The following is a 72,089-nucleotide window of genomic DNA, read 5'->3' on the forward strand; positions in this document are numbered from 1 at the left end:
GGTCCCGTCCTTATTCTTTTGTCTCTGTTTTTTCTTTTTTCTTTTGCCCTACCCGGGTACGTGGGGACTTTCTTGCCTTTTGGGAGGCCTGAGGTCTTATGCCAGTGTTCAGTGGGTGTTCTATAGGAGCAGTTCCACGTGTAGATGTATTTCTGATGTATCTGTGGGGAGGAAGGTGATCTCCGCGTCTTACTCTTCCGCCATCTTGAAGCTCCCCCCATAATTTATTCTTAACTCCTCAGTCTCTAATTTCTTTCCATTCTTTATATTTATTTATACTTTTAATCATTGCATTAGTTTACTGTGGCTGTAATCATTGCTGGTTTACTGCTCTAACAAATTACCCAAAGTTGGTAACTTAAAATAACAGAAATGTATTCTTTCACAGTTCTGGAGGCTGGAAGTCTGAAATCCAGGCATCCACAGGGCTGGTTCATTTCCTGCCGCTCTTCTGGCGTTGAGTGCTCAGTGGCTGTTGACAATCCTTGGTGTTTGTTGGCTTATAGATACATCACCACAATATCTACCTCTCTTTTTACATTGACTTCTCCTGTGTGTCTCCTTACACATTCTCCTTCTCTTATAGGGTCACTTGTCACTGGATTTAAGGCCCGTCCTAATCCAGGATGATCTCATCTCAAGATTCTTAATTACATCTGCAAAGACTTTTTCCAAATAAAGTCACATTTACACATTCCAGGTGGACATATCTTTGGGGGAACACCATTCAACCTACTACAGTCATCTTAGATTTTTTCCATTTTTGTGCTTTCTCCTTCTGAATTTAATGCACAAGACTTTCTGTGCTATCTCTTGATTTAAGTATAATAGATGTCTCTAGCATAGAATAACTCTTCATAATTAATTGACTAGAAGTCTGAGACCTGGACTTTGATTTTGAATTTTTGAACTATTACCTGACATTGTGATCTTGGATAAATTTAATAACTCTGAATCTTATTTTTCATGTTGGTTGCCAATATAGAAATCAGGCCTTGCTTGAGGAAAAGTTCAATGTGAGTTATGGCAACATCCCATAAAGCTCACAGACAAGAATGTAGTCAAGACTTCAGGAAGAAATTAGATCATGGAGTTGAAGTTTTAGCACTCTTCCTCATTTTTTGGTCTCTATTTTTCTCTGAAGTCTAGGTAATTCTTCCCCACCCCCCATGACTGTTTTTCTGATGAAAGCCCTCAAATGTAATGTTACAGTTCCACCTACATGGATGGCTTCTTCTCATCTTTCGCCACCACTTTTTGTCTCTTTCTTTTGTTTCCATTTCTGTTACACATTTCTCTCCCCATCTCCCTTTCTGTCCCACTTCCAGATTACTAATTGAGGGAATAAGAATGATCCAGTTGCGATCTTTCCTAATTCAACCAACTTTGACCAGAGATAGCGTCATATTATACAAAGATGGGTTTTGAAGAGAAGACCATAGAGACTGGGGATTCAGGCAGTTACCCTGAGGAAAGAATTTGGAGTTTGGCAGATTCACAAAAATGTGTACCATATTTCCCTTCAATAAAATGGAGCTAATAGTTCCTAATGTGCTCACTTCACAAGATTTTTTAGGATCAGAGTAGACATCGTGCCCAAGACACACATTGCAAATTGTGTGTTATACACCTGAAGGAATTGTTTCAAAGTTTATGGTGCTATATTTGGATTCTGGACAAGTAGCAGGCTTGATTTTTTTTTTTTTTACTAGAGAAAATAATTCATCCACTTGTGAAGTGGATAAAGATTTTCTATGGATTTTCATCTCCATGATTCCCATGGTTCCCAAAGTTTTCATTGTTCCCACAATGGCAGGAAATCACAATTTCAGAAATAGGGATGAAATCGTTGTGGGAGAGAGGAAGAAGCTGGAGCTGCAGGTTTTAAGTGGGTGATGTTTGTAAGTGAAGGCCACCCTTCGGAGTGATCCAGACAACAATGGCAAGAGTACTAACTGAATTTAAAATCTGATCCACTTAGACATAGAAAATACTGGACTTCATATAATATTGCTTTCTCAGTTGTTTATCATATGGATATTTATTTTCTGACATGTCATGAAAAGCAGGATAAATCCTTGACAACAGGTGTAACTGTCAGCCATAAAAAAATAAAAGAAGTTCTTAAATTTCTTGGGGATCTATGATTCAGCATTGATGTTGGGGAGATAAGAGTGGGTTTATCTCACTGGTTTATTTTACAGCAGATGGATCAAAGAGGTTAGATATGTTTTGTCAAGAAGATTGTGAATTGGGATTATTACTGCTGCTCTCTGTCTTATTTCCAATGAGGCTGGACCAGCAATAACATCTACTTGCCATGGCTTTGGATCATCCCTGTACCAGTAAAGGCCAACAGCACTGGGCACAGAGGAAAGCCTAGAGTGAGCTCCTTGGGTCATTTTTCTCTGGGCCTTAGGAAGACAGGTTCTCACTCTTAAGATCATCTTTCTGTCCCTCATTGGACTATTCCATTAAAAAAAATCATCCAGTCAAATTCCTATTGTAGACCTGGTAGAAAAAGACAAGAGGTAATTCTAAGGCTTTAAGTCTAGACTTTAAGTTAGATTGGCTGAAGGACATTGCAAGCAGCACATGTGAACCAGCCCAGGTCATCAAAATAAGAGATTGTATGCATTTCCCTAGAGTGTCATCTGTGCAAAATATGCCCTATTAGAATCTATAAGAATATGTCCTATTAAGAATTCTTAATATACCCTATTAAGAATCTATAGCAGGAGACAGCTGGTGGGAGATTTGGGGTCCTTGCTATCTTTCTATTATCACTGCTAAAACCAGGCACATAAACAGGTGTTCACTACGTGATGAATTAACGAACACTTTACTGAACATGTCCTTTGCAGTGTGGTGCTGAGATTCATCTGTCTTATTTTATGAAGCATCAGCAGTTTCTGATTCACACTCTGCGAAAATGGCAGTGCTCCCTGGAGGCAGAAATGCATATTTTTTTTCCTTGGCAGTTGAGACCACTACATTGCTTGTCTTTGGTTACAAATGGAGAGATTAGTGTTGGCCATGAGAGCAGACTCTTCGTCCCCAGAGAGAGGGTCACAGGCAAAGAAAGGAAGAATAAAGATACAGAGAGATATTTGAGTTAAGAGAAGTGATTTGAAGGAATCCATGTCAAAATGTCTTGATAGTCTCAGTAATGCAGAATACCAGACCATTAGCTAAGAATGGAGTAAACAGGGCTAAGGTTGATTGGGAAAATTCAGTGTGATGGATGTGGGAGAAGACAAGCAGACTCTTTCTATCTTCAAATATTTATTTGTATGTCTTATATATTTGTGCTTTATTTAGGTCTCTACTCACATTCTATCTTCTCAGGTAAACCTTAAAAGCCCAGCCCATTAATAATAGTACCTCTATTACTCACAGTCCCCTTGTCCTGTATTATTTCATTAGAAATCACATTTTAACATTATATTTTTATATTTATGTATTTATTTATAAGCTTTCTGTCTACCAAAAGAGAAGATAACCCTTTGCTTGGCTGGATCTTCTAGTAAACAGAATCTGAATTGGAGATAGGCGGGCAAAGGATTATTGTAGAGAAACACCTATGAAAGGAAAAGGGAGGAAGCAAGGTTGGGGAGGGTGAGTCATCAGATCATGGTTTATATTTGACAGTTTCTGCCAGCCCAGTGGGGAACACTGGAGAATTTAACAGTTATTAAAGGAATCCCACATTGGTAGAAATGGCTAGGCCACTGTACTACAGTGTTGGTTGGACGGATCCCCATAAGAGTGTCACCCTGACTCACAAGTCCAGGAGGATCTGAAGGAGTTAACATTTTGAGGCTCTCAGCTATCCATACTCCTCAAATTCAGGTGACAAATCCTCTCCCAAAGGGGGAATCTGAGCAGTCTATCTCCGTGTCTGCCACAGTCCATCACTTATATTGCACAGATCCATTTTCAATGTACATTCAGGAGGTAGCTCATCAAAGGTTCCATTCAGTCTCTGTTCTTGAAGGGAAACCTAGAAGATGGAGCCTAGTGGAAAAAAATTACAACCTTCATCGCTGCAGGTGGTCTTGGAGCCACAGCTGATACTAATCATTTCCTTCCTTAATTATCAATTCTAAGTTTCCCTCATCCTCAGCTATCACCTCTAATGGTCTTGGTGGCTTACTTTTGGTGTCAACAAACCTCCACACCTGAGATTTCTGAGTCCCTGGTAATCAAATCCTCCACAGAGAGGGGGTTGCTGACTTGTCCATTTATAATCACAATTGGACAAGGGAGTACCAAGAAGTATCCAAGTGGATCATCAAGTTCCACACATCTTCTACCCTGTCCTCATCATATAAAAGCATTCCTACCTCTTCCTGCTGATCAGGGTCGATTAACCCTACCAGGATGACTCCTTTTCTTGCCTGCTAGTCTCTGGATGCAAAAAGTCCAGGTGGCATCATAAGTTGTAATTCAATGGCACCCTTGCTGTATCCTTTGCAGGATGTGCCCCTTTTGAGGACCAGGGCTTCCAGCCCTCCTCAGCTCAGAATAAAACAGACACTTAAGTACAAATTCTCCCAAGGGGGTCACTGGGAAGGATGGTAAGTAGGGTTACTCTGCTTTCACTCCTTAGTCTTATACTTATGCATTCTTCCTACTGGGGACACTGTACTGTCTCTGATCCAGTGCATATGCTGCATTCTGGCAGAAAGTCCCTTGTCCTTGGAGAATGTTACTTCTGATCTGATACTCCAGCTATATCTGTGGCAGGCCATCTCAATGTTCTGTCAGGCTGTTTCTGAATTGTATGTGATACAATTAGGGGATCCCACAGTCATGGGCCCACTGCTGCACCTCCTTTGCTGTGAGGGAGGTCCAACTGTTGGATGCTGTGTAGAATGGATACAGGATGGATGCAGGATTCCATGCTCATGGATCTAGTACTCTGTAAATCACCTGGTAGCGGTGGAAGCTGAGGCCCTTCAGGCAGGAAAAGCAAACCCTTAGCTGGAATAAGCTTCTATTTTTGTGAGAACAAAGTGCTCGCCCTTCCAGGAAGTAAGACCCCGATATAATTAGCTTATTACTAAATAGCTGGTTTGTCTCTTTGAGAAATAGTGCCATCCTGGGGGTTCATTGTTGGTCTCAGTTCCTGGAAATTGGGTAATCAGAGGCGATCATAGTTACAGAAGACTTGGTAAGTGGCAACGCATGTTTTTGGGCCTATACATAACCTCTACATCAGCCACAGTGGCAGACGTGCCCATCAAGCCAGGACTAGTGTTGCCACTGACAAAGGTTGGCTAATATCAACTGGCTGAGTCATTTTGTCTACTTGGTTGCTTAATGGCTGATGCTTTCTGGTGGGCATAAATGTGTGATGCAAAGATCTTCACACCTGATGCCCATTCCTGTATGTCCATTGACATGCCCCTATCCCAGACTTCCTTGTCTGTAGGTAGTCTTTTTCCTTTCAGGTACCTGGTCAACTAGTTAAACTATTTGCTATGCTCATGAGGCCATTTACAGTCTAATGTTGGAATATTTCTCATTAAGCACAAAGTGAATGACTGGATGAACCATCCCAAGCTTCACTAACTGGGAAAACTTTTCTTTTCCACTGTCTATGAGGGCCACCCCTGAGTGATGCTATACAGTCATCATGTATTTTTTACTTGCACCCACATATTGAGCCAACACATCCATAAATCAAGCTGGGGCTCCCATCACCCCTCTTTTAGCTGGCTATACAGAACCCCCCGCCATAACCATCAGAGTGAGTTAAGGGAGGGTGATGCTGATGCAACCATGGTGGATGACATTGGGATCTAGGTTACATGTTTTGGGAGCTTGCTTGTGCCTTCTGGTCCTGCTTGTGCTGAATCTCATAAGTACCATTGGATCTTACAATGGATTGTTACTGACTTTTTGACTTTGAGAGTCAAACAGGATCCAGCTCCTAAAGGACATTTCTAGATGCATGGTCACTTGGTGTCCTGTTGTCAAACAATTCTGTCTCTACTAGGGTCCAAGTAGAATGCCAGGAGCTGATTTTCCAAAAATTTGTAATTCTCTGCTCTAGATGGTATAACCTTTCTCCAGAACCTCAGAGACCTGTGTTGTGGTCCTTTACCTGGAGTTTGCTATAAACTCGCCGCTGCATTTTTCCTACCTCTGACACCTCCAACACAGTAAGTTGTGCCAAATCGTATAGCCCAAGTGACAGCTGATTGTACCCCAACCTGGATCTGCAACAGAGCCTTTTTCTATTGTAGGCCCTGCTCAAAGTTTGAAGCTTCTCATGTAATGTGAGAGCCAGAACATTACATCCATGTGGGACTGTATTGCCTCCAGAACTCAAAGGGGCATAGCAGGTGTCACTGCTTTCTACTTTGTGGTAAGGGATACGAGATATAGCAATTTGTTGTTTGCTTTGGAGGGGATGTCATGGCATACCTCTGACCAATGGACCTCTCAAACCGAAATGGCAAATTTCTCAATATTCAGGATTTATTTGTCTCTCTCTGTAGTACATGTGTCTTACCAAGCCCTCAAGTGTGCTATCCATCTTGAACTCACCCTGCCTAATCAGCATATCATTGATGTGATGGGTGAGGATGGTAGTCTGTGGAAATGGCTTATGGAGCCACTGGGAGAGAAGAACAGAACCTAGCCATGAGCACTGAGGAATAACTTCTGCATTCACACTGCAGAATTGAGTCATGCAGGAAACTCCTGCTTTTTGTTTTTGTTTTTGTTTTCACAGTTAGGATGCAGAATGTTCTAGGGCATACAGGATTTATGGCTATCTTTGGGAAACCACAACTTTCAAAAGTCCACTTAATTAGAAAGAGGCTGCCACTATTGCCACCTCCTCCAGAGCCATGCTGTATTTGCTCTGGTCTGCCCCAGCAACATGGATGCCCAGGACCCTGCTTCTCAATATCCAGATAGAGACTGGGCAGTGGCATATCTTTTATTCTGCTGCCAAAAAATCGGTTCCTGTGCCTGTAGAAATGGCAAAAATGCACCCCCTCCCCAAATGCAGTCTCTGCCTCACTTCCAGCCTTCAAATCTCACATATGTGTATCTGATTGGCTGAATCTAAATCACATTGAGAACCCTAGTTTCAAGGGAGTCTGGGAAACACAATGTTCAGCGTTCCACTCTCTGCCTTGCAGAAAGGCAAACTAGAAGAAGGGTGAAGTGGCTATTGGGCACAGGTCTACTGTTTCAATCTCGATAATGATCATTTATCAGGTGTTTTTTGAAAGGATTAAATGTGGTAATATGTGGAAGTGCCTATTTCAGTAGCTGCATGTAATAATATGCAATAATCGTTTGGTTCGCTTAAACCGCTTACTCGTAATTCAAGAATAAATTTTCCATGTCCAAATGCTATACAATTAATATTCCAAACATGAATTCACTATCAATTTGTCCATGGGTACAGTTGGAAATGACCTCTACTTGTCTGAGATTATAACTGTGTATAGAATTCACACCTTAAATTAATTGCTGTCCAGAATGGTAGCTACTTGCCACATGTAGCTATTGAGCACTTCGAATGTGGCCAGTCTGAATTAAGCTGTGCTGTAAGTATAAAGTACACAATGGATTTCAAAGACTTTGTGTAAAAAATGTAAAATACCTCATTAATAATTTTGTGCTGATTATTACGTGGTGGGATAGTAATATTTTAGAGATATTGGGTTAAATAAAATGTTAAATTAAATTATTAAAATTCATTTTACTTCTTTATTTTTATATTTTTTTAAGTTGGCTGCTAGAAAAATTAAAATTACATATGCGGCTTGCATGATATTTCTTTTGGACAGCACTGCCATAGATAAAGTAAGTATAAAATTCTCCAAGGGATAAGCTAGAAAGGTCTCTGGCAGAGTGGGGAGAATTCTGTTGGGAAGGCTACAGAGCTATTCCCTGAACTCCACCTTCTAAGTTGGGAGGGTCTTCCTATCACACTTTGAGTTCTCCTCTCTGGTCCTAACTTTCCATATACTAGTACAGATGAGGTAATTTAAAAAAAAAAAAACTTCATTAAAACTATGAGAAACCATAAAGAAATATGATTATGTCTGACTTAGAAATTAGCTCTCCCTCCTCCATCCCCACTGTTCTCTGAGTTATGATTCCCAGGAACATTTTCTTTTCTCACTGTGCTAACTTGAACACAGAACTCAGGCCTTCTTCAGGTCTACAAAATAACTCATAAAATCACAGGTGAGCAATAAAGATGGCACTCTTGAAGATTTCTTAGGGGAAACAGAAGAAGGGGTTTACATTGCACACTCAAAGCAAACAATCTAACACCCCTCTAAACTTTTCTTAATTCCCTTCTCTGCCACTCAGTCAGTAGGGGTTCTCTCTCCCTCCTACTCTTTTCACCCACTCATCTTCGTGCCTCCCTGGCCCCTTTCTCCCTCTCCGGAATTCCCTCTTGTTAAAATTCCTCATCCTTTTATTGCTGTATTGTGTTACTTGAGCATTTCCTTAGGGTCTCATACTCCAAAGAAAGTAATTTCTTTTGAATAAATACAAAGTCTCCCTGAGAGGAATTTTGGAAAGTATGATTTTCTTCATTTCATTACACAGAATAAATTGGATAAGTTTAGAAAGTAATGGTTTTCAATGCTAAGAAATTTGGTAAATGTAATAAGGCGCTTTACCAAGTCCCAAGTCTCCTCAGCATAGGATAGCCACTCTCTAACCACATTTGGACTGAAAAAAAACTACCTACAACTTTCACCTTCCTTTCTAAATCTTAGTTTTAATAAGACATTTCACTTATTTTACATTATCAGGAGCAGTCTATCAGTTCAAAGACAAAGGCCAACTCAACCCCATCTCCCCTCCAATCCTTAATAGTCGCCCTTTGAGAACAGGTGTTTTGAATTAAGGTCAACAATAGGTCATCATTCATTTGTGGAACTGTGCTAATTAGCCTCCTGAATTCTGATACATGAGCTATCTGTGTTGGCTCACATTATCAACTCTTCTCAGCTCTTCCAGTTTTCTGAAATTTATTGCTAGTATGTCTTACCTCCTCTCTAAGGTTATAGTTTCATAAAAATATAACTAATGTAATAATATTCAGTATTGTACTATCACAAATTTATTGAAACTAGAGCATATTAGAAAAATACTAATGAAAATAGCTTCCATTTGTTAGCAAGGTGCAGTTCTAAGTGCTTTATATGCAGTTAGCACATTACAATTCTCATAACCACAGAGGAGGTGGGCATTGTTATTTCCATAGTATACCCAGACACCCAAGCCTGTGAAAGATTAAAGAATTTTCCACAAACCATACAACACTACAACTCCCATCAATGTGACCTCAATGTCCATACTCCATATACTTCTGCACTGCCCTGAAGTCTCTGATGTTCATCTTAGAAGCATAGGTTCTTGTCATTGAAGGGACTTAAAGATCATCTAATCCTAGACACTCACTTTACAGCCTTGTAAAGTGATTGCAGATGTTCATTTAGTTAGTGCCATTCTGACTCCAAACAAGAATTGGTTAGTAGTGCATTACACATTCAGGGACATCCTGGAGGTAAAGTTAGTAACTTGGCTTACCAAAGGATTTGAAACACGTTGTTCCTTAATGACCATTTAAATGAAGGCAGTTGGCTTTCTGGGACAGGGGCTCGCTCAGGGAGGGGCAATCCATGAGCTGACTTGCCATCAGCTCTTTATTTACCTGACTAGTGTATTACTATCAACTTTCAGTAGCAAATGAAGGTCTTTAGGACTGGGCCTTAAGAGGCGTAAACTTTGAAAGGAAAAGAGTGTCAGGAGCATGGGTGGCTGTCTTGCTTGTGGGCTTTGAACTGAGTGTCTTGAATACACCAGTATTAGTCAGCAGGAGGACAGCGATTGCATTATTGGAGGGAGGGGATTGCTGTAAGGAGAAAAACAAAGTTGCTGAGCTCAGAAGACAAACTGCTTACTTTGAAGTGTTTTCTAGGGCACACCCAGAACAAATTCCTCTCCCCATGGAAACCTTCCAGATGCTTTTGTCTGGTTGTTACAGATAGATCTGTGATATGGTGCTGACAATTAAGTTGCATGTACCCTACAAATGTGTACTCTGCATTTCATAGACTTTATGGTTTTCCTGAGGGAGATGTGATGTCTGTCTCTGCTGAATCTGAAATAGATCTGCAGGATTGAGCAAAAATTGCTTAGTTATACATTATTCTTTCCTTTGGCCAGAACATTCTTTTGTTGTTAGAAAACATCATAACATAGTGGAAAATATTGAATTGGAATAATAAAAACCAAGCGTTCCATCATGTATTCACTTATTAAAAATATTTATCAAGAGATTATTATATGTTAATAACTGACAAATGTTGTAAATAAGATTTAGAATGTCATACCTCTCCTGGAACACATATTCTAAAGAGGGGAATTAGATAAGAAACAAGTAAAGGAATAAATGGGTAAAATAAGTGTTATAAGGACGATAATACAAGATGGCATGATTTGTGGCAAGGAGTTACTCTAGAGTGGGTGGTCAGGGAAGACCTCTCTTTGGAAGTGACATTTGAGATGGAAACGTCTTCTGAGTGTCAAGATAGAACCAACCGTAATCTAGGGCAGGAATTGGCAATTTTTTTTTTTCTGAGAAAAGACCAGATAGTAAATATTTTAGGCTTTGCAGCTCCTGTAGTCTCTGTCCTAACTATTCAAATCTGCTATTGACCTGTGAAAGCACCCATGGATAAAACAAATGAAAGGCGGTGACTGTGTACCAATCAAACTTTATTTACAGAAACAGGCAGGAGTCTGGGAGTTGAATTTAACCTGCTGGCCATGAACTGCTGTCCCCGGATGTGGGGGAAAGAGCATTGCAGGCAAGGGGAATAGCAAGTTGAAAGACCCAAAGCTGGATTTAGGCTTGGTATTCTTGGAACAGAAGGAAGGTAGTGTGGTTGTGAGGTTAGAGGTAAAAGTAAAGGTCAAGTCAGGTAGGCCTTTGCAGACCTCGGAAAGGCATTGCATTTTGTTCTAAGTACAAAGGGATGCCGCCAGAATGATTCAAGCAGAGGTCAGTACAATTTGATTTACATTTTATAAAGGCTCTGGTTGTTGAGTAGTGACTATTTTAAGTGGAGCAAGAATGGAAGCAAGGAGATCTCTTAGGAAGCTGTTACAATAATCCAAGCAAAATATGGTCATGAAGACAGGGAAAACTGAAGGGGTAAGAGTTTGAATCTCTCTCTTCATGGCCCCTTAACTAGATATGAACTTTGAGCTTTATTCCCTTCAACAGCTAAGTACAGATAAAATCTCTATTTTATTTGTTAGCATAAAATAAGACTATAAGTCAAATGTCCAACACATGGTTAGTTTTCAACCATGTTGGGTTTTTTAATCCCTTCTTTGTTTATAGCTCAAATAACATTCTCCTTCCTTCCCTTCTTTTGTTACTCCTTTCCTTAGGTATTTCTTTCCTTCCATAGGTATTTAATGGTGAACTGGGTTGTGCAAAACATGATTCTTGGTGCTTAGTCACACTGGGAGAGACAGAGGATCTTATTTTTAAACTTTCATTGACTTGTGTCGTTGGGAGCCCAAAAAAGCAGAAGCTAATATTTTCCTTTTTGTTCTTCCCTTTTTTTAGTAAGACAAATGGCCATTTAAAAGTATTTATGTAAATAAAACAGAGGAAAAGTCACTTTGGGGAAGTTCTTGTTTGTCTTGGGAAAAAATATATTGGAAGTTTTATCCTAGGGTAAGAGAGAATATGTGCGAGCTCTTTCAGTTGGCTCTTCTCTCCCTTTGACAAACCGAAATCATTGAGTTGTCTGTTTTAACACTTTCTTACTTTTAGGCACTACAAGATGCTGCAGGTTCATTGTGTATATTTACTGACCTAGTTCTACAACCAACCATTTATCTAAGGATAATTCCTCTTATTGGAGATTGGTGTTAGAAACCAAGATCTGGGCTTCCATAAGCCATTACCATGTAGATCATTCTAGCCTTCTCCTCTTGCTTGTCTGTAACTTCCCACCCTAACAGTGAAAAATCTGGTTTCCACCATCTGGCATCCATATTTTAATTGTTCAATTCCAGTATAAATTTACAGCACTTTAAGAATTCTTAACCTGAACCCCTGTGGGAAACAGTTTTAAACATTAGAAGAGAGTGCTTATGTGTAGTTCCTTTTGCCTTTAGTCCTACAGACTTCACTCATTTCCAAAATACTTCAGTTAGCACCTTTCCCTTGCCCGCTTCAGTGAGGTTGTTTTGTACATCTGTAATACAGTTAGATTACTTTTCTTCAGCTTGCATTGCATTCTGGGATCTCAATTTCCTAAATGATTTTTCTTTCATTTTCCTACATTAAGGTTCACTCTACTGCAAAGTTTTATGGGTTTGACAAATGTATAGTGTCATGTATCCACCATTATAGTATCATACAGAATAGTGTCACTAAATTCCATATGCTTCTGTTCAACCTTCCTTCCTTCTCAAATGCCTGGCAACCATTTATCTGTTTGTAGTCTCTTCAGTTTTGCCTTTTGAACACTGTCATATAAATGGAACCATACAATGTATAGCTATTTCAGCCTGGGTTCTTTCATTTAGCAATATACAGTTAAGATATACCCATGTCTTACTATAGAGCATAATTAATATGGTCAATAATATTGTAATAACTTTGTATGGAAATAGGTGGTTACAAGTCTTATGGTGGGGTTCATTTTGTAATGTATTTAAATGTCAATTCACCATGTTACATACTTGAAACTAACATAATATTGTATATCAACTATATTTAAACAGAAACAAAGAATAAGCAATATATTGCCACTTGCTGAAAGGACTAGGATAAATGGATTTTAATTTTATAATATGTAGAATATTAGACATATATCAAAAAGTTTAAATTTTTTTTCTGTTGCCTTCATGTCAGCGTACAAAATATATTACATGAAATAATTATAGCAATGATAACAAAATAATAATAATATTCATCACTTATTGAGCGCTTATAGAATTTTAGACACTGTTCTACAGCCTATTGAAGTATTAACTTGTTTATTCCTAACAAAAGTCCTTTATAAAGATGAGAAAATGGTTCTATATCCCACATTTTGTATCTTTTCACTCCAATGCATATATAAGAGATTTGTAAATAAACCTCATACTTACTAGAGGAAAAAAATCTAAACATATTTTCAGTATATTCTCTCCTTAATTTTAGATTATTCGAAAATACTCAATTTCTTACATTGTTAAAAGGTCATCTTTATTGTAAGGAGACCCTAAACTGTGTTTATTTACTCAAAGGTATCTATTAGGTATGATATGACAGAGAACCAACCACCTGCTATCAATAAAAATGTCATCAATTATAAAAAAAAAAAAAAAAAGATATACCCATGTCTTCCAATGGTTTGATTGCTCATTAATTTTTTTTATCTCTGAATAGTATTTCATTGTATGGATGTACAACTGTTTACTCATTCACGTATTGAAAGACATCTTGGTTGCCTCCAGTTTTTGACAATTGTGAAGAAAGCAACTATAAACTTTGTGTGAAGGTTTTTGTGTGGACAGAAGTTTTAATTCACTTGACAAATACCTACCAGTGTGGTTGCTGGATAATATAGTGACAATATATTTGCTTTTGAATGAAACTGTCAGACTCTCTTTCAAAGTGGCTATGCCATTTTACATTCAACCCTCAGTGAATGAGAGTTTCTGCTGCATTGCATCCTCACCAGGAATTGTTGTTATCACTCTTTTGGATTTTAGTCATTCTAATAGGTTTGTAATGATATCTCACTGCTGTTTTAATTTGCATTTCCCTAATGAAAAATGATGCTGAGCATCTTTTCATATGTTTATACCATCTGTAGATATTCTTTTATGAGCTGTCAGCTCTTTTGCCCATTTTTTAAATTGGATTACTTGTTTTCTTAATGCTGAGCTTTAAGAGTTTTTTGTATATTTTGGATAGAAGTATTTTATCAGATAAATGTTTTGGAAATATTTCTCCTAGTCTGTGACTTGTTTTACCATCTTGTAGCAGTGTCTTTCACAAGATGTTTTCAATTTTAATAAAGTCCAACTTACCATGTTTTTTTCATGGATCGTAATTTTACAGGTGTATCTAAAAAGTCATAACCAAACCCAAGGTTAAAGAAATGTTCTCCTATATTTTCTTGTAAAAGTTTTATAGTTTTTGCATTTTACATTTGAAGTCTCTGATCCATGTTGAGTTAATTTTTGTCTAAGGTGTAACATCTGTATCTAGGGGTTTTTGTTGTTTTTGATATATGGGTATTCAACCATTCCAGCACCATTTGTCAAAAAGATTATCATTTTGCCACTGAATTGCCTCTGTAAAAAAGTCAGTTGACTATATTTTATGTAGGTCATTTCTGGAATTTCTGTTCTGTTCCATTAATCTATATTTTCCTTCACCAGTACCACTCAGTCTTGAATATTGTACCTTTATAGTAAGCCTCGAAATTAGGTAGTTTTCAGTTCAAGTTTTTTCTTCTGTATTGTGTTGTCTATATATTTTACCTTTCCATGCAATCTTGAGAATCAGTTTGTTATTTATAAAATAGCTTACTGAGATTTTGATTTGGATTGTGTGAAGCTATAGATCAAGTTGGAAAGAACTGACATCTTAATAAGTCTTTTAATCCAGGAACATAGTCTTTGTCTGTTTAGATCATTTTGATTTCTCTTATCAGTGTTTTATAGTCTTCACATAAAGATCCTATACATTTTTGTTGGATTTATATGTATTTTATTATTTTTGACATTTTTGTAAATATTTCTTTTTAGATTTTGATTTTTCATTGGTGGTATATAAGAAAACAACTGACTTTTGTATATTGACCTTTCATTCTATGATATCGCCATACTCATTAGTTCAGGAAGAATTTTGTAGATCCTTTGGGGTTTTCTAAATAAACAATCATGTCAATTGTGAATAAAGACAGTGTTATTTCTTCCTGCCCATCTGTATACCTTTTATTTCTTTTTCGTGTCTTATTGCACAAGGTAGGACTTCTAATATGACATTGAATATGAGTGACAAGAGGGGTCATCCTTGTCTTGTTCTTGATCTAGGAGGCTAGCATCCAATATCTCATTTTTAAGTATGAAGTTAGCTGTAAATTATTAAAAATGTCCTTTATCAAACTGAGAAATTTCCTCTGTCAATTCCTCTTTTGCTGAGAGTTTTACTTCAGGAATGGATATTGACTTTTGTTAAATGCTTTTTCTGTATCAATTGATATCATATAATTTCTTTCTTAGCCCCCTAATTTGGTGGATTACATTGATTGATTTTCAAATCTTGAACTGGCCTTGAATACCTGGAATAAATCACAGTTGGTCATGATGTATACTTTATTTCATACATTGTTGGATTCAGCTTGCTCGTATTTGTTGAAGATTTTTTCATTAATATGCATGAGAAGTATTAGTCAGCTGTTTATTTTTCCTTTCTTTTTCTTTTTTTGTTTTTGATGTCTGTATCTGGTTTTGGTATTAGGGTAATACTGACCTCGTGGAATTACTTAGGAAGTGTTCTCTCTGCCTCTGCTTCCTAGAAGAGATTGTGGAAAATTGGTATTATTTCTTCCTTAATTATTTGTTAGAATTTATCCGTGAAACCATCTGAGCCTGGCACTTTAATTTTTGGAAAGCAATTAATTATTAATTCATTTCTTTAACATATATAAGGCTATTCACTTTACTTCTTCTCACATGGGTTGTAGTACTTTGTGTCTTTCAAGGAATTGACCTATTTCATCCAAGTTATCAAATTTCTGGACAAAGAGTTTTTCATATTCCATTATAATTCTTTTAATATCAGTGGGTCAGTAGTTATGACCCCACCTTCATTTGATATTGTCAATGTGTGTCTTTTCTCTTTTCTTGGTTGGCTTGGCCATAGGTTTATCAATTTTATTGATCTTTTCAAATAACCAGCTTTGGCTTTGTTGATTTTCTCTATTATTTTTCTGTTTTCAATTTTATTGTTTTCTGCTCTAATATTATTTCTGCTGCCTGTGTTAGGATTAATTTGCTTTTCTTTCTCTAGTTTACTAAGACAAGACTTAGGTTATTGATGCTTATTTTTTCTTCTTTTCTAATGTATGAATTTAATGCTATAATTTCCTTCTAAGCATTGCTTTCTCTGCAACCCACAAATCTTGATAATTTTTATTTTTATTTTAATTAATTTCAAAATATATTTTCAAAATTTATCTTTAGACTTCTTCTTTGACTCATGAGCTATTTAGAAATTTTGAAATCTTTGGGGTACTTGGGAATTTTCCAGCTATTCTTCTGTTGTTGATTTCTGGTTTAATTCCATTTTGATCTGAGAATATACTTAGTGTGATTTCTATTCTTTCAAATTTGTTGTGTTTTATGGCCCAGAATGTGGCCTGTCTTGGTGAATATTACATGTGAGCTTAAGAAGAATTTGTATTTCACTGTTCTTAGATTGAGGATTCTATAAATGTCAATCCTATAAATGTCAACTATTAAGATAAAATTGATTGATAGTTCTGTTTAGTTCCTCTGTACCTTACAAATGTATTGCCTGCTTAGTCTATCAATTATTGACAGAAAGGTAAAGTGTTCAACTATAATAGTATAGATTCATCTCTCTCTTTTCTAAGTTTTTCCTCATGTATTGATATTTTTATGCCCTTTTATTAGGTACATACACATTTAATATTGCTATGTCTTCTTGTAGAATATATCTCTTTATTATTATGTAATACCCTTTATTCTAGATAATCTTCCTAGTTCTGAATTCTACTTTGTCTGAAATTAATACAGTTTCTGCATCTTTCTTTTGATTAGTGTTATTCTGTCATATCTATCTCCTTAAGCTATCTGAATGGCTTTCTTGTAAACAACCTATAGATTTGTCCTATTTTTAAAATCCACTCTGATGATCTATCTTTTATTTGATGTATTTAAACAATTAAAGTGAATTGATATTTTTGGGTTAATATCTACCATGTTTGTAACTATTTTCTATTCATTGCATTTATTCTTTATTTCTTTTTTCCCTCTTTTTGGTGTTCTGTGATTTTAGTTGAGCATTTTATGTGATTCAATTTTGTCTCTTCTCTTAACATACCAATTTTTCTTCTGAAAACATTTTTAATAGTTACCCTGGGATTTATATTATGTATACACTTTTAACTGATCTAACTCCATCTTCAAATAACACTGTATTGCTTCACATGTTATGCAGAGTATTACCAGTTCCTCCCTTCTGTTCCTTGTGACATTCCTTTCATTCATTCCACTAATTGCTACTGTTTTTGCTTTAAACAAGTAGTTATCTTTTAGATCAACTAAGAATAAGAAAATTAAGTATTATATTTTATGTACTTTTATTTTTTCTCTATACTCTTCCTTTGTTTAGGTTGATCCTTTATGCTTATCTATATCATTTTTCTTCCTCAGGAAGAACTTCTTCTAACATTTCTTAAAGGGCAGGTCTGATGGCAATGAATTCTCTCAGTTTTTGTTTGAGAAAGTCTTCATTTCTCTTTCACTTTTGAAGAATAATTTTGCTCTGTATAAATATCTAAGTGGATGGATATTTTTCTTTGAAGAATAATTTTGCTCTATGTAAATATCTAAGTGGATGGCTTTTTCCTTTGAACACTAAATATTTTACTCTACCTTCTTCTTGCTTATATGATTTCTGACAAGAAATTTGTATTAATCCTTACCCTTGTTCTTCTATAGGTAAGGTGTTTGTTTTTCCCTCTGGCTTCTTTCAAGATTTTTAGTTTGTCCTTGGTTTTCTGTAGTTGGAATATAATATCCCTAAGTGTTTTGTTTGTTTTTATTTGGGGGAGGGGTCATATTTATCCTGTTTGATGTTCTCTGAGATTCCTGGACCTGTAGTTTGCTGCCTGTTATCAATTTTGGAAAGTTCTCAGGCAATATTACTTCAAGTGTATCTTCTGTTGTATTCTTCCTTCTCCTCCTGTTATTCCAGTTACAAATATATTATATTTTTTGTATATCCCACAGTTCTTTGATGTTATGTTTTTTTTTTTTCCTTTCTTTTCTGTTTACATTTCAGTTTGGGAGGTTTCTATTGACAAATTTTCAAACTCACTAATCCCTTCCTTGGTGGTGTGCAGTCTAATCATAAGCACATGGAAGGTATTCTTCATTTCTATTACCTTGTTTTTGATTTATAGGATTTATTTTTATCCTTTCGTAGACTTTCTCTCTGCTCACATTAACCATCTGTTTTTGCATACTGTCTACTTTTCCCTTTAGAGCGCTTAACATATATTTTAAATTCCCATAGTTACTTAAATTCTCTGATAATTCCAAATCTCTGATATATCTGAATCTGATTCTGATGCTTGATTCATCTTTTCAGACTGTTTTTCTTTTCTTTCAGCTTGACTTGGTAATTTTTTTGTTATAAGCTAGTCATGTTACACTGAGTAACAGGAAGTGATATAAATAGGAATTTAATGTTTTAAAGGGAGGATTTATGTTAATCTGTCCAGGGGCTTCAAATTCCTCTAGTGTCCTTGTTGTTTTCTCTCTTTGTATAGTCTGTGTCTTGCAGCCCTCTCTGTTGTAATTCACTGTTATTTCACTGAACCCCTGTTGGTATGGTGGTAAGGTGTAGGGAAAAGCTTATTCTATTATCTTCCTGTTCAATTTCAATCTTTAAGTGGGCCAGTGTTTCAGGGTCATGACCTTCACCTGTGTTTCTCCAGTATTTTCTCCAGGTCCTCACTCCCTTCCATCTGTGGAATTCCCTATATATTTCCTTGAATTCCTGACCTCTGTTAACTTTGTTCCCCACCCCACATTGACACAGGAAGGGCTGGAGTTGATTGGATGGAGGAATTTCCTTCCAGAACCTGTGATAAGGCTCTAGCAAGGTTGTTTTCCCTGACATTGTAGGTCTTTGTTATGGAGAAGGATCTGAATATATTTTACAGTAATTACTCTTCCCTTCCCCCTGCTAGAGCCATGAAGGGATCATTTTTGAATCTTCACTATGAGAATCTGGTAGGGTTCCTGAAGGCAAGATGCATGAAAGTGTGGGGGTTCCCCTAAGATTGCAGCTCCCAGGAGCTGTTCACTTTCAAGTTAGTCTATATTCAGCATGCAGCAATTCATTGAAATTACCATTTAAGAATTCTGATTTATGGCTTTAGTGGTTCCTGCATCAGATAAGAATATTTCAACTGTGTCTCTCTGGATGTAGTCATCTGTCTAGATATCCAGTTGGCAGTTTGACCTACAACCTTAGTTCTCTGGTACGTCCAAGAAAAGTTCTTGACTTTCAGTTTGTCCAGCTTTTATTGCTATAAGGATGGAGTGACAACTTCCAAGTTCATTTTCCTCTGATTAAATAAATTTGTATGGAGTAAACACTAGTATCCATTCATTCCTAGTTTGATTAGAAATAAGAACTTTAGTTAGACTTCTCCAGTAAGAAAAATCCTAGAGTCTACATTGTTCTGTATTATAAATATACTAAATCAAGAAGTTACAGGGGTTCTGGATCAAGATGGCAGAGTAGGAAGATCCTGAGTTCACCTCCTCCCATGGGCATACCAAAATTATAACTACTTAAAGAGCAACTATCTCTAAGAGTGATCTGAAGACTAGCAGAAAAGATTTTTCACAACTAAAGATATAAAGAAGGAACTGCAACAAAACAGGAGACACAGAGAAAAGGTCTAGTTAGCACCCACACTCCCAATGTGGTGACCCACAAACAGGAGGAAAATCAAAACCATGGTGGTCCTCCCCAAGGAGCAAGTAGTCCAGTCCTTACATTGGGATCCCCAGCCCAGGTGTCAAGGACCAGGAAGACAAGCCCCAAAATACCTGGCTTTGAAAAACTGCAGGGCTTATGTTCAAGAGAGCTGTAGGAATTTAAGACTCCACTCTTAACAATGCATGCAAAACCTCACTTGCTCTGAGTCTTAGCACAAAGGCAGCAGTTTGAAAGGTAGTGGGGTCAGGCCCACTCACTGATCTTGGAGAGCCTCCCAAAGAAACAAGAAGCAGCTGGGACTACCCCTGATGACTGAGTTGCTGACATCAGCCATTTTTGTGATCTCATTCTACCATCATGACATTGGCACTGACAGGTACCATTTTGGAATTCTCCCTCTAGCCTATTAACACTGGAGGCCTTCCCCACCCACCAGCATGCCTGTGGTAGTCAGGTGATGCTGGGCCTTGCTGCCAACTGCACTGGGGGCCTGCCCTGCCCACCAGAGAACTGCACTAATAGAACACCAACAACAACATGACCAGTCATGCACATGGGCAGCAGTTGCACATGGCCATCCCTCACAGGTAGCCATGTCAGGGGCTAATGCCAGCCACTAGTGAGCCTGCTGCTGTGCCACACAGCCACTCACACCAGGGTCCTTCCCTGTCCACAAGTGCATGTGCTGCAGTAGTATGCTACTGGGCCTCACAACCAGCCATACTGGGAACATGCCTCACCCACCAGCATGCCCACATCAACTACATGAGGCAGTCAGATGAGCTGGGGGCCAGCCCTGCATACTAATGTGTCTGCAACAGTCAGCCCTGCCACACCAGAAAGGCGTATGCTGCCCATGTAGGGAACACCCCTGCTGCATTCAGCTTTGGTAGCAGGGGGTCTGTGCTCCTGGGCTCTGTAGAAGATCTCCTACATAAGTCCACTTCTCTAAGATCAGGAGAGGTAATGGATGTAATGCAAAGAAATAAACATAGAGAATTGGGCAAAATGAGAAGATAGAGGAGTTTGTTCCAAATGAAAGAACAAGACAAAACCTCAGAAAAAGAACTTAACAAAATAGAGATAAGCAATCTACCCAATGAAGAGTTCAAGATAATGATCATAAAGTTGCTCACAAAACTGAGGAGAAAAATAGATGAACACAGTGAGAACTTCAACAAAAAGAAAATACAAAAGAGAACGAATCAGAGCAGAAGAACACAATTGCTGAATTGAAAAATACACTAGAGGGAATCAACAGTATATTAGATGATCTAGAAGAACAGATCAGTGATCTGAAAGACAAAGTAGTGAAAAACACCCAAGGGACACAACTAGAAATAAAATTATGAAAGAAAAAGTCTCACTGGTAAAGGCAAACATATGGTAAATATAATGAACCAACTACTTACAAAGGTAATATGAAGGTTAAAAGGTAAAAGTAGTAAAATAACCTATATGTACAATAAGTAGTTAAGGGATACACAAAACTAAAAGATATAAAATCTGAACTCAAGAACATAAAATGTGATGGTGGAGGGGAGGGAAAAGGTAGGGCTTTTAGAATGTATTTGAACTTAAGAGATCATTAACTTAAAATAGACAGCTATATGTATAGGTTGTTATATATGAACCTCATGATAACCACAAACCAAAAATTTTAATAGATATACTAAAAAAGAAAGGAAATCAAACATAAAGCTAAAGATAGTCATCAAATTACAAGGGAAGAGGTCAAGAGAAGAATAAAGAAACAGAGAAGTACAAAACAACTAGAAAACAATTAACAAAATGTCAATAAGCACATACCTAACAATAATTATTTTAAATGTAAATAGACTAAATGTGTCAATCAAAAGACATGGGATGGCTGTGTGGATAAAAAAAAAAGAGCCAGCTATATGCTGCCTACAAGAGACTCATTTTAGACCTAAAGACACTAACAGACTGAAAGTGAAGGGATATAAAAAGATATTTTATGCAAATGGAAACAGAAAGCTGGAGTAGCAATATTTATATCAGACTAAATAGACTTTAAAACAAAAACTGTAACAAGAGACAAAGAAGAGCATTACATAATTATAAAAGGATCAATCTGGGACTTCCCTTGTGGTGTAGTGATTAAGAATCTGCCTGCCAAATCAGGGGACACAGGTTTGATGCCATATGCAGTGGAGCAACTAAGCTCATGCACCACAACTACAGAGTCTGTGCTCTACAGCCCACATGCCACAACTACTGAAGCCTGCACACCTAGAGCCCATGCTCTGCAACAAGAGAAGCTACTGCAACAAGAAGCCTGCACACTGCAACGAAGAGTAGCCCCTGCTCGCCACAACTAGAGAAAACCTTGCACAGCAGTGAAGATCCAACTTAGCCACAAATAAAAAATAGATAAATAAGAGGATCAATCCAACAAGAGGTTATAACATATAAATATCTATGTGCCCAACATTACAGCGCCTAAATACATAAAGCAAATATTAACAGACATAAAGAGAGAAATAGACATTAACACAATAATAGTAGGGGACTTTAACGCCTCACTTACATCAATGGATAGATTATTCAGACAGAAAATCTATAAGGAAGCATTGGACTTAGATAACACATTATATAAGATGAACTTAATAGATATATACAAAGCATTCCATCCAAAAATAGAAGAATGCACCTTTTTTTCAAATGCACATGAAACATTCTCCAAGATAGATCACACACTAGGCCACAGAACAAGTCTCAGTAAATGTAATGAAGGCTGGAAATCATATCAAGCATCTTTTTGACTACAAGCATGAGACTAGAAATCAACTACAAGAAAAAACTCTGAAAAACAGAACCAAGTAAAAATTACCTGAGACCAAGGAAAATGGAAGCACAACTTTCCAAAATCCATGGGATGTGGCAAACTCAGTTCTAAGATGGAAGTTTATAATGATACAGGTCTCCATTATGAGATGAGAAAAATCTCAAATATAACAATCTAATTTTACACATAAAGGAACCAGAGAAAAAAGAACAAGCAAAGTCCACAGTTAATAAAAGGAAGGAAATAATAAAGATCAGAGTGGAAGTAGATATGACAGAGACTAAAAAGACAATAGAAAAAAGTCAATGAGACTAAGAGTTGGTTCTTTGAAAAGATAAATTAAATCAACATACCTTTAGCCAGACTCATCAAGAAGAAAAGAGAGCTCAAATAAATAAAATCAGAAATGAAAGAGGAGAAATTACAACTGACATGAAGGAAATACAAAGCATCATGAGAATATTATGAACAATTATATGCCAACAAATTAGACAACCTAGAAGAAATGGGTAAATTCCAACGAATATATAATTTCTCAAGACTGAAGCATGAAGAAATAGAAAATCTTAATAGACTGATAAATAGTAATGAAATTAAATTGTTAATCTAAAAACTCCCAAAAACCAAAAGTCCAGGTCCCAGTGACCTCACAAGTGAATTCTACCAAATTCTAGAGTTAATACCAATCTTTTTCAAATTATTCTAGAAAATTGAGAGGAAGCAATACTTTCAAACTCATTTTACTAGGCCAGCATTACCCTACTTCTAAAACCAGACAAAGTCATCAAAAAAAAGGAAAATGACAGGCCAATATCCCTGATGAACTTAAATGCAAAAATTCTCAACACAATATTAGCAAATCTAATTTAACAATACATTAAAAGCATCATATACCATGATCAAGTGGGATTCATTTCAGGGATGCAAGTATAGCTTAACATCCATAAATCAATCAATGTGATAACAACACATTAACAAAACAAAGGACAAAAATAATATCATTTCGGGAGGTGCAGAAAAAGCACTTGACAAAATTCAACATCCATTTATGACAAAAACTCTCAAAAAAGTGGGTGTAGAGAGAACACACCTTAACATAATAAAAGCCATATATGACAAACCCACAGCCAACATCACACTCAATGGTGAAAAGCTGAAATCAGTTCCTCAAATATCAGAAACAAAGCAAGGATGACCTATCTCACCACTTTTTGTGTGTGTGTGTGTGGTACGCGGGCCTCTCACTGCTGTGGCCTCTCCCATTGTGGAGCACAGGCTCTGGACACACAGGCTCAGCGGCCATGGCTCACGGGCCCAGCCGCTCCGCGGCATGTGGGATCTTCCTGGACCGGGGCACGAACCCGCGTCCCCTGCATCAGCAGGCGGACTCTCAACCACTGCACCACCAGGGAAGCCCTCACCACTTTTATTTGATATATATAGTATTGGAAGTCCTAGCTACAGCAATCAGACAAGAAAAAGGAATAAAAGGAACCTAAATTGGAGAAGAAAAATTAAAACTGTTGCTGTTTGCAGATGACATGATACTATAAATAGAAAAACCTAAAGACTGAACCAAAATGCTATTTGAACTAATAAATGAATTCAGTATAGTTGCAGTATACAAATATACAGAAATCTGTTGTGTTTCTATCCACTAATATTGAACTATCAGGAAGTGAAATTAAGAAAACTCATTTACAATTGCATTGAAAAGAATAAAATACCTAGGAATAAATTTAAGCAAGGAGGTGAAAGACCTGTACTCTGAAAACTATAGGACATTGATGAAAGAAATAGAAGATGGTACAAATAAATGGAAAGATATAATGTGTTTATGGATTGAAAGAATAATTTTGTCAAAAGTACCATACTACCAAAAGCAGTCTACAGATTCAGTGCAATCCCTAGGAAAATACCAATAGCATTTTTCACAGAAGTATAACAAATAATCCTAAAATTTGTATGGAAACACAAAAGATTGCAGATAGTCAAAAAAATCTTGAAAAAGAACAAACCTGGAGGTATCATGCTTCTCGATTTCAAACTACACTGTAAAGCTATAGTAATCAGAATAGTGTAGTCCTGGCACAAAAACAGACACATAGATCAATGGAACAGAATAGAGAGCCACGAAATAAACCAATGCTTATGTGGTCAATCTATGACAAATGAGGTAATAATATAAAGTGAGAAAAAGGCAGCCTCTTCAATAATGGTGTTGGGAAAACTGGGCAGCTTCATGCAAAAGAATGAAATTGGATCACTTTCTTATACTGTATACAAATATAAACTCAAAATGGATAACAGATTTAAATGTAAGACCAGAAACCATAAAACTCCTAGAAGAAAACATAGGCAGTAAAATCCCTTTGACATTGGTCTTAGCAGTATATTTTTGGATCTGTCTCCTCAGGCAAGAACAACAAAATTAAATATAAACAAATGGGACTATATCAAACTAAAAAGCTTTTGCACAGTGATGGAAGCCATAAACAAAACATTAAGGCAACCTACTGAATGGGTAAAAATATTTGCAAATGATATATCTGGTAAGGGGTTAATATCCAAAATGTACAAAGAACTCATTCAACTCAATACAAAAAAACAAGCAGTCTGATTAAAAAATGGATAGAGGACCTGAATAGACATTTTTCCAAAGAAGAGACACAGATAGCCAACAGACCATATGAAAAGATGCTCAGTAACACTGGTTATCAGGAAATGCAAATCAAAACCACAATGAGATATCACTTCACACCTGTCAGAATGGCTACTATAAAAAAAGATAGTAAATATAATAAGTGTTGGCGAGGTTGTTGAGAAAAGGGAAACCTTATACACTTGGTGGAAATGTAAATTGCATCCACTATGGAAAATGGTATGGAGATTCTTTAAAAAATTAAAGATACATTTATTATATGATCCAGCAATTCCACTCCTGGGTATCTATCTAAAGAAAATGAGAACACTAATTTGAGGAGGTATATGCACCCCTTTTTTTTTACTGCAGCATAATTTTACAATAACCAAGAGATGGAAGCAACCTAAGTGCCCACTGACAGACAAAAGTATAAAGAGGAGGTGATACACGCGCACACACACACACACACAAACACACACACACGGAATATTAGTCATGAAAAAAATGAAATATGCCATTTGCAACAACATAAATGGGCATAGAGGGTACTATGTTAAGTGAAATAAGTCAGGCCAAGAAAAACAAATACTTTACTATTTCACTTATATATGGAATCTAAAAAACAAAACAAGTAAACAAACAAAACAGAAACAGATTCATAGTTACAGAAAACAAAACTTGGTGGTTGTCAAGGGGAATGGGGGTAGGGGACTGGACAAAATAGGTGAAGTGGATTAAGAGGTATAAACTTCCAGTCATACAATAAATAAGTCATGGAGATGTTAGGTACAGCATAGGGAATACAGTCAACAATATCGTAATAACTTTATATGATGACAGATGGTTGTTAAACTTATTGTGGAGATTATTTCATAATGTATATAAACGTTGAACCACTACGTTGTACACCTGAAGCCGATATAACATGTCAAGTGTACTTCAATTAAAAAAAAAGTTAACAACCAAGTGAAAGGCTAGAGAAATGAGTCAGCAGTCTATTTCAGTATTCTCTCCTGCATTCCCTCCATCTCATCTCGTTTTTACTTTCATCCTAAAGGCCTTGTATCTCCCCACACTTCCCTGAATGAGATGGTGGTTAAAGATTCACTCACAAGACCTTGTGGAATTGAGAGGAAATTTAAGTGACTCAACCAAGAATACAGAGCTAATAAGTGAGAGACCCAGGGCTTGAAATCAGTCTACTGACTTCAAGTCTTATTCCTCATGTTGCAGCTGCAGTGGGTGACTGGTACAAATGGGCTCCAAACCAAAGTTCACCATGGGGTCCCAGCATTCACAAAAAGAGAACTCTCCTCCAAAGAGAAGTAGATTTGGCTAAGCAAATAGGATTTGCTCAATAGGGGTGGGAAAGTAAAGAGATAAAGAATATTTATTTTTCTTGGAGTTGGAATTGAGTTTCTTACCAAAGTTAAAGCTTGAGATGTTGGAGGTTTTCTAACAAGCAAAAGAGCTATTGGCCACAGTAGAGACTTCAAATCTCTCTACTACATAGTCTCACTCTCTACTGCTAATAGGGTGTGATACATGATGAAGGAGAAGTGAACTGGGTGACTGGCCAAGAACCTGAATTTGTCTTCCAGTATTTCTGATTCAAAAACATTAATTAGAACTAAAGTTTTCTTAATTCTGTGCTCTCATTACCTGTTTAAAATTTTCATTTAGCAGTCATCAGTCTGCCAAATATATGTTATATATTATATTTTATATATTATAGTATGCATTTTATATATTACATATATTATATTTTATATATTATAGTATGCATTTTATATATTACATATATTATATTTAGCATAATTCACTATTGTACTCCCAGCACTTAGCACTAGACCTAACCTCTTTAAGTAAGGGCCAGGTTTGCTTGTGAAGTTCCAAATGCTTTTCTCTGATTTGATCTAATACTGGAGAAAGTGGATACTCATGTTCCCTAAAATCTTAACTGGTTCTATGTGAATAAGACTCTACAGCTTGAACTGCTGCTGGAAATGCTCTTCCTTTGGGGGTCTGCATTGGCTAGAATGAGGATCCCAGGTGGCTATTCCATAGAGGATTCTTCTCTTTTGAAAAAGGTTCAGGGATGAGGTTTTGCTTTATTTGGGAAGTTTGAGGCCCTGGGGAATTTGAATTTTGCTTAGCTTGATTTCTCTGGTACATTACTATCCATACTGTGAATTGCCCTTGGGTAGTGATATACTCTGGGTAAACAGAAAATGCCAGCTAAGTGGTGCAAGTTCAATTCTGCCTTCACCCCTTTTCTGTCTTAGCCTTATTATCTGTAGATTTGAGAGCCTTATCCCTGCCTCCTTCCTAGGATTGTTCTGAGGACCTAGTGAGATGATGTCTGGGAAAGCGTTTTGTGTTAAGGACCACATTATGGAAGAGTTGCTTGCCATAAAATGATCTTGAGCATGAGTAGTAACCAAAATAATCTTGGGGAACAGGGAGTATTCCTCTTGGGTTGTTTAATCCAGCCAAATATTCAGTGAGAGGCTGGAACTGTTTAGTAGGTCAGAAAAAGTTCTGTGGCCAGGACCTTGATGGGGTGTGACAAGGGCTATTGAAAACATATGATTCTATGATGTGTGACTGTGAAGCTATTCCATTCAAACAAGTTTTCTGGAAAACCTGGGTAAATGTTCTAGAAGTCCATAGTGATAAGTTACTCTGCATGATGCCGTCCACAGCCACATAGCCCTCGGCCTTAGGAGATGGCCCCATACTTAGATCAAGACAGCCTTATTGCCCAGGTAACAAACATTTATTTCACTGAACCTCAGTATGCAGGGCCCTTTCTGACTTGATGAGATTAGCTTTATATAGATCACAAAAATATATCCCAAGGCTTATGTCTTTGTCATAAACATTAAGCACACTTTGTCCATTTCTCTATCACATTGTATTATGGTGAGTTCTGCATAAGCCCATATCCCCTGCTAGACTGGGAGCTCCTTTGTTCAAGGATTAGTGCAGAATTATTTTGATATTTTCCATGTCTAGCCCAGTATCTGGCATATAGTAAAGATTCTATGTATGTTTATTGAATGACTGTCAAACACTTTGCCTGCAATACTTTGCTTTTAATTATTCAGTTCTTTTATTTGCCAGTTAACAGCTTCTCTTCATTTCTTTCAGCCACCTTATATTCTTAGGGAACTTTAGGTATAGTTTGATTTTTACCATTGCCTCTATAGACCCTGAGAGAGGGCATGGTAGTTCTGTTATGGTCTGGAGAGCAGATACATGTGCTATTTGGGTCTCTGTATCTTCTTTTGAAGGCTTTTCTGAGTTTTGAGCCCACCATTTAATTCTAGTGAAAGTTGTGTCCTGGAGCTATCATGACCCCAAATCTGAGGTCTAGCCTAGTCACTGACTTGACAGCTAGTTCCTTGTTCTTGTTCACTGGGTACTCATTTGGATCCCAAACCCCAAATCTACGTGAAACTCCTCGATCAGCCTCTGCTCCCCTGCTCTCTGTGATTGCCTGATTCAGCTTCATCGTAAGTGCATAATTATTTCTGTGTATGACCTCTAAATACTCTAGTCTCATTCTCTTTGCCCCCATGATTTTCTCGGCTTAGAGTCTATAGATTCATACAACTTCTTAGATGTCTCAGTGGATCTAGGTAAGGACAATAAGGATGCCAAAAATTCACATAGATGCCTCATAAACTGAATCCGAGTTTTCCTGAGTCTTAGATGATTCCCATTGTTTAAAAGTTAAAGCCAAATTCCTTAGTTCAGCAAACAAGGCCTTTACAATCTGACTCCAACCAACCTTCTGGTCTTATCTCCCTTCATTTCCTTTCTTGTACCCTGAAGTCAGCATGCCAAGTCACGTTCCATTTCCTAAACATTTCTCTTAACTTTCATACATGTGAAATATTATTTCTTTGTTTTGGAATTCTTCTCCTTCAACAATTTGCCCATCAGACAGTCTCCTGTAACTGTTTTAAAACCAGTCCAGATTACAGATCACCTCCTCTCTGAAGACTTCCCTGACATCTCCAACAGAGTTTCTCTTTCTTTCTCTCCCTCCCTCCCATTCCCCTTCGATCTTTTGTATATATCACTTGACATAAAGAATTGAAACTATATCTTTAAATGTTTGTGGGGCTTCCCTGGTGGCGCAGTGGTTAAGAGTCTGCCTGCCGATGCAGGGGACACGGGTTCGTGCCCCGGTCCAGGAAGATCCCACATACCACGGAGCGGCTGGGTCCGTGAGCCTTGGCCGCTGAGCCTGCGCGTCCGGAGCCTGTGCTCCGCAACGGGAGAGGCCACAACAGTGAGAGGCCCGCGTACTGCAAAAAAAAAAAAAAAAAAATTGTCTTTGCCACTAGAGTTGAGTTTTTTGAAGGCAGGCATTAGGTTTTTTTCATCTTTCCTTCCCCAGGATCTAGTCCACAGCCTGGTTCATTCCTATTACCCATTACATGCTTTCTGAATTAACAGCAGCTGAACTGACCCAGGAGGATCTTGGAATGTGCCCTCAAACGGCTATTAATATGGCTGACAAGATTTGGAATTGCTAGGATCTCTAATTAAACTGTCTGTGGTCACCATCTTTAATAAACAGTTTTGCTAGAAACTGGGATAAATTAAAGCAGCTGGGAGAGGAAATCTGTTTCCCCTGGGCTATCTCATTCTGAGGCCACTTTTCATGTCCACACAGTGATTTATGACTTGATATGTCATGTACAAGAGATTGCGACAGAGCCTCCAAGTTGAGCAATTCTCATGCTCTTAAGTAGGAAGGAAGGGATTATAGGGAAGAATGTGTGTCCTGGATTCTGTTTTTTCTAAGGGACTCCCTGTTGTCTTCATTAAGTGGAGAGCCACAAGAAAACCAAAAGGCCAATGAAAAATCCTTGGTCCACATTACTCCTCGACCTCTTCTTCAGGCATATACTGTCCTTGTTTATCTAATTATCCACAAAAATGGGGCCAGCACTTTGTCCAGGGGCTAAATTTAAAGCTTTCAGACTCCCGGTTAGATGCTGTTTCTGTTCCTCTCTTCTCCTCCTCCTTATGGGCCAGGTCTCTGGGAGCCAAGTACATGGGGCTCTTCTCCTCATAGTTCTGCTTAGAATGGGTGCTAAGAGCCTCAGCAGAACAATTCCCAAATTGTCAGGAAAGCTTCCTTCCAATGGCCCAGAGCAGAGCATCCTTGACCTCTTTGTTCCTTGGGGTGTACACCACAGGGTTCAGCAGGGAGGTGATCACAGTGGAGGTCACTGAGATTAGCTGACCCTGATCCTTGGTGTTCTCTGACCTGGGCTTGGGGTAGGCAATGGAGGCACAGCCATAGTGGACCATGACCACAGTGAGGTGGGAGGCGCAGGTAGCAAAAGCCTTCTTCCTGCCCTCGGCTGAGGCGATCTTGAGGATTGTAGAGAGAATGCGGATTTAAGAGATGAAGAGCAGACTCATAGGCACAACGAGCACCAAAACACTGATGATCAAAGTCAGAATCTCATTGACAGTAGTGTCGATGCAGGATAGCTTCATCACAGGTCGGATGTCACAGAAGAAGTGGGCCACCTTTGTTGCACAGAAAAGTAACCTAAATACAGGTGTCACCTGTGTCATAGCTACAATCAGCCCAATGCTGCAGACCCTCCACACCAGCTGGTTGCACACCCTCCTGTTCATAATGACTGTGTATCTCAGGGGGTTGCAGATAGCCACATATCAGTCATATCCCATTGCTGTGAGCAGGAAGCAGTTAGTGATCCCAAAGGTTACAAAAAAGAACATCTGTGTGGCACAACCGCCAGTGAGATAGACCGGCTTATACCCACGAGGCTGGATAGCATCCTTGGGAGAATGACCAATGTATATATAGTCTCTGAAGTGGACAGCATGCTGAGGAAGAAGTACATGGGGGTGTGGAGATGATGATCAATACGGATAATGGTCACAATGATTATATTACCTGCTAGGGTTAAGATGTATAGTGTAAGAAATACCACAAAAAGAGTGAGCTGGTGCTCGTGGAAGCTGGAGAAACCTTGCAAAACAAACTCAGTGGTGAGAGTGTGGTTCTCCCTCTTCATTGGGTGGTCACTAAATCGGAAAAGTAGAAGAATAAAAGTTGCATAATTTTAGTAAAGCAGTTTAATCACATTTCTGAAATTGATTGAACTTCATTCTCAGCTATAAACCTGCGGATACATTTCCCAGTGGATTGAAGTTGATCTTTGGATTTACTTAACTTTGCTTAAAATATTCTTGTTCTGTGGCCATCTATTACAATTTCCTATTCATAGTAGAATCATCTAATTTTCCTCCCCCCCACCCCCACTGTATAACCATGTACATTCCCACTTCACCTACTCTTCCTCCTTGTCACCTGGAATGCCCTTCCTCTTTTCCTGCTCTTATTTAAATCGTCCCCATTCTTCAAAGACTAATGTATGTCTTCCCCTCCATCAATGCATATTGTATTCTGAAATTTTCATTTGATGCTTGAAAACAGTTTGTTTAGGGATCAACTGGAGACTTCTTTTATTTCAAAACTATGAATCACGCCCTTGCACATCCTTTAAGACGCAGAAGCAAAGCAGACTCAGAAATGTTCATCTTGTTTTCAAGAAGGAGAAGGTGAATCTTAACCAAGCACCATCCCCTCTCCACTGCTGTCTGAATGATGGAAGTCGGCTGACACTTCACAGCACTCACTCATGTATATTGTAAACTATGCTACATCTTCATCTTCCCTAAACTAGAAGGCAGATTTACAGCCTTACTCAACTTTGTGAGTAGGCATACACCTACTCTGCACAGGTAAACAATTATACCAGGGAAGATGCAGCAAATTCAGGTGTCCCTCATCTAAAGCAAAAGCAGACCTTGAATATAAAGAACAGAGTTACAATAAAGATATATCATTTTGTTGAAGGATAGCTCTCAGTCTAATTCATGTAATATTTCACATTTTGGTCCCTTCAGACAGTAAGCTCCTGTAGGGTATATTTAAATTATATTTTGATTTTCTTATGCATATTCAGAAAAAGGCTTTTTGCATAAAGTAAATCACATCAGTGAGGAAGGTTAGCAGGCATGGAGACCTCCTTCAAGTCTATAAAAAATTATTTAAGAGAAGTTGGCAACCAGCTGTTAATCATTTACATGAAGAAATGCTAAAAAAAAAGAGTAAAGCTGCAACAGAATATATTTCCCAATAGGAAAAATAATTTGACACTAAAATATGTGGCTAAAGACATTTATCTTTTGGGAGGCCCCTGGGCCTAAACTAGGCAGCGGTCCAGCCATGGGTGGTATGGCACCTCTACTGTGAAATAAAAAAATGTGTGTTAGAGCTTTTAATTGTTCTAGTGATGGCCATGGGTGCTGCTAGCAATTAATGGTGCTAAATGTCCTGCAATACATGTGACGATCCCGCCCAAGGATGAACTGTCCTATTCCAAATACCAACAGGGCTACTGCTGAGAAACCCTGGGCTAGAGTGTTGTCTGATCTGGTTGAAGTCTGTCTTGAGGTAGAAGAATGGCTGCTATAACCTGGTTAGTATCCCCCACCCTGGGAAGCCTATAATTCTTCCAAGAAAATCAAAGGTAGGAAGAGCAAACACAACCTTATGAAGACCCACTCCAGCTGTGACGAGCTGTTATACTACAATAAGTTAAAGCCAGTCCATGAGCAATAAGCCCCATTTCAGCTCCTTTTCTAAAGAACAGTTACCTGTGACTGCATAGTGCTGAGGCACAACAGGAGAGCTGGGCTGGAGGAGGCCGAGGAGTGAAGATGAAATTGTTGTGCTCCCTTGGCCACAGCATGCAGGCCAGGGAGGGAAGAGCGAGGTAACCAAAAGTGCCTATGACGGGCTGAGGCTGAAGGGGCAGCAGATAAATACACTCTAGTGGGAATGTGGTTAGGCTTGGGAGCTGCAGGCCTCCTTGACAGCCCTTCTGTGTGGAGAAGTCTTCAAAGCCAGAGAAGGAGCTCCCCCAGGAGCAGCCAGTGGAGCTCCTAGAGGTGACTCCCTGTAGACAGACATCCTGAGAGCCATCCTGAGGGCTTGGAGGATACAGACAGCAGGTACCTGGGGAACTCATTATGTGTAGTGCTCATTTACCCAGTCCCAGGGTTGGCATTTGGGGAGCCTGGGGGAAGTTTTTGCTTCACATAGAATCAGCATTAGAGGAAGCTGGTTTATTTAGTTCCCTATACTTGTTTGAATAAACGTATTGTGGCTGGGCAGTTAGATCAGCTGGTTAGAGCGTGGGGTTAATAATAAAATAATGAATAAGCACATTGTGGGGTTTTTTGCATATGTGCCTTGGAAATCCATAGTTTACACATCTTGGCAGCTCAAGCTTGGAACCATATCATCTTGGATCTCAGGAAGTTTAGGCCCTTTTTCCTACAGGCAGGATCTCTTACAGACAGTTTAGGTATCTGGTTCTCTCTTTGGAATTAAAGTAGGCAAATATGGTCATGGTTCTGCAGAGGGCAGTTCACACTGCCTGTCTTTCTGCCCCTGTGACATTCAGAATTGGAAGGCCATTGTCTTTAGATCCAAGCATCCTCTCTTGGGGGTTAGAAAACAGAGATGAGCCTCTGAACACTGTGCTCTTTACTCAAAATTGCCTCCTCTTCTCCATTTGGCAAACTTCTACTAGTCTGTCAAGACCCAGCTTCAGAATTTACTTTCCGCTGAAGACTTTCCATGCGTTACTTTATTGCTTCTGTAGCATTTTCTTCCTTTAACATGTGGTGCTTATCTGCGCCCATTCATTCTTCGAGCACTAAGCATAAGCCAGGCCCTGTGCTCATTGCTGGGCATACAGAAATGAATGAGATGCTTCATCAACCTTTGAGGAGCCCACCGTTTGGTTACAGGTGGTAAGCAACTTAAATAAACTGAAATAAATGCCACGAGTAAGTGGGACAGGAAAGAGATGGTCCTTGATTAGACTCCCGTTGATTACAGAAAAAATGGAGTAGGTAAATAAGACCAAGTTACAAAATGTTTTAGAGTATTTAGACATTATCATTTTTAAGGGCCTCTCAAATGATTTCACTTATCCCTCCTTTTAATGGGCTTCACAGTCCCTTAGCAACTAACCTCTAAAGGACCAGCAGCCCTCACCACTAGCTACCCTCCACCCTCTTCTTGTTTATCTGGTGATTTTGCTTCCATGCTGGTAAAAAAGATACTCAACACTGGAATTTGATAGATTGATCTGGTAGCAGTAGAAGATGGATTTGAGGTTGGTGAGAAGAGGCAGGGTGGTTGCTGACACAACAGTCAGGCCAGAAATAATTGGGATTGATCTAGAAAGGGTGACAGTGGCCCATATAAAAGGGACAGATGGGACAGACATATGATGTGAATCAGTAGGGCTTGTAACTGAATCAATGTGTAGATCAAGGGAGAGGAAAGAACCAATCATTTCATAAACTACTCCCATCAGGTTCATTCGTGCCAACTCCCCCGATTATTCACAAATATGCATAGCTTCCTGTTAGATAAATCAAACAAATGATCTATATATTAATGTTCCATCATTAGATATGATTGGTGACTATGGGATCTCAATGGGAAAGGAGTGGAGTTGGGCAAAATAGCTCAGTGCTTTATGATGCCATTGCTCTGGGACAAATTAAGAAGATTTTGGAAATGGGGCAGTGGGTAGATGGTATAAAAATGTGGTGCCAGGGGAAAAAGAGGTTTTTAGCTCCAGAGTCAATTAATATTTATTGAACACTTTCGCAAGTTTTTGTCTTACTTAATCCTCCAAATGACCCTATGAAGTCAGTGGTACTATTTTCATTTTACAGATGAGAAATTATGAGGAATTTATTACTCCACCAACAGTAAGTCTATTGAAATTTGGTACTAGATGGAAATGAACACGTGAAGTGACTATAGAAACAAAGCTGGCAAAACAGCCAAGAGAACCTGCTATACACTGCTTTATTTGGGGACCATTTATTCTAGTTCATTCATGGCATTCACAGTAGTTTAGGATCCCAGGTCTAACCCTCCTTTAGGATCATCAATGGGACTCTTCCAGAGCCATGAATAGGACTCACAACAGGGTTAACTGAGGCCAGCATTGTTCCTGAATGTCTTGGTCAGCTTTGGCCGCTATAACAAAATATCATAGACTGTGTAGCTTAAATGGCAGACATTTATCTCTCATTTCTGGAGGCTGGGAATCCAAGATCAAGGTGCTGGAAGATTTGGTTCCTGGTGAGAGTTTTCTCTCTGGATTGCAGATGGCTGCCATTTTTCTGTGTCCTCTTATGGTGGGGTTGGGTGGGGGAGAGAGAGAGAGAGAGAGAGAGAGAGAGAGAGACCTCTGACATCTCTTGTTAAAGGGCTCTAATCCTATCAGAAGGACCCCACCCTCATGACCTCATCTAAACCTAATTACTTCCCACAGGTTCCATCCCCAAATACCATCACATTAGAGTTTAGGGCTTTAACATACGAGTTGTGCAGGTTGTGGGGGGTGGGGCATGGGTGGACACACAATTCAATCCATAGCACTGAAGTTATATCTACTCTCATACTATCCCTGTCACCTGGAGCTGGGGTCTCCAAATTTTTTGGATGTGAAAACTCCTTTTTTAATTTCAAAATATTTCATGACTCTCCAGCTTGATGATGGTGGATAATAATAGTTGTACTATTTGTTCCAATTGATAGAAAAAAAAAATCCTGAAAAGAGAACTACGAATTTAGTAATTCATGCTTTCAAATGAATTATGATACAGTCAAAAATAGCTGCACATGTCTTTGTAAGTATTTATACACCCTGCATATGAAAGCTGATGCACACATGAATCCTGGAACTCACTGCAGTGTCTCTGAGGCAACAAGGAGAGAAGTGGGAATGATGCTCTGAGTAGTTGGTTAGACCAATAAGTGGGTAGGGCATAGGTGGAGGGAATCTGGGGTAGGAATGCAGAGAGGCAGCTGAAAGGTTTATTAACACATGGCAAATGTGTCCAGGAAGTCATGCTGGAAGACCCTGGAGAATAGTTAGTTTCCTTTTACTGGAATGTGGGATCAAAGACTATAGGAGAAGCCCATTTTCAAAGTCAGGGCCTCCTGGGAAGAGGGAACTCATTCTATGAATGAGAACTTGTTAAAACTGCTGTTATAACTGTCACCTCGGAGTGAGATAGAAAACAATGTGGGGGACAGAGTGGTGGAGCTAATAGCTATCCTGCTTCCTGCTGCCAGGAGACATCATGTCCGTAACAGTTTTGACTCCTCACAATAACCTTGGGAGGTTGATATTGTCAGCCTCACTGTGCAGATAGGACACAAAGGCCAGGGAGGTTAAGTGACTACCCTTAGGACACATGCTTATAACGGTGGACCTAGGATAGGAACACATGCTACTCTGGCCCCAAAGCCTGTGCTCCATCTACAATATCGCACTGCTTGAGCATCTCCTACTTCAGGCTGTCAATGCTTTGAAGGGGGTCAGGGACAATAATAAATGTGGGTAGGAGGCTGGGTACAGAGGTTAATGATCTAGTGGTCCTGAGCCCTAACATTTTCCAGTGGCCTTTGGCCCACTGTAGATTTCCTTTTATCTTTGGAGCTGTGCTGAGTGGAGAAAGGTTGCACTAAGATATTTGAGAAGAAAACATATTACAGTACATAATTTCTGAACTTCCAGACTAATTTCCAAGACACAATGACATTCAAATAGGATTTGAGATATGTGTAAATTCGCAAGGTATAGAACTCCTTTTTCTCCTAGTCTTTAATTAATATAAAGGAGAAAGCTGGTTCATATAATCATCATTAGCTTATAATGCAGCTGCAGACCCTGGGGTGAATTGCCTGTTTTTAAATCTTGATTTTGCCACGTACTAGCTGTATGACCTTGAGGAATTTACTTAATCTTTTCAGGTCTCAGCTTTCTCATCTGTAAAGTGAGTTTAATAAAATACTTACCTCATAGACTTACAGTGAGGATAAAATGAGTAAAGTGCTTAAATTCATGCCTGCTATCCAGGAGGTAGTCAATATATGTACCAAAAGGGAACATCACCAAGGGGGACAAACAACCTAGAAGTAATGAAATAATAAAAAGAAAAGAGGGAGAAGAACTCTCTGCTGATGCTAATTGTGTTTTAGCTGCCCATAGAGTCTTCATTTATTCTTTCCTTCCTTTCTTCTTTGTTTTAATAATTATTGAGCAGCTACTATGTATCTGGTACTGTTCTAAGTGCAACAGATGCAGAGAGGACACCCGGGGAGTGGAGCCTGAGTGATAGATATAGGTGTCTCATGGTTCAAATTAAATTCAAGATAGCTAATGTCTAGAATAGGCTGTGAGAGGAGATACCACCTTTTCTTTTTCTTTTTTTTCTTAAGATTTTTTTTTTTATGTGGACCATTTTTAAAGTCTTTATTGAATTTGTTACAGTATCGCTTCTGTTTTATGTTTTGGTTTTTGGGCTGCAAGGCATGTGGGATCTTAGGTCCCTGACCAGGGATCGAAACCACACCCCTTGCACCACCAGGGAAGTCCCATATTTTCTTTTTTTAATTAATTATTATTATTTTTTTAGTTGAGGAGATTCTAGTGTGTGGACCCAGGACATTCTATGATCCAGAACCAGCTCTTTCTTTTCAGCCCTGCTTCCTTCCTATGTTCTCCAAATACCACTTGTTCTAATACCTAAGTCTCCCTCCTTCTGTGTGAGAGGTCGTTTCTGCTTCTATTTTCTAGTCTGTAAACAATAAAGAGACTGAAACTTATTAAGGGTCTGAATTACCAGTAACTGTAAGAAAGCAGTGATAAAAACAACAAAATATTAAAGTTTATAAAAATCTCTGGCTTTAACCCCAGTGTAAGTGGAGGGAAGCTTAATTTTTTTTTTCTCACTTCATTTGTCTCCATTGGCTCATCTATAAAATAGAGAGGATAATATCTACTCATAGTGTTCCTATGGAGATTATATGAGTTACTGTATGTAAATAGCCAAGCACAGTTCTTGATACATAATAGGCAAACAGTACATTACGTTTCTGCTTCCCTCCCTTCATCTGTCCTCCCCATCCCCACTATGCATAACTCTGGGTTCTACTTGTATGTTAAGCCCACCCCCAAAGCACACATACCTTTATTCTCTCTCTCTCTCTCATGTTCATGGATGGGTCTTGTTATTAATTTCTCCAATCTCTGTTGATTGGAAAGCCCAGGCCTCACTTTCTACCTCCTCTCCAACTCTAGATTCTCAAATGTGTGGGGATGGGGGTAGAGGTGGTCTGGTTTCAAACCCCAGCTCTTCTTACTTCACATGTGACCTTACAAATATTTCCTCCTCTGTTTAGGCTTCAGTTTCTTCTCCCGTAAGATGAAGACAGTACTAATGTCTACCTCAGGGGACTGATGCATGGGAAGGGTTGCATGGGAAGATGCCAGTAAGGCATTTAGCAGAGGGCCTGGTATAGAGCATGCCATCAATAAGTGGTAACTGTTGATAAAGATGAGCATAGATTTCAAAATATGAGTGTTGCTGGTTATTGTTTTATCTTCACTTCTCCTCCCCCAGGCCTGACGTCAAGGCTAGAAGGTGGTTGGTCTCCATCTAGCTAACACTGTGGGGCAGCTTGCAGATTAGAGGATGCTTTTCTGTCTTTTGGAGATGTGAGGAGAAGGAGGTAGCGGGGGAATGAAACACAATATTTAAGCAGAGGAGAGAATCCCAAGGACCAGGAAGACGATCTGCATGTGGGTTGGAATGGAAAAACCACTCCCAGCGCAGCAATTCTGCAAGCGTGCCTTTGTCCAGTATCTCTGCCTTGAACTCCTACACTCATGAACCCAATATTTCAGCCAGCCAGCCGGCTGTTTACTGACACTCACCTTTCTGCCCTCTGCTTGATATCTGGGGCAGTAAGGTGGGCACTTCTGTCTTCAGGGAATATACTTTTTCTAGTACAGAGAGGGAAAATTAGGTTCACTCAACCAGATTCAGATGTTCCACTTCTCTCCTCCAGGCCCCACCAGCCAGGAGTGTGATAGACGGTGTGGGGATGGGACTGCATGTCCCCAATCCCTCTGGCTCATTCAGTGCGAAGAATATATTTTGAGCTAAATTCACCAATTAAGCCCTTTGAAAGTTCTGCCTGAGATTTTCTAAGACTAATGCTCAGATATCACTTCCTGAGTGATTTTTCAGTATTTATATAATGCTTTTTATTCCCCAAGTTTTGTGACACAGCCGTACATTCATCTTTCCACTTGGCAATATTCCTAGGAAAGAAAAGAAAAAGAAAAGGTGATATTCCATGAGGCAAGGGTCATAAAGCCACATCCAGTCAGACAAGAATCATGCTTCATTAAGTCATAGAATGTGACTTACATCTCACCAGGCAGGGCTGAGGCTCTCTCAGTCTTCAGGAGAGCAAAGGCTTGAGAGTGTAGAACCAGGACTGCCAGGACTCCCGCTGTGTGTGGCAGACACGGCTCCCAGAGAATCTTCTGGAAGGGAGGGCTAGAAGAAAAACTTAGAGCCCACCAAGGTCTGTTAGTTAATTTCTCTCTCTGATTGGCCAAATCTGGGAGTAACAAACAGACAGAAAGCAGCACTGCATTCTCCTATGCCTCCCCAAAGCCCTGTTCCTTTAATCTGGATCACAGTCTGTCAGAGAGAACCATTCTCCTGTGCCCCAGGACTCTGGGGTCCCTCTCCCCAAAGCCACAGTGACTGTCCCCAAGGCAGCAGTAGCAAAATCCAAACACCATGATGTCTGGGGATCTCATTAGAAAAGGGGCTCATCAACCTACTCACATAGGTAGTATGTAGTTGTCAGGGAGAAAGAAATTTTCCTCTGCCCTTTCAGGTTCTTCTGACTGGTCTAAGAATTAAATTGACATGAGACAGATTAACATGAGAAAATCAAACAAAAGTTTAATGACGTGTACATGGGAGAGGGCCAGGAAAACTGAGTAACTTGCCAAAGTGTCCAAAGACCTCACTTTAAACACCATCTTCAACTAACAGAAGAGGATGTTGCCGGTAGTGATTTGGGGATTCAAAGGGGAGAAAGGCAATTCACATGCAGAGAGAAAAGCAAAAGTTTAGTAAATAAATGTTTGCTGGGCCTGCAAAGATAATGGGACACAAAAAGGAATTTTAATAAACAGACTTTCCTAGGTTCCTCACTGTCTACCACACCTACTTCATATTATAGTTATCTATGGTGATGGCTCCTTTCCTGGAACAAGTCCTCCATCTGTGTTCTTTTAGTCAGTTAGGAGGAAAGTCAAAGGTTCTTCCTGAGTCTTCTGGGACTTAATTGTCTCAGCTCAAAATAATCTACATACCAAAGAGACATTTTGGGGTGGCAAGTTTTGCTCCCCTACATAGGTGATCTAGGGTTTCCACAGGAGCAAAGCTGTTTCATCAGGACATGGTCCTGCTCTGCTCGGTGGATGGAGGATGAAGAGGAGCTCTTGCCTCATGACCATCATTGTAGAAAGTGTCTACAACCTTGTGGAACCCAACCATGTTTAAGGGTGCAGCTTCATTAGACAAGCCACTCACACACTAGGGCCTCTGTGCCCTAAGGGCCGAAGGATCTGTCTCTGAGGTCCCTTCCAATTTGAATGTTCTGGGAACTGTGACTCATTCATTCACTGATTCCTTCAACAAATACTCATTGTGTGATTCTCACATGGAAGGTACGTGGAATATAGCAGAATGGGGACATGGCATCTGTAACTATATACCAGTCCTGCGGGTTTTGCCCAGCAGACTCCAAGGCATCACTGCGTATTGCATAGGAAAAGCTGAGAACCTTTTCCTTGAGGAAGATGAGAAGAAAGGCCCACATTGGAGTCCTTCCTGCACCTGCCCTCTTTCTCTTTCCCAGCATTTAGGCGTTGAGCAGGCCCAGCCTTGTCTGCCTTTCATAATGCAAACCCAAGATGGGCCTTTCCAAAGGTTGAAGGAGAATCATATCAAATATACCAGGTTCCACTGGGACTTGGGCTCTTCAGTAATCCCTAATTCTGGTACCCAGTTTATGCCTTTCTCTTAGAGACCCCCAAAGTAGGAAAGGTTCCTTTCCTAAAAACCAGTGTACTGAGAAATGAATACTTGAAAGCAAGGCAATTTATTGTGGTGTCTTTGATAAGCTAAGTAAACTGAGAGAGAATGATAAGCATGAAATAGTTGCTAGGCATTTGGTTCAGTTCCACATAGTCTCTTTCAAGGCCCTCAAACATTTACCCAAGAGCAACTGCAAATACTTAGGCTCATAAGCCATTAAGATCCAGAGACTTACAGCTAAGAAATAGATATGTAGTATATTTATCACTGCTTGGGAATGGCCAGTGCATAGCCTCATTTGAACTGTTTAAAATCCTTTACGGAGCAGCTAAAGGAAGGCTTAAAGCTGGGCAGCAGGTCTTAGCAAGACCTTAAAATAATCATTAAATCTTGGGCCTTATTAGTCAATGTCCATTCTTCACAGTTTTTCTGGTAGCTCTGTTTAAATATTTATCTCTGAAATTAGAAATGTAATTGAGTCTAAACCCATGAGGAAGGAAAGGAAACCCTGATATTGAAATTATGAACTGAGAAATGACTTTTAAAAAATATATGATTCTTATCGTACATTTATCTGAAAAAGACTGAAAAAAATCTGGAGTGGATGGAGGTTCGGAGGTTTTTCTTTTCTGAAAAAGGAGTGAGTGCATCATCGGTATGTTTGGGAAGTTTTGTCTTTTCCATTCTGATTTCTTTAATATCTCTTCTTTTGGTTTATTGCATTTAGTTATGAACTACAATACAGGATTGAATAAAGGCAGTTACAGAGGCATTTTTGTCTTTTTCCAAATTTAAATGCTTCTCATGTTTTGGTCACCATTAAATGTGATGCTTGCTATAGATCTCAGATACCCTTTATCACATGAAGGAAGTTCCCTTCTATTCCTGGTTTGTTTGCAAGTTTGTCACTAACAGTCTTTTCAATGGCCTAGTTCCTTTTCTGTATCCATTGATATAATTATATGCTTTTTATTCTTTAATTGGTTAGGGTGGTGAATTACATTAATAGATTTTTCTGATGTTGACTCATTCATATATTTTAAAGGAAAACTCCTGTTTGGCCTTTTTATACACTATTGAAATCAAGTTGCTATTTTTTCATTCATTCATTATTAGTCGATAATTATCATTTCCTACTTTATCTATTTTTTGTACCAGAGGTTTGCAATTAGCAACCTCTTTAAATGCTGGGGAACTTTCACCCCTTTTCTATCCTCTGAGCCTGGTGTCTTTTTTTGTTGTTGCTTGCTTGCTTTTTGAGAGAATAGGTTTTCACTACAATCATTTCCACTTTTTAGGGTTTTTAGTCTGGTAAATTTTCCATTTCTTCTTGGTATAATTATGGTAATTTATATCTTCTTCTGAATTTGCCCATTTTACATTCTTTTTCAAATAGATCAATGTAAAGTTTTTCAAGGTATGCTTTTATAATTGTTTTGCTCATCTGTATCTGCCCTTTTATCTTTTTTTCCTATCTGATTTTGTTTATTATATCTCTCTGATTTATCATAGTTGCTAGAGGTTATATTTTTAAATTAATCTTTCCAAAGATCCAAATTTTTTAGAAAGTTTCTAGTATTTTATATTGCTTTAGTATTTTAATTAATTTTATTTCATTATTATTTGTTTCTACTTTCTTTGGGTTTATTTTGTTATTCTTTTTTAAGCTTTTTGAATTAAAATATTTATTTTTCCTCTTGCTTTACATTAAATATTATAAGGCTATAAATTTCTTTCAGAGAACAGCTTCAGATTTACCTTGTTCATTTTGATGTGTAGTGCTGTTGTAAGTTGTATTATATAAATTTTCATTTTTATTTTTCCTTTAATTCACAGTTTATTTAGATGTTTATGTTAAGATAATACACTTAATACAAAAGAGCTCAGATCCTGGAGTTGGGGTGCCTGGGTTTGTGTCCCATCTGCCACTTGCTATATGTGACTTTGGGCAAGTTGCTCAGCCCCTCTGTGCCTCAATTTCCTTATTTGTAAAATGTGAAGAATAATAGTATTGACCTCAAACAATTGTTGTGAAGATTGAATGAGTAAATATTTGAAAGTTCTTAGAGTAATGGCTGGCATATAGTAAGTGCTATTAAGTGTTTATAAAATAAATCTTCAGTACTATGAGGAGGGGTAACGGAAGGTTTGGCTACTTTTTTGGATTGATTTCTTTATTGCATTATGGTCCATGAATATTATTTGTATATCATTGTTTCTGAATTTGTTGAGGCATCCTTTGGGGTCAAAACATTCTCTGGATGAAGGTTAGAGTTTTAGGTTAGGCTTGTTACTTGTCATAACCTTTTTAGTCCTATTAACCCATTGATTATTTTATTAGTCCAAAAGACATGTGTTAATATCTCCTACTATGATTGGTGTTTGTTTGTCAGTTTCTCTTGGTAGTTTTATTGGTTTTTGCACAATACATTTTGAAGCTATGCTGTTAGGATCTTACAAATTCAGGAATGGAATACCTTCCTGGTGAACTGTTTTGTTTACCAATATTGTATGTCTCTTAGCGGTTTTCACTTAGAAAGATATTTTGTCTGATATTCATAATGTTACATCAACTTTCTTTTTTTTTTGCGGTACGCGGGCCTCTCACTGTTGTAGCTTCTCCCGTTGCGGAGCACAGGCTCCAGATGCGCAGGCTCAGCGGCCATGGCTCACGGGCCCAGCCGCTCCGCGGCATGTGGGATCCTCCCGAACCGGTGCACGAACCCGTGTCCCCTGCATCGGCAGGCGGACTCTCAACCACTGCGCCACCAGGGAAGCCCACATCAATTTTCTTTTTGTCAGCATTTTCCTGGATAACATTTCAACCCCTTCATTTTCAACCTGTGACATATTTTTTTTTTTAAAGAGGAAAGTGGATCCTTCCTTTTATTCAATTTATTTTTAAATTTTATTTATTTATTTTTGTCTGTATTGGGTCTTCGTTGCTGCACGCAGTCTTTCTCTAGTTGCGGCGAGTGGGGGCTACTCTTCATTGTGGTGCACAGGCTTCTCATTGTGGTGGCATCTCTTGTTGTGGAGCACAGGCTGTAGGCGCACAAGCTTCAGTAATTGTGGTGCATGGGCTTAGTTGCTCCACGGCATGTGAGTTCCTCCTGGACCAGGACTTGAACCCGTGTCCCCTGCATTGGCAGGCGGATTCTTAACCACTGTGCCACCAGGGAAGTCCCTGTGACATATTATATTAATAGTATAGTGTAGATTATTAAAATTCAGTCTGAGAGCCTCTGTGTTTCAATTGATTAGCTTAATTCATTCACATTTATTATAATTAGAGTAGTTGTTAAATATTATTGCCATCTTATTTTATATTTTCCATGTGCTAAGATTTCTTAATCTCTATTTGTTTCTTAACAAGTCTTTTTGTTTGATTAATTTCTTTGTTCCATTTTTCTGGTTAGAAAGTTATATATACATCATTTCTATTTATCCAAGAGTTAACCTTAATTTTTACAATTTAATTTTATTTTTGTAGAATTAAATGCAGAATTAAAAGGTAGAATTAAAAATACAAAATAGTACTACATTATTAAAACGTTTTCTCTATCCACCCATGATTCTTGCTTTTTAGAAGCACCTACTTTCAACTCTTTTACCTGTGTCTCATGTTATTTGCCTCCACATTTCTGCTATATTATATATAAAATGCATATAATGGTATTTAATTCCTAAATTTTAGGCATTATCTCTTCCTAGCTTATTTATAACACCACCATTTGTACACATGAACACAAACCTATGCACATACTTCTCCTCTTGTCATCCTTCCAGTAAAAATTAAGTCTATTTTCAAAATATACATTATGATAATATGCAACTATTACTCACAACTGAGCCATGTAGCATACTCTAAGTGTACATCTCTTCCAGTGCAATTTTTGTTTTTCTTGCTAAGTTTTAGTAATTGAGTCTGTGAATGAAAAATGTTGCCTGCCATATCAGTAAACAAAGGGTGCTGCAGCCATCAAGCTATCACATTACAGCTACCCCCAAGGGTGATCCCTGAGGGAACCTAGAATGGAAACAGGATGCCCACTGCCAAGCCCTCAGCCACTGTAGCCACACACACCTCCCCTTCCCCCTTCCCCACCAACCTGACTGCACCCTGAGGGGACTCAGGATAGGAAAGAACAGGATCCTGGCCCTATATGGCTAGGGTGCATATTAAAGAAATGATTTCAGTGAGCCCAGACTCTTGCATCTTCCCATACATAGTAAGGTGCTAAATTCCTTAAATTGAGCTATCTGGTTTTCTTTAGTTAACAGTAATCTTTTGAAGTGCTGACTACCTGGTCTTTGTTGCAAAAACTCCTGTATATCCTGGCTCCTCCCTTACCTCTTTGGAATAGTCCCTCAGAACTATCTGAGAGGCTGTGTCCCAGTCTTAAGTTCTCAGTATTGTCTGCCAGATAAAACATAATTCTCAACTTTTAGGTTGTGCACTTTTTTCAGTTGACAGGTCCATTTATTTGTTTAGTTTTCAAGTAGCTGTAAGTAATCCAGCCTCAAATTTTCCACCAGAACAGTAAAACCTTCTTCCGTAGTTAGATACAGTCAAACATATCAGGTAATATTCCCAAGTCACTTTTATCTGACTGTCTGTCTGTCCATCTATCTATCTGGTTAGTTGGTCTCCTAGTTAGTTTCTTTTTGTCTTAAGATCATCTCTTTCCATCTTCTCCAATCCAGCTCTTGAGTTGCTCTGTAGGACAGCTGCAGGGCTGTAATCCTGGAGCTTTCCTTCACCAGTATTCCTCCCACTTTAATAATTCTTCCCAGATTTGTTAAAGTATAATTGACAAAAACTGTATATATTTAAAGTGTTACTGTGTGATGATTTGATACACATTTACATTGTTAATGATTACCACAATCAAGTGTATTAACACAACCATCACCTCATATAGCTACCTTTTTTTGTGTGTATGTGGTAAGAACACAAGATCTAATATCTTAGCAAATTTCAAGTATTCAATACAGCATTATTAACTATAGTCACCATACTGTACATTAGGTCTCCAGAACTTATTTATCTTATAACTGAAAGTTTGTACCCTGTGACCAACATCCCCCCATTTTCTCCCAGCCCCTGGCAACCATCATTCTACTCTCTGCTTTTGTGAGTCCAACTTTTTTTGGATTCCACATGTAAGTGAGATCACACAGTATTTATATTTCTGTGTTTGGCTTATTTCACATAGTATAATATCCTCCAGGTTCATTCATGTTTTTGTAAATACCAGAATATCCTCCTTTTGTATGGCTAAATAATATTCCATTGGGTGTATATATATGAATGTGTGTATACATATGTATATAATATCTCCCATATTCTTTATTCATTCATCAGTTAATGGATGCTTAGATTGTTTCCATGTCTTGACTATTATGAATAATGCTGCAATGAACATAGGAGTGCAGATATCTCTTTGACATACTGATTTCACTTCCTTTGGATACATGTCCAGAAGTAGGATTGCTGGATCATAAGGTAGTTCTATTTCCAAGTTTTTAAGGAATCTCCATACTACTTTTCACAGTGACTATAAACAATTTACATTCCCACCAACAGTGCACAAAGGTTCCCTTTTTTTTCCATCCTTGCCAGCTTTAGTTATTTCTTGTATTTTTGATAATGGCTATTCCAAGAGATGTGAGATGATAACTCATTGTGGTTTTAATTTGCATTTCCCTGATGATTAGGTGTTGAGCACCTTTTCATATACTTGGCCAGCAGCATCCTGAGATTCCCTGATCTCTTGCCTATGCTAGTTTCCCTGTTTCCTGGAGCACCTCTTCAATAACTTCCTGAGAACAGCAATATGGGATATACATTTCTTGAAATTTTACTTCTTTGAAAATATCTTTATTATATTCACATAGGTTGTGAATCATTTGCTTAATATATTAACGTAGCTTAGAAATAATTATCCTTTACAATATTGAAGGCATTGCTTCATTGTTTTCTAACTTCTAGTGTGGTTGTTAAAAAGTCTAATTTCAGGGCTTCCCTGGTGGCGCAGTGGTTGGGAGTCCACCTGCCGATGCAGGGGACACAGGTTTGTGCTCTGGTCCAGGAGGATCCCACATGCCGCGTAGTGGCTGGGACCGTGGGCCATGGCTGCTGGGCCTGCGCGTCTGGAGCCCATCCTCCACAACAGGAGAGGCCACGGCAGTGAGAGGCCCACGTACCGCAAAAAAAAAAAAAGTCTAATTTCATTTGAATTATCATTCTTTATAATATGATTTTTTTCCCTCTCTTTCTCTTTTTGGAAAATTTTAGCACTTTTTTACCCCTAGAGTTTTGGTATTACAAGATGATACTCTTTGACATATATACTCTTGTTTTTCCACTACTGCTAGTCACTCAACCTGGAAGTTGATGATCTTTAATATTTTGAAATATTCTTTTCATTGATGTTGTCTCTCTTCTATTTTCTCTATTTACTTGCTCTGAAACTGGTATTTGTTGAACATTAAACCTCTTCTATTGATCCTCACATTTTGTTTTCTTTCTCTTTCATTACTTAACTTTTCTCTTCTTTTTAATACACTTTCTGGAAGACTTTTTCAACATTCTCTTTTTAAATTTACTAATAGAATAAATTGTCTTTAACAAACTTTTTTGTTATAGAAACCTTTTTTGTTTCATGAACGCACTCTATTCTCTCATCTCTTTGAGAATATTAAATATATATAAATACACATGCATCTATATTTAAATATTTTTCTCTATGCATTGTCTCTCTTTTTCCCAGTATTCATGTTTTTTTTTCTGTTTGTTCCATCATGGTCTTTCATGTTAGAAACCACCTTGATTTTTCATTTGTATAGGAGAGAAGCTCTAATAAACCAGTTGGAAGTTCTGTGTATATGTCTGTGTATATAGGACAATAAAGTGACAAATCATTTTTCACTGGGAAGTACCCATGTCAATATCTATAGATGTATTCTCTTGGGATTTTCTATTTCCCCAGGGAGGATTACTGTAATGTTCTTTCTGGTGGCTACACACCTTGTTGCCAGAATTCTGGCAGACCACAGGGGAGAAGGAGCCTGAGGGGAAATCTTTCTGCTTGCTGTATGGACGTTTTCTTCTTCCCCTATTTTCTACACAGCATTTTTCTTTAGTTCTGCAAATATCTCTGGGAAGTGTGAATTTCCAGTATTTTACCTGAACGTGGGAGGGGCACTGACATTGCTATGCAGAGTGGAGAAGGAACCCCCATTTTACATATTCTGGAAAAGCCACATTTAGAGAATTAAGAAAGTTGGAATGAAGTCATCGTCGAGAACTCTGAAGGATCTGAGATTTACCTTCCTTCCAAGCTTACAAGTGAGCCTGCCATAGTTCCATGGATGCAGGTAAAAGATGCAAGACACCTTGAACTGAAGCAAAAGACATTATTACTCACAGCAATAGTATTGACATTTGCACCAGTTCTCCAAGTCCCAATTCTTACAGAGGAACACAAAGAGAGCCAGGAAATACCTGAACATGCAGTGAGTTGCGTTAGAAAAGTGGAACTCTAAGCTTAGGGAACCTGAGTCTGAGATAATATAAGTAAGCCTGCCTACTCTATGCTCCAGAGAGAGACACTCTATCTTCCAAGGCTGTTCACTATAAAAGTACACTTGAAATAATAATCTGGAACAAAGGCAGTCAGTGTTTCTGCTCACAAGACATGTAGAAATGCAAGAGACCCAAGGAGAACTGTCAGAGTTCAAATATGCACAGCAAAGTCTAAAAGGGAAGGACGACATGTTGTGTGTGACAGTGGGTGGGCGTAAATGTTGGCTTCTATAATAAAGTGTAGAAATATTGAGCATCACCTATGGAGGAAAAGCAGTGTGGCTTTTATAAGGGGACTGTATCCTTTAAGAGGCTAGATGAACCATTTGCTGTATAAATAAGAGAAATAATATACTTTTAATTCAAAAATTGGAAGGTCTCTCTCTCTAACATTTGAGCCAATAAAATGAAGAAGCTTTATTATGGTTATATTAGAGGTGGGTAATAAAGGTCAAGATTAATGGTTATTTATCTTCATAGAAATGTATATACTTCTCAGAGGTGTGAAGATATAAAGTCAAATGAAAATAAATGGCAGGAATTTCTTTGCAGCTGTCAGGAAGAGGCAGGTAAATTTCAGTGAGAAAATGAAAAATAATGCATTAGAAGAGGAGAGCATAGAGTATGATTAAAGCACAAAGTGCTCTGAGTTATTAATTAAAAAGAAAGTATAATTTGAAGTTACTGTGGGCTATTCCTCAGTATGCAGGGCTAAATGATTTTTTTTTAAGATGGATTTAATTAGAGAGCATTAAAAACAAAAGCAAGAACCCTCACGCAAATCCTTGGTTCACCTTGATGCAGTGCTGGTGACTCCCCACCCATGCTACTTGAGAAGGTTCAGAGAAGAGCTGGTAAATGCCCTCGTGAGAGTGGCAAGGGCTCCCGTGTGCAAGTAGCCTGATAAGACAGAGACTCTGAAGTCTGCAGTGGTAGAAGCAGAGAAGGGATGTGATTTTACTTCGATACATTATGAATAGTGTGAACAGAGCTAATACAGGTTCATTCAACTGACACAATATTAGGAAGTACACAATGACGTATTTAGTTCAATCAAATTCAACCTTTGTATTTTGGAAAATCCCATACACCCAACGCACTCTTCAGCTTCAGGGACTCAGCTGGGCTTCTCTTTCTTCCTCACAGGAGGCCCCAAGGACCCAGTCTCTTTAAAGCTGCTATGAACCACAGAGCCTAGACCCATTCAGAACCACTTGTTTCCTAAAAGTGACATGATTGTCTCTAATAATGATAAAAATCATGGCCAACATTTTCTGAGATCTTACTTTGTGTTTGTCATTTTGCTCAATGCTTTATGAATTAACCTATTTGAACCTCACAATATTCTTCTGAGTTAAGAACTAGTATTGTATAGATAAGGAAAGTATGTTACAGAGAGGATCAGACCTTGCCTAAGGTGAAATAAGATTCAATCGTAGGAACCTATGACTTCAGAGCCTCTGTACTTAACTGTAGTGATTCTCTTGCTGCTTCATCTGTATCTTTATAAATGCTGGTCCCTCTAACTAGATGTCTGCAGTGACACATGCATCATTCACCTTTTCCTTACTGTCTTGGATAATACCTCCTTGATAGTATACTCTGGCCCTACTGCTGAGTTAGATGCCCCTCCTTTATGTTTCCATACCATCTTATACTAATCTCCATCATAGCACTCATTACTCTGTACTGTCATTCCCATTTACCCTTCTCCTCTAATGATGTTCTGAGTTCCTTAACATCAGGGATTCTTTCCAATTAATTATTCAGTCAATAAATATTTATTGAGAAACAAGCATGTTATAGCCATTGAATCCATAGATCTTAGTACATAGTAGAGGAATCAGAAATATTTGATGGACAAATAAATTAATCAATACTCTTCTTTGGGATTCCTCTCCCCTTAAGATCAATTGTGGATTTTTTTTCACTAATCTCACAGAAAACTATAGGAGTTAATTGCATAACCACATTGAATAAAATATAAAACTAATTGCATTCATGCAAGCTTCCTGTAATTATTGCCTTTTATCTTTAGCTTCCAATTCCCACTCTGAACTGATCACTGCAAGTCTTCCTGGTTAAGCACTTCATGCTTAAGGATCTCTGCTGGTGGGAAGCCTCAAACCTTGTATATACTAAGAGTTGACTTATATAACATTTACTAGGTGCCAGACACTTTTCTAACCACTTTGCATAAATCAACAAGTTAGTCCTCACAACAACTCTCTGAAGACCAAGCCGTTTTAGAGATAAAGAAACCGAGACACAAAGAAGTTAAGTAACTTGCCTATGGTTACATTGTTAGGAATTGGAGGAAAGAAGATTCAGTCCTGGGCAGTGTGAATCTAGAGTCCATGCTTTTAATCACTGGGCCCTATTGCCTCTCATTACTCTCTATTTCCTCTAGAGCCATAACGATGGGCAATTGCATTTTGACATATTATTTGTGGGAGATCATTTGGTAAAAATTTTGTAGAGAAGAACAATACTCTATTAAATACTCTTTAAAGTTTAGGATGCTCATGGTCTTTAACTTTGCATTTTCACTTCCTGGTGTTCACTTATGTGTGAAATGGCATGTTTATAGAGTTTTCTATTTCAGAATTGTTTACAGTGGCAACAGCTAGAAAAAAAAAGGACCAAAACATCCATCAGTAATAAACTTGGTTAACAAAAATGACATATCTATAAAGTAGAAAGTTACGCCACCATTGAAAAATAATCAGATAATTATGTAAGTGCTCTACAGAAGGACATCCCAGATATTGTTAAATATAGTGGGGAAAGTATTAACGTGTATGTGAACACATATGTGCTTTTATATTAGCTAGTATATGCAAGGCATCTCTATATTTATATACTGTATATTGCCTGGAAGGAATATAGGGTGGAGGGGTAAAGGGAGGAAGTGTGCTTACTGACTATGTTAACGTGACTTTGCTATTTAGTTGTTTTCGTAATACAACTTTACTCTTCCATTACCTTCATCAGCATGGCGTTACTATTCCAAAACATTCTTGCCCAGGAAGACAAAAGTTGTATATAACTTTATTGTTCTTAGGAACCTCTACCAAAAACTTATGTCAACGAGCATCAAACTGTTTGGATTTTTAATAAATAGCATCAAATGACTGTTAATGCTCTAAGGAAATTGAAACTCTAATCTCAAAAGTATTACTTTGTTGAGTCTATCAGTCCTAACTTATTAAATCATGATCCTTACCCAATCCTAATACAGTCCATGAATTGAAAGACTGGCGTACACCAAACTCCGAAACTGGCGTGCACCTACTCCGAAGGTGAAGTCAAGACATTTCCAGGTAATCAAAGACTTGAGAGTATTTGTTGATAGCAGACCTGCCTTACAAGAGTACAAGAGGAAGTTTTACAGGCTGAAAGGAAGTAACACTCGACAACAATTGGAGCCCATACAAAAAATATAAATAGTACCAATTATAATAATTACATAAAGCATAAATGTATGCTCTTATTTAGATTAAATTTTGATATCAAAAGTGATCATTTACCTTTCCCTTCCTACTCCAGCACTGGCTCCCATGGTGGTTTCATGCATGAATCTCTGTTCCAGTAAACTATGACTCCTTATATTTGCCTGTCTCTGCAGTCTTAGGGGCAGTAGTTTTCCCTGTGTCCTCACCTTTCTTATGGATTCAAGAACTGTTGATTTTTCAGCCTGTTCAGGCTTTCACTTTCTTTCATTAGGATAGAATGGTGTGTTCCACGCTCCTTACATGTGGAACCAGGAACCAGAATTCCCAATCAGATTTTTTTTTTTGTCAAAAAAATTCTTTCGAATAAATCCCCTTTCAAGCATCCAAGTTGAATTAATTCTAGATTTAGTTAACTGTATGTGTTATTATAGTTTATTTCAGTTTATGGTGTACACTGAATATTTTAAGTTTGAATTTTATGCTGTAGACCATATTTTGACCTCATAGAAATCTCAAGAACTAGAATCAGTGGGCATCAATTTAAAGGGCTATATACTTATAATATTAACAATAGGCTGAGGTTATAAGAACATTTTTTTTGAAGTTTGTACTTGAAGCTCACTTTTATGCTAGCCCTAGTTGTGTCAGACGACACATCACCAGTCACCTGAAACCTTGACACCAGTGACTTTATTTACAATATTTCTGTCTGGAAATTTTGCAAAAGTACTTGAGAAGAGATTTTAATATCCTTCCAATAATCCTGGAAAAGAGCTTTATTATCTACAATTATGTCAAGGCATTTTTGACAACTTTACTTTTTTTTTTTGCGATACGTGGGCCTCTCTCTGTTGTGGCCTCTCCCGTCGCGGAGCATAGGCTCCGGACGCGCAGGCTCAGCGGCCCTGACTCATGGGCCCAGCCGCTCCGCGGCATGTGGGATCTTGCCAGACCGGGGCGCGAACCCGTGTCCCCTGCATCGGCAGCTGGACTCTCAACCACTGCGCCACCAGGGAAGCCCCGACATCTTTACTTTTAAGTGTTACAGGCTCTGATTAGAGTGGGTCATTGAGATCAACTAATTTTAACATTTGCTGATCTCACTATCATGTTTGAAGTAAGCTCTAAAGGCATAGCTTTACCAGATGATCACCATGGTGAGATGAGAAACACAGAGGCAATGTCTTCTTCTGGCTAATGCTATCCTGAAAATGGTAGAAATAATGAAGATATAAGAGTCAAAAGGATAATTGCAAAGGTAGTAGTCAGAAGACTGTCAGTGACAGAATCAGTGATTGGACTAGCAGAAACCAGGTCCAACATGACTTAGACATAACAGAGAAAATGATCAGTGAGTGGATCACAAAAGGTTAGCTAGAGAGTGGCCACAACCTGAACCAGTGATAGAAGCAATCCTGTTGCACACACTGAGGATGCCAGCCTGACACAGGTCCTCCAGTTCTTGAACTGAGTAAGAGTGGGTTGCAGGTGCCAGTGAAAAGGTATTACCCCATTACTGCTATGGGTTGGTGATAAGAAAGCAAAGAAGATGATGATCTGTGTCTCACAGTTCTCCAAGAATCAGATACTGATTCTTGCCTACAAGACTTGAAAGCAAAATGAGATAATGCCCATGCTGAACATCTTTGAAGGAAACAGGACACTAAAAAAGAAACACAGGGAGAATGTGAAAGTGATAGCTAGTAAAGATTATAGTCCCAATGATGACATTATCAGCCACTGTTATGAAGTATAGGCTTAGGGGCAGAAAAAAACACTCTTGAAAAATAACTCACTCACCTCTATGTAAACCATTTCATTGAAAGATTTCCCAATAAGAAGAGATTTAGAGAAAGTCAACATTATTTATTAACACCAGGTACTGTTCTTTTTCTCTAGGGAGTATACTCTATAGATCAAGAAAGAGACATGTCAAAATTTACTTCAAAAGAGCATTGACCTCCATGTCTGGAAACATGGCTAGTAGGGTAGCCTGAATGGCCCTCCCAAAGCCTGGCCAAGTACTAGTCATCTTCTCTACACAAAGAAGAAGGAAAGGAGAGCCCAGGACTCAGGATACTGTTCTGGCACACTTCCGGGGCACATACTTTGTGTTGGCAGTCACATTGACAGAGACGAATGGATCAATCCCAGATATTCATCATCCTTCCCTGTGTTGCTGCCTCCTTGTTGTGTCATCAAAGGCCCAGATCAAGGATGAGTACAGAAGGTGTTGAAGTGCCAGGCTCACTCAACACCTGCATCTTCTTTGACCTGAACCCACCTCTTTAATGGTCAAGTAAGGTAGTTGTTTTCATAATTCTGCTGTTCATCTTATGTTGAAACTTTCCCTCCCTCCAACTCCTGTCCTAAATTTAGTAAATCATGAAAAACTTCTTAATTTGTTCTCAAGGATGGTGAGCTTTTGGCCAGTGGAAGAGCAGTGATGTTCCCCTGAGCCTCGGACATTATTCAATAGTGCTGCTCAGAGTACTGTGTAATCTGTTGTATAGTTAGAACCTCACCTCTCCTTTTCCTTTGTCCAGTTCATTCAGATCCAGATCTTCCTTAGAGTTTAGGCCAAACTCTACTGCTGTTACTGAGATTCTCTTTAAAGATTTCTCCAGGTTTGGGTGGTAGCACAGCCTTGTTCTCTTTTTTTTATCCTTCTGACTTTGTACCTGCTGACTCTCTCTGGCAGTGTCATCATTGTGACGATCATTTGCTTGGGCTGTCACCTCCATACTCTGTTGTACTTCTTCCTGAGCATGCTGTTCATCTCTGGGACCTGCTACACTCTGGTCCCTACATTCTGTCTGGCCTCCTGAGCCCACTGCCATTCAAGATTATGCCATCTAGCTCTTGAATGCACGAGCTATTTCATGTCTGTAACCAACAACTGTTTCCTGTTCATGGCCATGAAGTATGAACACCATGTGGCCATCTGCAACCCCACTATGGGATTCAGTCATTGTATTAGAGTTTTCCAGAGAAACAGAACCAAGAGAAAATATATTGATATATGTAAGAGATTTATTATAGGGATTGGCTCATGTGGTTATGGAGGCCAAGAAGTCCCACAGTGTGCCCTCTGAAAGGTGAATAGCCAGGAAGCCTGGTGGTATCATTTAGTCTGAGTCTGAGGGCCTGAGGATCAGGGGGCAAATGGTATAAATCCCAGTCTCAGTCTGAAAGCCTGAGAACCAGGAACGCTGATGTCTGAGGGCAGGAGAAGATGGATGTCTCAGCTCAAGCAGAGACAATTTGCCCTTCCTCTGCCTTTTGATTCTATTCAGGCTCTCAACAGATTGGATCATGCCTGCCACATTAGTGAGGGTGATCTTCTTTACTCAGTCTACTGATTTAAATGCTAATCTCTTCTGGAGACACCTTCACAGACATACCCAGAATCAATATTTTACCAACTAAATCTCTAGACATCCTTAGCCCAGTTAAGTTGACACATAAAATTCACCATCACAGTCACCCTAGGTAAGAGGCCTATGCCAGTTGGCATCTGGGTCACTGCGAACTGGCCTGGACATGACACTGTACAGGTAACATCTGTGTTTGGCCTGCCCTTCTGTGGTACCTTGGTCATCTCTCACTTCTTTTGTGATGTGAGGTACCTGCGAGAGCTGGCCTGCACAGACAGACATCACTGTCAGTGAGATCATCAAGTTGTCATCAATGTCTGTGACGTTGTTTTACCCGTGGGCCTGGTCTCCATTTCCTATGTCGTCATCTTCTGCACCATATTTAAGATTGCTTCATAATCTTAAGATTGCCTTGGTATCTTAAGGCCTTTGCCTTTAAGAGTCAGAAGAAGGCCTTTGCCACCTGTGCCTCCCACCTCACAGTGATCACCATCCACTATGGCTGTGCCTCCATCATTTACCTGAAGCCTAAGTCCCAGAGTTCTCTGGGGCAGGACAGACCCATCTCAGTGACCTACACCATCCTCACTACCTGGTGGACCTTGTCATGTACAACCTAAGGAACAAGGAGGTCAAAGGTGCTCTTCACACAGCCACGGTTAAGATACTACTCAGGGACTTCCCTGGTGGTCCAGTGGTAAAGAACCCGCCTTACAATGCAGGGTTTGATCCCTGGTCAGGGAACTAAGATCCCACATGCATCAGGGCAACCAAGCCCGCGTGCCACAAACTACAGAGCCCACGTGCTCTGGACCCTGCGCGCTGCAACTAGAGAGAGAAAACTCTCATGCCACAACTGGAGAGAAGCCTGTGTGCCGCAAAGAAAGATCCCATATTCCTCAGTGAAGATCCTGTGTGCCGCAACTAAGACCTGATGCAGCCAAAAATAAATAAAATAAATAATATATATATATATATTTTTTAAGATACTACTCAACCCTCACTGCATCAGACTATGACAGCTTCTCTTCGCGTACTCACTCTTCCAAAGTGTTTACGGTCAGGAACGCCCTCCACTACACCAGGTGCCTCCGTGGGTTCTGCTCCTGCAATGGCATCTCAGGAGACAGCTCCTCTCAGACTGCCAGTCACATTCCCATGAATAGCATAGGGAGGACAACTGCTGGTCTATAGGGTGCTTGTGTGTATTGGAGAAAAAAAAGAAAACATTCCATCCCCTCCTCTAGACACTGCTGTCAGAAGTTGCCATGGTTATTTTACTGCCTCTCCCGGGAAATTATCATAAATCTATGATGCCTAAAATGTGAATGGCACTCCCTTAGATGTGGCACTGTCACGTACTGCACAACCTGCAGAATCCTACGCTGTGATTCTGACGGTACAGGTGAAAAAGGGGCCTAGAAACACGTAAGTGCCAGTTTCTTTCCCAGAGTCTTTATTTAGTCCTGGATTGTCTGAAAGGCTGAAGTCACTGACTGCTATTATCCACTAGAATACCTCCAGTTTCTCTAAGTCAAGTCTGGTCAAGAGAATGTTTAAAACTTACAAGTTCTGGAGTTATTACAAAGGTGAGACCCAACACGGGGATCCTAGACAGGACTAGCCTCTCTGGGTCCTGTAAACCAGAACCATCCCCAAATCTAGCAAGAGCTAGTGGTACAAATTTACATGCATTGAGTTAAATGCCATGGTTGCTCACCCTGCCAGCATCCTAGGATATCTTCCTAACCAGAACTCACACATATAGGGGCTATGATGTTAAATTCCCAGTTCTGAGCCTGGTGGGTCTTGTTCTGCTATCAAAGAAGAAAACATGCATGCTTTAAGTATTTACTGTATAACAAGCACTATGTTAGAAATTATAGGGCTTCCCTGGTGGCAGAGTGGTTAAGAATCCCCCTGTCAATGCAGGGGACATGGGTTCGAGCCCTGGTCTGGGAAGATGCCACATGCTGTAGAACACCTAAGCCCATGTGCCACAACTACTGAGCCTGCACTCTAGAGCTCGCACACCGCAACTACTGAAACCCACGTGCCTAGGGCCCATGCTCCTCAGCAAGAGAAGCCAACACAATGAGAAGCCCATGCACCGCAACAAAGTGTGTCCCCACTCACCACAGCTAAAGAAAGCAATGAAGACCCAACCTAGCCAAAAATAAAAATAATAACACGTATATATGGAATCTAAAAAAAAAAAAAAAGAGGCTGTGAAGAACCTAGGGCCAGGACAGGAATAAAGACGCAGATGTAGAGAATGGACTTGAGGACACGGGGAGAGGGGAAGGGAAAGCTGGGATGAAGTGAGAGAGTGGCATGGACATATATACACTACCAAATGTAAAATAGATAGCTAGAGGGAAGCAGCCACATAGCACAGGGAGATCAGCTCGGTGCTTTGTGACCTCCTAGAGGGGTGGGATAGGGAGGGTGGGAGGGATACGCAAGAGGAAGGGGATATGGGGATATATGTATACCTATAGCTGATTCACTTTGTTATAAAGCAGAAACTAATACAACACTGTAAAGCAATTATACTCCAATAAAGATGTTAAAAAATGATTAAAAAAAAGAAATTATAGAGTCAGTACCTAACTATACTTGTATTCTTTAAAACCTAATATATCAATTCTTTATTTCACTCATTTATTCAAGTGATATTTACTGAGGGCTTCATTACCTGTTCATGTTGATATGATGAAGCTGGTTCTTAGAAGGCTGGCATCATTCCAAACTTTTTGATCAAGGAACCCTTTATTTTTTTTCTTTTTCTTTTAAAAATTTTATTGGATTATAGTTGCTTTACAATGTTGTGTTAGTTTCTGCTGTACAGCAAAGTGAATCAGCTCTACGTATACATATATCCCCTCTTTTTTGGATTTCCTCCCCATTTAGGTCACCACAGAGCACTGAGTTCCCTGTGCTATACAGTAGGTTTTCATTAGCTATCTATTTCATACATAGTAGTATATATATATCAATCCCAATCTCCCAGTTCATCCCACCATCCCTTCCCCCCTTAGTCAAGGAACCCTTTAAACTCTTAAAAATTATTGAAGACCCTAACAGCTTTTGTTTATATTATTTTACTGTAGTAACAATTAAAACTAATAAAAATTATAACTATTTTTTACTAATTCATTTAAAGATAACAACAATAAACCTATTGGATGCTAACATAAATAACATGTTATGAAAAACAAGTATAACCAAAACAAAAAAAATATTTAGAAGAATGGCACTGATTTACATTTTTGCAAATCTTTTTAGCATCTGGCTTTAATAGAAGATATCTGGATTCTTGTGTGTGCTTCTGTTTATAACCTGATGCCATATCACATATTATGTAGCCTCTGGAAGACTCCTCTCACAGGAGAGAATGAGTGAAAAGCATAATTAATGTCAGTATTATCATGAAAACAGTTTTAACCTGACAGACCATCTGAAAGAAATCCCCTGACCACTCTTTGAGGACGTCTGAGCTAGTGTATAAGACCTTGTCTGTCTGTTGTGAGCTGTATTTGCTAATGTTTCCCCTCCCTGCACTGACTACACTGACTTTAGAGTTTAAAAGGGAACTAGAAGTAGGAGTGGGGAAGCATCACTTCTTAGAAGTAGTGAGTAAAGGAACCAATGAGAGGTCACAGGTCTCTCTCATCTTTGGGCACTTCTATGGTCCATTGGAAGGGGCATCAGAAAATGCCTGAGTGGGTGAGGGGAGGAAATGAGATGTAGAGTTGGAGTCAGGAGGTTCTAAATGGGTCTCATTACCCATTAGTGTTTGGTGTATGGGTAAGAGATGGGATTTACAAAATGTGTTTTCCTGTTGATTTTCTCTTATTCCTGGATCCCAACCAGCAAATTGGAGCATCGGTTTCTGAGAATCAAGTGAGACCCTTTTACCTCCCTCCCTCCCTCCCTCCTTTTTTCCTCCCTCCCTCCCTCCCTTTTTTCCTCTCTCCCTCCTTTCCTCCTTTTTTCCTCCCTCCCTTCCTTCCTTCCTCCCTCCCTCCCTCCGTTGTTGGCTCTAAGCACACTGGAGTTCAGAGCCAAGAAGTACAGTTAAAAAAAATCTAAAGAAAAAGAGCTTCATCACTGCATATATCTAAGTGGCATCTATTAGTCATATTCCTTTCTTCTTTATCATATGCCAAATTAGTATATGTGTACACAGCTGTTTTCTATTCTTAAGTATGGATCAATTTTGGCTATTTTTGTGCCAATTTTATGCTGTTTTAATTAATATAGATTTATGATTTATCTTGATATCTGCTAGATCAAGAAACCCATTGTAATTTTTTCTAAAAGTCTTGTCTATTTTAGCATATTACTAAACATAAGCCTTATGAAAGCAGTGATATTGTTTATCATTTTGATTGCTGCACCCCAGCAGCTTTAATAAAAGTGACACAGTGTAAGCACTCAATAAATATTTATTAAATAAAGGAATGAACTAATTATAGAATTAGTTTTTCAGTGTACATGCAGCATCTTACGGGGGTTGTTCATAGGATGGCACTGAATTTGTAGATTGACTTGGGAAGAATGGACATCTTTGCATCCTTAAATCTTCCCATCAATGGATATGGCTCCATGTATGCAGTTCTTTCTTTAGGTCCTTCAGTAAAGTGACATAATATTCTCCAGGAGGCTCTTGTCAATTTTTGCTGTATTTTTATAAGGTGCTCAGGTGTTTTGTTATTGCTGTAAATGGATATTTTTTTATAACAGCTCTATTGAGCTATAACTCATAGAACATAAAGTTCACCTTTTGAAAGTGCACAATTTAGTGGTCTTTGTTAAATTCGGAGTTGTGCAACTATCACCACTGTCTAATTTCAGAACATTTTCATCACGCTAAAAGATACCCTGCATTAGCAGCCACTCTCCATTTCTTCCCTTTCCTCAACCACTTACAAACACTAATCTACTTTCTGTCTCTATGGATTTCCTCATTCTGAACATTTTATATAAATGGAATCACACAATATGTTATCTTTTGTGATTAGCTATTTTTGCTTAGCATAATGTCTTCAAGGTTCATCCATATTGTAGCATGTATCAATATTTCATTCATTTTTATGGCTAAATAATATTCTAATATATTGATAAACTCTATTTGTTTATCTATTAACCAGTTGGTTGAAATTTGGATTGATTCCACATTTTAGGTGTTATGAATATAATGTTGCTATGGATGTTAATCTACAAGTTTTTGTGTGGGCGTGTGTTTTTATTTCTTTTAGATATATACCTAGGAATGAATTGTTGCTGGCTTCCATTTTGCTGAGGATTTTTGCATCTATATTCATAAGGAATACTGGTCTATAGTTTTTTTTCTTGTTATGTCATTGTCTGGTTTTGATATTAAGATAATACTAGCCTCATAGAATGAGTTGAAAAGTATTTCCTCCTCTTCTGTTTCTTGGAAGAATTTGTAAAGTATTGGTATTAATTTTTAATGTTTCATTGACTTTACCAGGGAGACCGTCTGGTCCTGGGCTATTCTTTATGGGAGGTTTGTTCTTGTTATAGGTCTATTTAGATTTTCTATTCCTTAAGTGGATTTTGAGAACTTGTGTCTTTCTTGGAATTTTCCATTTTATATAGGCTGTCTAATTTGTTGGCATACAATTGTTCATATAATTCTCTTATCTTTTAAAATTTCTGGAAGGTCACTGGTAATATCTTCTCTTTAATTTCTGATTTTGGCAATTTGCGCCCCCTCTCTTTTTCTCTTGGTCAGCTTAGCATAAAGGTTTGTCAACTTTGTTGATTGTTTTAAAGAACCAACTTCTGGTTTTTTAAATTATTATATTTTTTCTATTATCTAATATCATTTATTTTCCCCCAATCTATTTTTTTTCCTTTTGTTTGCTTTAGATTTAGTTTGCTCTTCTTTTTCTAGGTTTTTAAGGTGAAATCTTAGGTTAATGACTTGGGAACTTCTTTTTTAATATACACATTTACATTTATATATTTCTCTCTACACACTGCTTTTTCTGTATTCCATAAATATTGGGATGTGTTTTCATTTCCATTCATCTTAAAGTACTTTCTAATTTTCTTTATGGTTTCTTCTTTGACACATCGGTTATTATTTAGGAGTGTGTTAGTAGCCACATATTAATGAATTTTCCAAATTTCCTTTTTTTAAAAAAAATTTTATTTATTTATTTATTTAATTTTGGCTGCGTTGGGTCTTTGTTGCTGCACGTGGGCTTTCTCTAGTTGCGGTGAGCAGGGGCTAGTATTGTGGTGCACGGGCTTCTCATTGCAGTGGCTTCTCTTGTTGTGGAGCACGGGGCTCTAGGCGTGCAGGCTTCAGTAGCTGTGGTGCCAGGGCTCAGTAGTTGTGGCTCACAGGCTCTAGGTGTGCGGGCTTCAGTAGTTGTGGCGCACGGGCTTAGTCGCTCTGCGACATGTGGGATCTTCCCAGACCAGGGCTCGAACCTGTGTCCCCTGCATTGGCAGGTGGATTCTTAACTACTGTGACACCAGGGAAGTTCCAAATTTCCTTTTATAAGTGATTCCTAATTAGTTTCATTGCATTCAGGAAATATACTTTGTTTGAAATCAATCCTTTTAAATTTACTGAGGCTTACTTAAGGGTCTAACATATGTTCTGTCCTGAAGAATGTCCCTTGTTGAGAAGAATGTGTATTTTGATAGGGTGGAATGTTCCTTGGATGTCTGTTCTAGTTGGTTCATAGTGTTGTTCAAGTCTTCTGTTTCCATGTTGATCTTATGCCTAGTTGTTTTATCCATTATTGAAGATGGAGTATTAAGGTCTCCAACTATTATTATTGAATAGTCTATTTCTTCCTTCAGTCTGTCAGTTTTTGCTCCATGTATTTTGGGGCTTTGTTGTTAGCAACACGTACAATTTATAATTATTATGCTTTCCTGATGGATTTAACTTTTATCACTATATAGTGTACTTCTTTTCTCTTGTAACAATTTTGGTCTTACAGTCAAGTTAGTCTGCTATTAATGTATCCATTCCATTTTTTATTACTGTTTTCATGGCATATCTTATTTCATCTTTTTACTTTTAATGTAATTTGTCTTTGAATGTCTTTGAATCTATAGTCTGTCTCTTGTGAACACCGTATAGTGGGATCATATATTTTTAATTCACTCTGCCAATCTCTCCGTCTTGATTGTATTATTTAACTTATTTCTGTTTAATGTTGCTGGCCAGGTAGGACCTACATCTCCCATTTTACTATTGGTTTTCTTTCTTTCTTTTTTTTTTTTTAAGTACTTGAGTTTTTTATCTGAAATTCAATTTTTTTAAAAAAAATTCTTTATTTATTTTGGCTGCACTGAGTCTTTGTTGCAGTGCGTGGGCTCCTCATTGTGGTGTGTGGGCTTCTCTAGTTGTGGCATGCAGGCTTTTCTAGTTGCGGTATGCAGGCTCTAGAGCATGCAGGCTCAGTAGTTGTGGCATGTGGGCTTAACTGCAGTATGTGGGATCTTAGTTCCCTGACCAGGGATTCAACCCTGGGCCGCCTGCATTGGGAACACAGAGTCTTAACCAGTGGACCACCAGGGAAGTCCCTTACTGTTGGTTTTCTTTCTGTCATTCTTTATTTTTTTTTTCCTTTTGTCAACCTATTACTGCCTTCTTTCTGTTAAGTAGATATTTCCTTTTGTAACATTTTAATGCCCTTGATTTTTCTTCTCTAGATTTTTTTGAGTTATTTTCTTAGTGGCTGCCCTGAGGAAGATTACAATTAATTTTTACTTTAAAAAATTCTAGTTCTTATTAATACCGACTTAATTTGCAAAGCATACAAGGACTTTGCTCCAATATGGCTTCATTCCCTCACCTCTCTTGTGCTATTATTGTTATATATATGTGTAATATCTTTATACAATTTTATACAAGTCCATCAACATAATTTTGTTTTGATTGCTTTATGGTTGTATTTTAAGTCAGATAGGAGAAGAGTGCAAACAAAATAGATCTATATTGTGTTTTGTACTTACCTATGTGTATACATTTTTGTCTTTTTCCTGGCTTTAGTTGGAATGCTCAAATGTTTTGTCATGATATATGCTGTTTGGTGCAGACTTCTGATAGATGCTCATAGGTAAAGGAAATTTCTTTTTAGTCTTAGTTTGGTAAGAATGTTTATGATTAACTGAATGTTGGATTTATATCTAAGGTTTTATGTTTTTCATCTTTTGACATAGTCATATGAATTTTATCCTTTAACTTTTATTATTCTGATAGATTCTTTTAATGTTGAATCTTCTTAATATTCTTAGTCTAAACTCAACTTGGACATGCTGGGTTTTTTTTAAACTATGGATTCCTTTTGTTAAAATTTTATTTAGAATATTTGCTCCTATCTGTAGGTGACATTGGTGCTTAATTTTGTATTTTGACTGCCTATTTCTGGTTTGATATAAGGTTTTTGAAGCTGGTGTTCTCATGATTTGAGTTGGGGAGATTGCCCTCTTCTTATAAGACCTGAAAGAATGTGCATATTTTCTCTTAAATGTCTGGTCTCATATCTTTCTCTTGAATAGGGGTAGAAAGTGTATTTTGATTAAATTTTAATTTTTCTTGATTATTGGTCTATTCATTTTTCTAATTATTCTCAGGCCACTATTAATTTATATTTTTATTAAAACTGTGTATTTAATCTACATTTTTAAATGTATTGATCTAAAGATTTTCCTGCTATTATCTTACAGTTTTAACAATTTTACTTGTATCCCTAGTTATGTAAATGTCCTTATTTTATTTGTGGTTTTATGTAGATAGTGCTTTTCTCATTTGCTCTTGATCATATGTACCAAAACTTTTTATTTTCAAGACCTAATTTTTATTTTTATTATTTTTTATTAAGGTATAGTTGATTTACAATATTATATTAGTATCAGGTGTTCAATGTAGTAATTCAATATGTGAGTCACTATATTGATTTATCTTCAGTATTCATATATTGTCCTCTTTTTCACTCCTATTTGTCTTTTTGTTCTGCTATTCAAGACATTTCATCAAATTTCTCTTGCCACTCTCATACTTAATTTTTTATTTCAGCTAATGTATTTTTAATTTGTAAAATATCTTTCTGCTTCTGAGAACGTGCCTTTTATATAACACTGCTTTTATTTCTCTGATAAAGGATTTTGTTGTATCCTTCTGAAAATGTTAAATAAGTATTTTTTGAAAGATTTTCATCTACTCCCTGCACTGTATCTGATTCTTCCATATTCTTTTGTTATCTGTTTATTAGGTTGATGTCTCTTTCATGTTAGTGGTTTTCCTCAAATGCTTGGTGATCCTTTCAGTGCATTATAACTATGATTGACATACTAACAAGCTGTTTAGAAACTCTGTGTACATGTGTGTGGTGAGGTGGGATATATTGGATGGTGGGCTTTATTTACTAGGGTGATAATGGTGGGTAATGTGATAAAGCTGGCTTTATTAGGGTAAGCTTACTTTTTCAACATAGGACATTGAGCTGTCCATATCTAAGTCTTTGTTCTTGACATGCTGAATTTCTCAGGGGGAAATCCTTCAGTTTCTTGGTGGGGAGCTATAAGCTTTCCATTGAGCAAGAGAAGAGAGTTTAATTTTCTTATAATAAATTACTTTATAAAAATATTATAGCTTTTTAGCTCAACACTTCTAGTATCTAGTTGCTTCCTCCTGTATTTATGGGGTTTTTCCCCTAGTTTTTGTTATGGCTAGACTCTGTGTCACTGCCATGCCTCTTTCTCCATGCCTTTTCCAGACAAGAATTGCTCTTGTTTGGAAACCACCAACACTGTTCTGTTACTGCCTACCTGGGAGCAATAGCTGATGGGGAGGGCTCCTTCTTCTGGGCTAAGACCTCCTATTGCTTTCTCCTGGCATTTATCATTATTCTTACTTTCCACCATTGCTGGTATGAAGCAACTCTTGTGTTGCTCCCAAGTTTTGTGACTGGACTTTCGTTTTTATTCCCATATACTTCTAAGGTACCTTATCAATCTGATTACATTTGTTGGGAGTCTATATCATGCCTCATAGTTGCTCAACATGACTCATATTTTCTAGTCCACTAAATATTCCATTTTTTAAAGCAGTGGCTATATAATCCTAATTTTAAAATCTTTTCTTTCCCTTCTCGGGTTTGGTGCAGGGGTGGGGTTGGGGAGTGTGGAGAGGAGAAATGTTGTATGTACTTATTGGGCCATAGTGAACATCAAAAATCAAACGTTCCACTTTCTTCTTTATAATTTTCTGAAATTTTTTTCAAAGAATTAGTATTGCTTTTGTGATCAGGAAAATGCCAATTCACATACTGCTATTTTAGAATAAAAGGAGACAAAAGAAAAAATAGGGGGCCTCCTTCTCAGATACTTACCTATCATTTCAGCCAGTTTGGTGTGTCACTCATGCATGCAACACTGCATATGGCATCCATATCTCCCCATGTTTTCCCTAAGTTTAGTGGATCACACCAGGAATACCTCAAAGTTCTGCTTTGCTTTTGGTATTTGGTCAAAACCTGCTGTTGGGTTGCTACTTTGGTTTTCAGTTTCTGCAAAGTTGATGGCTCAAAATCTTGTATGCCATTTTTTTGGCATCTCAATTTGTAGGTGAACAATGATCATTTAATAGTATGGGTTATTGTCTCTAATCAGTCTAACAACATCAGTATTCTGAATAAAGCAAGTCATTTTGATTTTTTTAAATGTTCAAATATGCATTTTCAAATGCAGTTAATCATTTTATCTGTGACTTAGACTGTGACTTAGACTGAAATAGCTTTATATGCTTTTCATGATAAAATTCTATCAAGCAATTGAAGTATACATTTCATTTATTATTACAAGAGTAAAATGCAAGAATAATTGATAATATTGTGAAAGTTGTTAATTTTCTGGACAAATTTAAGAGTTTTAAATAGTTAAATAGGAAAATAATATTTCATATAAATATTGAAATAGTTTGTTGCTTATTAGTTTTAGAAAGAACACTATATCCTTATAAAGCCAATAGATATTTATAAAATTTAAACTGTACAAAGCAGAATAATGGAAATTAGATATCAGAATTCTAATCTTTGTAAAATCGTCTGGTGTTTTGTATTTATAATATTAAATAAAACAACTTTTCAGCACTGTGTTTTTAGCTTCTTAATTCCATTTAAGCCACGAATCTTATCATATTTTATATATGAGTTACAGCACAATTTCAGTTTTGCCACCCAAATCATGTATGACAGTATCCAGTATAAATTACTTTTAACCCGTATCTAATAAAGAATATGAAGAAAAGAAAGTGTTAGAGAAAAATGAGATATTACCTTCAAGATATTTTGATTTTCTACCAATCTCAGTTCCTCACTTGAAAAATGAGCATCTATCTGGTATACCAAATGTGTGTTTTAGTGACTGCTAGAACAATCTAGCAGCTACAGTGAACACTAAATGTCCTTCCTCTGAAATGTCAGATGTTTAAATATGATTACCAAATGTTTACTAATAAACTTCCAATGTTATTAAATTCTAAAATAAGATTTTAATTTTATTTCAGTATCCCAGAGACAATCTGATGATCTTGGGCTGAGGCATTGACTTCCGTTGAATATTTTAACTCTCAGTTATTGAGTAGTTAGTCAAAATATGTCTTAGATGCACCTCTCTTCACTAATATTACTTAAATAAAATGAAATAGAACAGAATTGACTAGAATGAAAAACATCTAAATGCATTGCATATAGTAAGGGTAAGTACTGTTTTGTCAATGTTTTTCTTGTTTGTGTATGTATGTGTATGTGTATATATACACAGACATACAGAAAATGTATGCATGCATACTGGGTTATGTTACAGTATGCATTGCTTATTGAGGGCCATGGAGCATGGTAAAGAGTTTGAAATCTACTAAACTAGAAGGAGGGAAAGTGTTTGATGTAGAGCAGGACAAGTATTAACTGCTGAAGTTGCTAACAAAAGATAGTAATGCAAAGTTTGGAAGTGTTGTTTTTTTTTTGTCGTCGTTTTTTATAAGCAACTACAAATACATGACCAGATTTAAGGATGGATACAACAGCAATTAGAACTTAAGTACAAGTGGGAGGGAGGAAGGAGTCAAAAATTAGTGAAATAATATAAAATAGCCAGGAAAAATTGGAGAGGTAAGAATACAGGGATCATGTTAGCTAATAATAGTAGGGATAATGATACATTATATTTCTTAACACCTCCTGTGGTTATCACAACAATTTATGCTCTGTTAATTCTACTATATTTGATTCTTACAATAGCCTAATGGGAAAGGCAGAGCCAGCATTGGTAACCCCATATCGTAGATAAGGAAAGATTTCATTACTTCCTTAGGAATACACAGTTGGGAAGGAATAAAGGTGTGTCTTAAATTCAAGTCTTCTTATGATTTTGTGTTCTTCCCAACAAAAGAGACCAGTTGAGAAATGAAGGGTGGAACCAATATGTCTGGGGAAACTAAGTAAAACAATCACTTTCTGTGCTCATGAGATCACTGAAGCTCTGTATCAGGCTAAATGACTGGGATGTGTCTGGAGGATTAATCATCCAGAAGCGGAATTCCCCTCATCATTCTCCAGGGTGTCTAAAGAAAGAGACTCGACCTTGCACCAGGAATAGAAATAAAAGTGATAGCAGGCAGACAAAAATGGAGAATCAGAAATCTCTGTGGCAGTACCCTCCTTAGATGGATGAGGTTGAACCCTCTGGGTTTCGTTGATATAATTAGAAGTTTACAGAGATTATAGCGCTTTTCTTACTCTAATAAAAATAAAGAATATTTGCCCCTGTTTTGTCATTTACAAAGGATTTTCACACCTCTTGTCTCGTGTTTGTCGTGAGAAACTGACGTTTTGTAAATGAGGAAACAGCGGCTTAGAGAAGTTAACTAATCATTCAAGTATATGTGGTGAATAAGAAGCAGAGCCAGGACTCAAAATGCAGTCTTTTTCTTACAGTGCTTATGTTATGTCCACTTTACTCTGCTGGCTTCCAAAAACTGCTACCTAACATTTTCAGTAGCTAACTTTGCCAATATAGATTATTATTAATAAAGTTGAATGAACAGGGCAGCATTTTTGAGGCTACAGTCTAAAATTTAAAAAGTCTTTTTATTTACTGAGTAAAAGTGACCATTGGCAAACCTGGGGTACCTTTATTTTGGGGTTCTGTTGGATTCCACCACAAATTTTAAAAAATACTCAAATTTATGAAAGACTGAACCATAATGGGCTATTTATGAAATTACAATATTTGAACATAACCCTAACTTTTGAAATTAACAGGAAGGAGAACACAGCCTGTGAAAAACAGGTCACCTGGTACAAGTAAGACATTAAACTGTCCACTTAGTGAAGTCTTCATCTGGTTACAACATCACTCACTGCCCATTTCAGACTTTGAGCCATAAAGACATCATGGGAAATGCTCACTATAGTAATATAATGCATGTATGAGTTTAGAGGTAGGAGAGTGAGGGAGTGATTTCTTCTTCATTAGAAAGTTCATAAAAGAGAGATGCTTTAGTTTGGTGTTTTAAAAGGAGAACACCCTGGTTGAGTGGGCAGTGAGGGTGGCAGTAAGGGATTTCCATTAAGTAGCAATAAGCTGTAGAAAAGCATGAGAATATGAAATGGGGAATGGGAAGCCACAAGTCACCAGGTGTTCTGTGTGGGACTGGATAACAGGCTGGGGGAGGGGTGCTGGAAGTGGAGGTGACTAGTGAAAGATGGCATATTAATTCAGGTCCTAGGGGGTTTGAAATGATAGTGTTGATGGTTTGAGTCTTTTTCTTTTGTTGAGTCACTAAGTCACCATATGGCTATTTCCTTACCCATCCAAATCTTCCCAATCCTCTCACCTGGCTAATCCTTGTTATAGATTCTCCCTTATATTCCCATCCACTAGACACTTCTTTTCATTCTCCAAGCATCTCCAAAGGAAATACTAATTTTTTTTTTAACTGGGTGAACCATTCACATATATTATCACCAATAACCTTTGTACATTCTCATAATATAAATGCCAATATGATTACTTGGTGCTACCTCTTTCTTTAATTAAATTGCCAAGGAATTTTAATCACTTTCCAAAAATGTTTCTATTACATGGTCCTGAAAACTTAAGTTCCAGGTTGGCCATATGGGAGAATGCAGACTTATGTGGAAAAGATCCAAACTTCAAGGACTGATGAATTGTGTAGATGCTTATTATCTCTGATAGCCATTTATTTATTTATTTTTAATACATTTATTTATTTACTTTATTTTTGGCTGCACTGGGTCTTCGTTGCTGCACGCAGGCTTTTCTCTGGTCGCGGCGAGCAGGGGCTACTCTTTGTTGGGGTGCGCAGGCTTCTCATCGCGGTGGCTTCTCTTGCTGCGGAGCACGGGCTCTAGGTGCGTGGGCTTCAGTAGTTGTGGCACATGGGCTTAGTTGCTCCGCAGCATTTGGGATCTTCCCAGACCAGGACTCGAACTCATGTCCCCTGCATTGGCAGGTGGATTCTTAACCACTGCGCCACCAGGGAAGCCCCGATAGCTATTTATTTATGATGTCTAAGATGCAAGGAACTTGAATTGTCCATAAAAGAATGACTTCAATTGGGTGTTAAGCCTTTGTAACTTTAAATGGATAAAAGTGAATCCCATGTCCAAAAAGAGTGTTATAGAATATATTTAAAAGTTTAGTCCTGCCTTGGAGTAGCCTCCCCTCATTAATTCGTTCTACTATCTTGATCTTATTCTGTCCCAGCTGTGCAGACAACCCATCTACTTCCTCAAATCAAGTTCTTTCTCCTATATTTATTGCTCCATACCACCTATGCTCTCTTGTCAGATGCAGGCTTGCTTGTGCTTTGGAGAACCTTCTCCCTATCTCCAGGGGCTGGGTTTGTAGTCCTTTTTTCTCTTCTACCCAACCACTGCTTAGTAGGCTGCAGAATTTTCACTGTAGGTGCTGTGGGCACTGCTTTACTTTTTCTTCTCTGTAGAATCTTCTAAGACCTTCTGTGAAACAGGCCCCTCTTCTCAGGAAAGCTTCCTGCCAGTGGCCCGGAGCAGAGCATCCTTGACCTCTTTGTTCCTCGGGGTGTACACCACAGGGTTCAGTAGAGGGGTGATGATGGTGGAGGTCACTGAGATCAGCTGACCCTGATCCTTGGTGTTCTCTGACCTGGGCTTGGGGTAGACAATGGAGGCACAGCCATAGTGGACCGTGACCACAGTGAGGTGGGAAGCACATGTGGCAAAGGCCTTCTTCTGGCCCTTAGTAGAGGCAATTTTAAGGGTGGTGGAGATGATGAGGATGTAGGAAATGAAAACCAATCCCATGGGAACCAGGATCACCAGGATACTGATGATAAAGTCAGGATCTCGTTGACAGTCATGTCAGAGCAGGAGAGCTTCATCACAGGTCAGATGTCACAGATGAAGTGGGCCAACTTTGTAGCACAGAAAGATAACCTGAATACAGATGTAACCTGTGTCATGGCTACAACCAGCCCAATGCTGCAGGCCTCCCACACCAGCTGGATGCATGCCCTCTTGTTCACAATGACAGAGTACCTCAAGGGGTTGCAAATGGCCACATAGCAGTCGTGCCCCATTGCTGTGAGCAGGAAGCAGTTGTTGATGGCCAAAGTGATGAAGAACATCTGAGTGGCACAACCTGCCAAAGAAATGGGCTGACTCAGGCCTGTGAGGTTACAGAGCATCTTGGGTATAATGATGAGTGTGTACATGGTCTCTGAAGCTGACAGCATGCTGAGGAAGAAGTACATGGGGGGTGTGGATGTGATGATCAAGGCTAATGATGGTCATAATGATGATGCTGCCTGCCAAAGTTAACATGTACAGTGCAAGGAACATAATAAAGAGAGTGAGCTGGTGCTCATGGAAGCTGAAGAAACCCTGGAAAGTAAACTCACTCACCAAAGTGTGATTCTCTTTCTTCATTAAATCATATATGGCATTTAAGAAAGTAAAAAATTATATAAGGAACCTAGATGGTTGATTTCTGTCAATAGCAGGCTGGGCAGATTCTTTTGGTTCATCTACTTCAGGTCTCTGCTTATTTATATTCATACCCATGCTCATTTCTTTTGGGAATAAACAGTGGAGTAATGTTCTTTGCTCACTAAGGAAAAAATACATGGTTTTTAGAGTCAGGCGGTATAAACTCATATTTTAGTTCTATCATGGGTTAAGTTACCTTGGGCAAGGAATTTACATCTCTAAGACCAGTTTCCTCACGTTTATATGGATGCAATTGTGATAACATCACAGATTTGTTGGTAGAAACATTTTTAAACTGTTA

At 38.3% G+C, this 72,089-nt stretch overlaps 1 protein-coding gene and 2 pseudogenes across 1 annotated transcript; 1 reads left to right on the forward strand and 2 right to left on the reverse strand.

The window, feature by feature from the left end:
* Positions 1-29,429: 29,429 nt before the first annotated feature.
* LOC149750596 (olfactory receptor 10J1-like) lies at positions 29,430-32,071 on the reverse strand. Its single transcript, XM_089895853.1, is given in 2 exon segments — positions 29,430-31,031; positions 31,034-32,071. Coding segments are annotated over 2 exon segments (927 nt in total). The 5' UTR covers positions 31,311-32,071; the 3' UTR covers positions 29,430-30,381.
* Positions 32,072-55,157: 23,086 nt separating this feature from the next.
* On the forward strand, positions 55,158-56,484 carry LOC111167021 (olfactory receptor 10J3-like; annotated as a pseudogene).
* A 13,367-nt stretch (positions 56,485-69,851) lies between these two features.
* On the reverse strand, positions 69,852-71,905 carry LOC111167136 (olfactory receptor 10J1-like; annotated as a pseudogene).
* Positions 71,906-72,089: the final 184 nt, after the last annotated feature.

This window comes from Delphinapterus leucas, chromosome 1, assembly GCF_059928025.1.
Source record: "Delphinapterus leucas isolate spDelLeu-1000000601 "Yukka" chromosome 1, BTC_Dleu_Yukka2, whole genome shotgun sequence".
NCBI lineage: Eukaryota > Metazoa > Chordata > Mammalia > Artiodactyla > Monodontidae > Delphinapterus > Delphinapterus leucas.